At 40.4% G+C, this 72,089-nt stretch overlaps 1 protein-coding gene across 1 annotated transcript; it reads right to left on the reverse strand.

The window, feature by feature from the left end:
- Positions 1-29,524: 29,524 nt before the first annotated feature.
- Positions 29,525-30,607, reverse strand: LOC110893547 (trithorax group protein osa-like). Its single transcript, XM_022140652.1, has one exon. It carries the CDS (start codon positions 30,605-30,607, stop codon positions 29,525-29,527), a length of 1,083 nt encoding a protein of 360 aa, XP_021996344.1.
- Between the last annotated feature and the right edge of the window lie 41,482 nt (positions 30,608-72,089).

A 72,089-nucleotide genomic window follows, 5' to 3' on the forward strand; every position in this document is an offset into this window, starting at 1 on the left:
ACCGGTGAGTTTACTAATATTTCTGACGCAGCGCTCTCGATTGCATGAAGCAATATTTTGTAGTATACAACGTGCATGAATTCACTTGCTTAGCATCTAATTAGTCAATTTTGACATTTAAGCACATAATTGCAGTCATTAAATAATAATTAAAGTGTACGGAAGTTACCGGTTTTGTGCCAGTTGTCACACCCAAGACTATGGGAATAAGATCAATGGAGAAAGCTTGACCGGCTAAGACAATATTACAACCCCTGACTACATGCGTGGCTTCTAGACTCTTACCATTAGCTAATTCTACTACATGTTTGGTGGTTAAGAGTGTTGGTGCACGTTTTAACAATTTACTGACTTTTAGCGATATGTAGCTTGTATCCGCACCCGAATCAAACAAAACAGTAACATAAATATCGTCGAGAAGAAACTTACCCATAACCACATGGGATCGTTCATTGCGTCTCCGCGTCCCAGCACGAATGCACGTCCCCTTGCTTCGTTGCCATTGTTGTTGTTTCCCCCATTGTTGTTGTTCCCATTGCCCTGGTGATTGTTGTTGTTGTGATTCTGGTTCTGGTTCAATTGAGGGCAATCGCGTTTGTAATGGCCTTCAGCCCCACACTGGAAACATCCCCGGTTTCCACGCTGTGGCTGCTGCTGCTGGTTCCGTGGAGCTGGCGGTGGGACTTGCTGGTTCTGATTTGCTGGCCGTGAGCTTCTACAATGCTTAGCCTCATGACCCATCTTGAGGCATCTTTGACAACGTTCCCTGCGACATCTTCCACTGTGGTGTTTGTTGCACCTACTACACCATGGGTGAATTCCCTAATATCCACCCTGCCCCTGACTGCCTGATGATTGCTGATTCGGACTCTGATAGTCATTTGTCTTGCGCTGCTGTGCTTGAGACTGAACAGAAACTGATCCCTTGCTGGAATCCCCCTCCCATTTTCTCTTGTTGTCACTGGGAGTAGCAGAAATAGTGACAGCAGTAGTGGTAGCACTGATGCGTTTTGGCAGCTTGTTCTATTCCACTGCCTTATCGGTGAGTCGATGAGCAAGACGCTGAATGTCTTGGATGTTGTTGAGGTTAGCCGATGTCACGTGGCTCTGAATCTCTAGCGCAAGCCCCTTGAGATACAACTCAATGCGCTTAACTGGAGGGTCCAACATCGTTGGACACAAGATGGCCAGTTCGTTTGACCGTTTCGTATAAGCTTCGATTTCTGACCCCGTCATTTTCAGATGATACAGCTCCACCTCCAACTTGTGGATGTCATCTCGCGTGCAGTATTCTCGTTTGATCAGTTCTTTGAAATCTTCCCAAGGTGTGGCGTTAGCAGCTGCCAACCCTAAGATCTGAACTTGGGCGTTCCACCAAGTTAGCGCAATCCCTTCCAACGTGCTAGTGGCGTACTTGACCCTGCGAGCCTCAGGGCATTCACACATCTCAAATACCGACTCGAGCTTCTCAAACCAATGGAGGAGTCCCACTGCCCCCTCGGTGCCACTGAAAGTGCTTGGACGACAGTCCATGAAGTTCTTGAATGTGCAGACAGGTTGTGGAGCGTTTTGACCTGCTGGTGCAGCTGCAAGTGCCGCAGCTACTCGTTCATTGATAAGTGCCGTCAACTGGGCTTGAGTCATGTTCACACGTCCAGACATGATCTTCATAGTAAAAGTAGTGTAAGTGAGAAAGGTTCGCGAGTAGTGCGATGACAGAAGAGTGTAAGCACATAGGTGTTCTCATGTAGTGACGTATAGTAGGCAATGTAATCTAAGCATACTACGAGCAAAGTTGTATATAGTTCTAGCAAGCACGTAATAAACATAAACCTTATTACCTAGGATGCTGAGTCTTGCACGTGGAGCGAAGCGTCATTGTGGATCGTTGAGAGCACTGTTCTGGTCAAAGTCTGGTTTTAATAAAAACGTTTTTTCCCATATTAAAACCAAGTTCTCTATAACCAATGGCTCTGATACCAATCTGTCACACCCCCAAAATCCACATGCGTCGCACACCTGCCTGGGAGGCCTCGATACAAATAAACCTAGTCTAGAATACTTGGGAAGAACATCCCCTAATCTTCGCATACCTGCCTGGGAGGCCGCGATGGAAACTAATACGATACAAGACATAACGAACGAACATACTACTACTCACACTATACTATTACTGAACTATTAACTGTGAACTCGCTCAACTAGTTGTTGACTCTCTGCTGCATGCCTTGCAGGACCTTAGGTACTTATGGAGCTTGCACAAGGAGGAGCAGGTCGTTGTGGGATCCGGATCGTAGACATTATGATAAACAATTGAACTTATAACTTTATTTTGGGTTTTCATATTATTCTTCCGCTACTTAAACAAAGTTTGGTTTGAACATCAATTGTATTGAATTGGGTTTTGCGAACTACTTAAATTATTATTCACTATGTTCAATATGATTGATGGCTTGATCCTGGTCATGTCACGCCTCCAAGCGGTGGTACTCCGCGTGTGGATCTTGGGGGTGTGACAGTAACACACTCTGTTATCATACCATGTACGACTTTCACCCCAAATGCTCAGATCATAGCATTGTCTGGCTTTGTGGTAGTCATCACTCTTCCGAAAAGCTGGATTTGGCTTTGAAGTACTGTGGTCAAACCTACACCACTTATTACCAATATTTTGTAAGTTTTCATTTTTAAATTTTTGTGATTTTTTAAAATGATTGAATGACTTATCTGATGAGCTTTTATTTTCTTTGTTAGGATTTTTCAAATTTTTATCTTTTTGTTTCTGTTCCACACTCTTCTTTACAGGTTTTTGCATTGAGCATTCACCTTTCTCAGTAGAATGTAAAACAGTATTTTTAAATTTTTCTTGTAAATCTAAAAATATTTTTCTTTTCTTTTCTTTTTCTTTTTCATCATCAGATATTTCATCACAATCTTCAATTTTGACCTTGTCAAAATTTGTGACCTTGTCACTTATTGGAACAGAGTTGATTGGTTTTGGACAGGGAAAATTCAACCTATCTGATGAAGTCACAAAACCTTTCAACTTCTTTTCAAGTTCATCAATCTTGACTTTTGAATTCTCAGCTTCTTTTTCAAGCTGAGATATTCTTTCAAGATAGAACTTGATTGATTTTTCATTTTCCAAACCATTTAACTGTTCTTGAAATCTTGTTTCATTTTCTTTCAGATTTTTATTTTCCAATTTTATCCAGAAATCTTCATTTTCTGAAGATTTTCTTTTGCTTTCAAAATCTTTTTCAAACTCAGCAATTTTCTTTTGAGCATCTTCAGCTTCATGCTCAAGTCGAATAATTTTAGCAAGATGAGAATTTATTTCGCTTTGTTTTTCCAAATTATTCTTGCCAAAAATATCTCTCTCATCTTGTAAAATCTTTATTTGACTTTTGAAATCATTTTCCAATTTTTTAAAATTGTTGTTTTCTAATGACAAACTCTCAACAATCTTTAAAAGTTTGTCATTATCAGATATCAATTTTTCACAGTTTAAACGTAAACCCAGAATCTGTTCTTCATCAGCTTTCTTCTCGATCTTCAAATTTTTGTTTTCCAATGTCAAACTCTCTACATCCTTCAGAAGTTTGACATTGTTTGTTTCTGATTTTTCGCATTTCAAGCAATCTCCATTCATCTTTTCATATGTACCTGCACAAAAAAAGTTTAACAAAATCAAGAGGATTCGAATTTTTATCAATATAACAACCCCTCTTAATATCATATCTCATATTCTTTTTTGCTGCAAGACACACATCAATTCTTTTTCTTATTTCAATGATTACATTCAAATCAATATTTTTTGATTCTTCTTTTATTTCATCCAATAATTCCCTTTTTCTTCGATAATCAAAACCACTCTGATTTGTAACTGTGTTGAACAGACTTATTAAATCAGTACGTGATAACCAAGAATCCCGTTTCAGTTCATTATTCACAAATTTATTCCATTCTAAAGGTAACGCATCAACAAATTTTAGCTTTCTTTCATCATTTGAGTACCAAACCTTATGTTTTTCTAATTTGAGGATTAATTCCCAAAATCTTTTTTTCAACATCTCCATCGATTCATCCTTCATACAAAAGAAATTTTCGTATCTTTTTATATAAACCTCTTTATCATATCTCGTCTCATTCCAAACTTCCTTTTTCCAGTTATTCAGATTTTCAAGATTCTTTTTTCTTGTTCATCAAACATTTTCACCAAATTTTGTACAATCAAACAAGATTTTTCAAAAGAAACTATCAGTGTCCGAATAAGCTAAGTCCAAATAAGCGAAAGTCCAACTAAATGAACTACTCGAGCAGACCAGATTGAAGTCATTCGAGCGGACCAGTTATTGTCGTTCGAGCGGACCAGATGGTGTCGTATAAGCGGACCAGTTATTTGTTCCTTCGAGCGGACCAGATGGTGTCTTACGAGCGGACCAGAAGGTGTCTTACGAACGGACCAGAAAAATGTATGCTCGAGCGGACCAGGCTTGTACGTAAAAGCGGACCAGAACTTGTCCGTAAAAGCGGATCTTCGATTAACCGTAAAAGTGAACCTCAGTTTTTAACCATTTTTAGTTTGAGTTTTAGCATGAAACTTTCTAGGGTTTGTTATTAGTATCTTTTACACGTTATACTCAAATTTCAGACAATTTCAGCCGTAGGAACCACTTCAAATCGAAAAAGTATGCAAGAAAGAGAGTAGAAATCAGAAATTTTGTAGATCTAAGCTGTAGTAGTATGAACTCCTCGTCCTGAGCTCTGATACCACTTGTTGGACCGTTGTATTGACCCGAAAAGTCAGTCAAGGTAGCTCATCATCACATATAAAGGCGGAATCAGTACATATGACGTTACAACAGCTTGTCCTTTCAAATTTCTTCTCTTTTATTGCTTTCTGATTACAATTTGACAGAGTTCCGTTCCACAAGCAATCATTCAGGTCCGCTCTAATGAACAACATCATCAGGTATATATAGTGCTAGAGGTTCGCTTATAAGGACTGACATAAAAGCGAACCTACCAGGTTGACATAAAAGCGGACCTACCCGATGACTTAAAAGCGGACCTACTATAAACATGTACATAAAAGCGAACCTATCAACATAAAATATGATTTCGACATTCTAAACCCTATGTTGACCCATATTGACCTAAGACTTGATGTAGACAAAGTCAACAGACATTCTGTGCACTAACACGATGTTCATGAGTTTGGGAGGATTTTGCATTGTTCCCGTTTCGTTTTCTAACATTGTGTTCTATGCAAGAGTGATCGGGGTAACTGGAGTAGCGAACGCATTATAAAATTCTTCGTCCATGATTTGAATTTCAACAAATTCTCAAAAACTGACTTTTAAGCGAGATCTTGTTTTGAAGCGGAATAAAGATTTAATTTTCAAGCGGAATCAAAGTTTCTAGCGGAATCAGCAACTGAACTTTCAAGCGAGATCACCAAAAACTTTGGAGCGGAATCACCTAGCACTTTGGAGCGGAATCAACCCTATACATTCAGGCGGAATCCCAATTTCGAGCACAATCACAACACAATCCAAGCGGAATCAAAGTGACGTCATCGTTCGTTCAAGCGGAATTACCAAAACCGTAACTTTTGAGTCGACTTCAACCGTGAAAAGATGATCAATTTGAAAAAGAAAGTGTAGAAATCAGAAATCGCAGCTGAATTGGTATGAACTCTTCCTCCTGAGCTCTGATACCACTTGTAGGATCGTTTTCAGACCCGAATGAGTCGATCAGAAGAGTTAAACTCAGTTTGAGCGGCGGAAACAAACAAACTAAGCTCAATTCAGCTAGTATATCACTTTAAACTGTCGTTGTATTGATAAGAAATGATTTTTACAGCGTAACGACACTTCGGCAGCACTTCGTTGCAAACCGGAATGATTCGATACTGATTTCGCTCCAAAGACTCCTATATATAGTGGTTGTGATTTCGCTTGAACATGTTTCAAGCGAAATAAACATCCAACAATACAAGCAGAATCAACAACTAGGACTCAAACGAAATCAGACCTAAGATATTTCGCTTGAAACTGACTTGAGTCATTTCAAGCGGAATCTCTTCTAAACCACTTTTCTCGTTTTTCGTGCCCTGAACTAATTACATTTATACAAGACTCGATACAAGACGAAGACGACAGACGGATGCACCAACATCGTTCCTAAACCAATTGGGAAGAACAAAACAGGCGAAGATGTATACTCTGATGGAATCGGGGTGGGGTATCATCAGGTTCCACCACCAGTTGTCACACCCCAATAATTCCACGTATTACCGGTGGGCCCGGTGGGGAGTATCGTGACGTAGTTGATATCATCATTGTCAACATACACAAATATATAGCACAGCGGAAGGCTGGGTAAATAAACTATTACAAACCATACTGTCTGTCGATGTCCGAGTACAAGAATAATACAGACTGGAATGTAATAAGATCCACAGGCGGATCATAAAGTACAAAGAAACAAAAACTGCAGACTCCGGGTATCTATGGGATTTGCAAGATCCTCTACAACACCCTATAGCTCCAGCCTATTTCGTTAAGTACCTGTCAATTCAATCTTTAGGAAAATACGTCAGTATACACTGGTAAATACAATTTAACTGACTCATTTTGAAAGTATTTAAGAAAATTGGTTTAGATGCACAAGGCACAAATCCTTTATAACTTGGGACAATCTTATTAAAATCTTGTATACAGTTTTACATGCTTGTCATACATGTGGGGCCGGTTTATAAGCCGGACATGATTAACTGACTCACCACTTATAGAACCCATAGAGGAGTTATCCCCAACTTGTGGGTAAATTAATATTTAGCATTTGCATCTGTCAGGTGCATGCCTGCACCCCGTGCATAGGTCGTGGCCATTAATAACTTAAATGAGCCAAGGATATCCAGGACACGGTCGTTAACCCCCAAATGTTTATGTTATCAAACAATACAGATTAAAACGGGTTATGCGGATTTATTAAATCACAATCCGACATAATAATCCCATACCCGACCAAGCGGTATTAATATACCGTATCCCAAGCCCGTATAGGGAAAATAAGTTAAAAGTATTTACCTGATGTAGCAGTAAATTCCTAAAGTTCTTGAAAGATACTTTTTACCGGAAGCTATAAATCTGTATAGAAGGTTTAATTATCTATTAGGATGCTAACGGGTCTTTACTTAAGTCAAAGACTTAGACCGACTAGCTAGAAAGAAACCTTACGGACCTAACCGGTAGATTAAACGGAAACCGGGATAGAATGTGATTTAGACCCGACAAGCTTGAATACTTGTATAATATGGGTAAACTAAACACATTCTGGAAAATGAGGTTTTAATGACAAGGTTAAGCCCGTTTCGGCTATTTTACGTAAACTAGTCACGTGAACCGATCCGAACGCGTAAATGCGTAACGGGTAACTGGACAAGCTATAAACAGGTCTTAATCATTATTATTATGCTCAAAATATGTTAATATAACAGTAGTATATCAACATTTATGCCCAAAAGCAAATTAGACCAAAATAAGTCCCATAAGGGCATTTTGGTAATTTTACATAGACTTTTAATAGCTAAAAATTAGGTTCCTGAGTTTAAAACTTTAACTTACAGTAATATTATGTAAATTAACTTAAAACTTCAGTAAGTTATGGGTTTTAAATGATAAATATAGTTTTGACCCATACTAGGTGCTAAAAACGCTAAATATGTGATTTAAAGGGCTATTATGGTAAAAATAAGAAATCTAATATTTTGGTTAGTTTATAAGGTTCAAAATAATACATTTATCATTTAGGATCAGTGGCAAAAAGTTTGGCTTCAAAATATTATGTAAAACTCAATTTATGCATGAAAAGGGCAAAATCGGTAATTACCGGAATTAGGCTATAATCTTATGTTAAATTCAGTTTAAAAATAAATAAAAATCTTCAAAAATCCCAAAATAATATTTAACATCAGTAGGTAAAAAGATTGGTGTCAAAAATTGGGTCTAGATGGACCTAATGCTAAATACGCTTTTTAATTACTAAGTAGTTCTTTAATTACGATATTTAGCATAACTCTCACTCTAGACCTCAAACTGATGTCAAACTTTCGGGGCATGTCTAAATATCAGTAGCAAAGGTTTTAGTTCATTCATATTGCTAAAAATCTCGGTTTTATGCAAAAAGGGTGTTTTAGGCATTAATGAGCATAATTACGATCAAGAGCATAAACTACAAACGATTAGGCACCATGCAATATAACTTCAGAGAGTTATACTACAATGTATTATGGTCCTAATGGAAGCTTAAAACATGGAGGAAATAAGCTTGAATGGGTCAGAATTTAAAGTCATAGCAAAAGTCAAGCTTTTGCGACTTTCGGTTATAATCTGCCCTTAGACGATTAATTGTCGGATTAGGACTGATAAAACATGTTTATATAGTCATTACCGAGTTATTAGAATGTTATAATATAATTTAGAACCTCAGGTTTATTAATTTGAATCATTTTTGTCAATTCTGTCCAGTTTGACTTTTTGTCAAACTACTTTGACCCGACAATTAATCAGTCAAACGAGATAATTAGGAGACACCCTTTCAGGGGTTAATCACCTATACTAATGTGGTTTCATAACCACTTTCAATTTGATCAGTGGTTAAGCCACATGTAATTAAAATGAAAGTCAAACTGAAACTACTAAAAGTTTGACTTTAAGGCAATTAATCTAAATTAAACAACTAAATAAGTTATTAGAAGCTTACTTAAGGTCCTTGCAATCTTTTCTACCCTTGAAAGTCTTCTCCAAGTCTTTGTGAGCTCCAGAGATCAGCTATTTTTGATTGTTGCAAATGTGAGTTTTTGAAACTCAACTTCAAGGCCTATTTATACTAGATCATGAACTCTTGGATCATGCCCAGCTGTTATGGAAGGCCCTAGGATCACCCCAGGTGTCCTGGTGGTTTATTTTTACCGTTCAACAATCCATGGTTTCGAAACAAGTCATTTGGAGTCGGTTAATCAGCTTAACATACATCTGTCCAAAATTTCTGCCCAGCGACGATCTTACGGACCGTAAGCTGAAAGGCTTGCGGTCCGTATCCAGCTCTTACGGACCGTAAGTCAAAACGTATGCGGTCCGTAACCGAACATAATTTACAACGCCCAGTTACCACCTTACGGACCGTAAGCCTAGGGCCATACGGTCCGTAACCGTTGACCAGAGGACAAAAATTTTATAACTTTTATACACTTCACCATGCATTTCTATTGTCCGAATCTTGACCCATAATTCAGTACAATGGTCCATATAACCAGTTCTGAATGCCGAATAATAATGCCATGCAATTGTGTTTCCTTGTACTTAAAGAAGTTGTCCTAACATGAAGGTTTGTCGGCTTTTCGTATGAACTTCAAATTCTTGAATTGAATTATGAACTATTATTAGTAGCCAAGGTTTAACCTCCCTAATAGCCATTTATCAACGTGTCAATATAATTTATAAAGCTTTCGGGAATTATTCATAAAGGTCATTCAGAGGTAAACTTAACATGTTGACATGTTTAATTCCCGTAGCCTTATTTTTCATATGTATACACGAAATGGCTTCTTGTATTCAATTAACCTTTCGATTAAGAACAAATCTCCCACGAAGTGTCAATCGGAGGCTCAAGTTTGGGCATGTTGACCTTTTAAGTCCTTCACGAGAATACACTCGTTTAAAGTTCGGGACACGTGTCTATATATAACTGGACACGTTTTTACGTGGTATTACATCCTCACCCCCTTAAAAGAAATCTCGACCCCGTGATTTACTGGAATAAGTGAGGGTACTTCTGTTTCATAGTGGACTCCACTTCCCATGTATACTCGGGACCTCTACGAGCGTCCCACTTAACCTTTACTATAGGTACATACTTTCTTCGGAGCTTTTTGACCTGTCGATCCTCGATCGATATAGGTTTCTCAATGAACCTTAAGCTTTTATCAACTTGCACATCCTTATGAGACATTGCTAAGGATTCATCAGCTAAACACTTCTTGAGGTTACAAACGTGGAATACATCATGAATTCCACTCAGCTCCTCTGGCAATCTTAGCCTATATGCTACACTGCCGACACATTCGAGGATCTCGAATGGTCCGATGTATCTAGGGCTCAACTTGCCCTTTTTACCAAAATGCATCACACCTTTCCAGGGTGACACTTTTAATAACACTTTGTCGCCTACTTCAAATTTTAGAGGCTTTCGCCTCATATCAGCATAGCTTTTCTGCCTATCCTTGGCAGCTTTTAGGCGATCTCGAATTTGGACAATCTTGTCCATAGTCTCAAGGACTATATCAGGTCCAGATATTTGAGCTTCTCCCACTTCTGCCCAACAGACAGGCGTTCTGCATTTCCGACTATATAGTGCCTCAAAAGGCGCAGCCTGAATGCTGGTATGATAACTATTGTTATAGGAGAACTCAATCAATGGCAGGTGGTCATCCCAGCTACCACCTAAATCAATAACACATGCACGAAACATGTCTTCCAGAGTTTGAATAGTACGCTCACTCTGACCATCAGTCTGAGGATGGTAAGCAGTACTAAAATTCAAACGGGTGCCCAAAGATTGTTGGAAACTTTTCCAAAAGTGAGAGGTGTATCTAGTATCTCTATCCGAGATAATAGCCACCGGTACTCCATGAAGAGCTACAATCTTATCGACATATAACTGGGCTAACTTATCAGAGCTATGAGTCTCCTTGATGGGTAAGAAATGAGCTGACTTCGTCAGTCTATTAACTATAACCCATATAGTGTCATTTCCGTGCCTTGTTTTTGGTAACTTGGTTATAAAATCCATGGTTACCATTTCCCATTTCCAGGTGGGAAGTTCCGGCTGTTGTAGAAGACCTGATGGCTTTTGATGTTCAGCTTTAATCTGAGCACATGTCAGGCACTTAGCTACATGGGTGGCAATAGATTTCTTCAAACCTATCCACCAATAATTGGCCTTTAAGTCTTGATACATCTTGTCACCTCCCGGGTGAACCGAATACTTAGAATTGTGGGCTTCCTGAAGGATCACATCCCGAAGTCCTCCTTGAATGGGAACCCAAATTCTGCCGTTCATTCTAAGTATTCCATCTCTTCCAGGTGTTAACTGTTCCGCAGTTACACCTAACTTTTCATTTGGAAGATTATCTTCTAATACAACGTCTTTTTGTGCCGCCAACAGCCTTTCATTCAAATTATTCTTTAACTCAATACTCTTTGCATTGATTCTAATCGGCTTAACTCTTTCTTTTCGGCTTAGAGCATCTGCGACCACATTCGCCTTACCGGGATGGTAGCGAATCTCGCAATCATAATCATTTAATGTTTCCATCCAACGACGTTGTCTCATATTGAGCTCTTTTTGATTGAACAAATGTTGGAGACTTTTGTGATCTGAATAGATCACACATTTAGTTCCATACAAATAGTGTCTCCACAGTTTTAGTGCGAATACCACAGCACCCAATTCCAAATCGTGAGTGGTGTAGTTCTTTTCATGCACCTTTAGCTGTCGCGATGCATAGGCAATTACATTGCCCCTCTGCATAAGTACACACCCCATGCCAGTGTGTGAAGCATCGCAATAAACAACAAAGTCTTCAACTCCTTCTGGTAGTGACAGAACCGGAGCGTTGCTCAATCTTTGCTTTAAAGTCTCGAAGGATTCCTGCTGCTTGGGACCCCAGATAAATTTCACATTCTTACGGGTCAAGGAAGTCAATGGTGCAGTCATTCTTGAGAAGTTCTCAATGAATCTCCTATAATATCCTTCTAAACCCAGAAAGCTGCGAATTTCTGTAGGTGTCTTAGGCGCTTCCCAATTCGTTACAGCCTCTACTTTGGCAGGATCTACTTGAATACCGTGTTCACTAACCACATGTCCAAGGAACTGAACTTTGCGAAGCCAAAACTCACACTTAGAGAATTTGGCATACAACTTCTCCTGTCGAAGCAGTTCTAAAATACATCGAAGGTGCTTTTCATGCACCACTTGGCTACGCGAGTAGATAAGTATGTCATCTATAAAAACAATGACAAACTTATCTAAATATGGTTTGCAGACTCTATTCATGAGGTCCATGAATGCTGCAGGCGCGTTAGTGAGCCCAAAAGGCATCACTAAGAACTCGAAGTGTCCATATCTTGTTCTGAATGCCGTCTTCGGATCGTCTTCGGTTCGAACCTTAAGTTGATGATACCCATATCTCAAATCTATCTTTGAGAAGTAACTCGCTCCTTGGAGTTGATCGAACAAGTCATCGATCCTGGGTAAAGGATAACGATTCTTGATCGTTACCTTATTCAGTTCACGGTAATCAATGCATAAGCGCATTGATCCATCCTTCTTTTTCACACACAGAATTGGAGCTCCCCAATGCGAAGAGCTGGGTTGAATGAAACCTTTTTCCAATAACGCATCCAATTGAGTTCTGAGCTCTTTCATTTCGGTAGGCGCTAGGCGATACGGAGCTCGTGCGATAGGCGCAGATCCAGGGAGAATGTCGATCCTGAATTCTACCTGCCTCTCAGGAAGTAATCCAGGTAATTCGTCAGGAAAGACATCAGGATACTCTGAAATAATTGGGATGTCCTCAATCTTCGGTTTTGGATTATTCACCGACACTTGTGCCATGTAAATGACACGTCCACCCTTCAAACACTGTGATACTTAAAGAATAGACACATTGCTTGGCAACCCGTATTGTGTGTCTCCTTGGATAGTGACGGACTCACCGGAAGGGGTTTTGATAATGATAAGCTTTTTATCACAGACAATTTGGGCTTGGTTATGCGACAACCAATCCATGCCTAAAACTATATCAAAACCAGCCAATTTCATTGGCAGGAGAGACAGCGAGATAGAATGATTCTTGATGGATATTGAACATCCATCAAGAAGAGTTGAGGCGGATTCTAAGGTACCATCAGCGATGTCACACCCCAAAATCCACCTGCGGAGTACTACCGCTTGGAGGAGTGACTGACCAGGATCCAGCCACCAATCATATTGAACAGGCATATAAGTAGTTATAAAATCCAACCAATACAATTGGTGTTCAAACAAAACATAATTTAAGTTGCAAGCGGAAGCATAAGTCTTAAAATTTAAAACATAAGTTCAATTGTTTTCAAGTTTAACATGGCACGCAGCTATCCGTGTCCCACAACGACTCTCCTCCGTGCATGCTCCAGCTATGTACCTATGGTCCTGCAAAGCATGTAGTAACGGGTCAACAACTAGTTGAGTGAGTTCACAGTTGGGTGTTCGTTTTAATTTGTTTCGAAAACAGTTTCCTTTATCTGGCATCCTGCCGTGGGGGTTACCCCATAGTTGAAAAACGTGACTTGTTTATTTCCGGTTACTCTGGCATTCCAGCCGTGGGGGCTACCCCGTGTTAGTTATCTGGCATTTCGGCCGTGGCGGCTACCCCATGTATACATTAGACTCGTTACCATATCGACTGCTGACCGTAGTCATGTTTATGTGCCCTGAAACTGTCAATGTCTATCATCATTGACGTGCCCCAGATCCATTAGTTCACGCCCGTCCTCTGCGGCACGGTGTGAGGTTTATCAGACCTAAATAGCGTTATCTAACTAATGACCCGCTCGCCATTGGCCCGGCGATTAAGTCGATATAAAAGGAGGGACTTCGTGATAGAGTTTTGGTCTAGTACGAGTTATATGTCCGTGAGGACGAGGAATTACATTCCTGAACCATTGCTGTCCTACCCAAGGAGGACGAGGAAATCTACGTTCCTTAACCCCATCCCCAACCCAGGGAATCCCATGCTTTGTAGAGGATGTGAACTCACCTTGGTTTGCTCGGCAAATACACAGAAAAGTCAATCAAGTTGTAAGTGGCCAACTACGTCCTAACATAGATACCATTCAAGTCTGGTTTGTATCCAAGTGGTGCACGTATGTTCTACACGTATTGTACACAAGTAACAATCATGGCATACATATCTAGTATGGCAGTTCAACAACAGTTTGCAACAAGTTCCACAGTAACATTCATGTAATAACCAAAGTCTAAGTGTGACCCAAACAGTTGGTCTCGTAATAGCACGCAAGCCCAAAACACGCATTCAACAGTAACACAAGAAGCCCATAAGTCCGGCCCAATTACCCAAGCCCGTAGCAGTGTGGAAGTCCAAATAGTGTGTACATGCATATGGTCTCGAGTCGAGACTGTGCGGTCTCTAGTCGAGACTGTGCGGTCTCGAGTGTAGCTTACAAGATCCCGAGTCGTAACCGAGGTGGTTTCGGGTCATGCATGTATTGGTCTCGAGTCGCAACCGGACTCGCAAGCGTGGTCTCGGGTCATGATGTTTGTGTGATGATCATGTGTAGTCTCGAGTCGAGACTAGGGGTTCTCGACTCGCAACCTGTGTCGCGAACTGCGGTCTCGAGTCGTCATGTTCATGGTCTCGAGTCGAAATCAGGTGTCTCAACTCCCAGCACCTGCTGATTCTGCACAGTGTACTATCCAATAGAGTTTTGATTTCATGCAGCAATTATGTACTATCCACTAAACATGTTTTCTTGTCTAATTAGTAACCAAAATGGATCAAACAATCAGATATCAAATATTCATAACACATTCATATCATACTCAACAAGTTCTTCATATATTCAAGTCATGTTCATGTTGATCATCAAACTTGTTCATCATGTCTTAGGGTCTTTAGCATTAACCATGGTCATAACATGAATAATCATCAAAACACTTGAACATACTCATCTAAAGGTTTCAAATCATCACATAACACCTCAACTCGACTCTACACTAATCCGATTAACAGGATACTATCTAATACACATATGCAAGCCGGTTTCACGAACACCCACATTTAATGGTTTGAATCACATTTAGACACAAGATATCATTAGCTCATTATGTAATATATCCGAGATCAAAACATGTTAGCCGAATAACATCATCAGACACATCCGATTCACAAGAACATCAACATACTTACAACTATACTTAGTTAAATCATGTCATTCATACTATCATCTAACAATAAACATCATAAAACACTAACCGGTTGATGAGGCGTGTGTGTGAAGGAGAGTTGGTTTGTTATCCGAAAGTTTCCGAGTGAAGAACACAAGCGAATCCGAGAGCTTGGCTTGATCCTTGATCCGGCACAAGAGAAGAGGGTGGTGTTGCTAGGGTTTTAGTGAGAGAGGGTGAGAGTGTGTGTGAAGGAGAGTGTGTATGGTTTGCCCAAGATGATAAGTGTGGCTAATCACAAAGGATATATATACTAGTGGGCTAAAGAGGTGCATGGCCCAATCCGGCCCAACTGTTACTGTTCACTCGAGACCGCATGGTCTCGAGTCGTGTCCTTATGTCTCGGTTCACATAATCACACTCATACATACAAGCATAACACATAATCACATAATTTCACTTAGGTCATTCATTGAATCAACAAGTTAACTAATCACATAATGTTTTAAGCAAGTTACATCAAGGTACAACGAAAGATTCTAAGTTTCGAGTTGTCACATCATCCCCAAGTTGAAAGAAATTTCGTCCCGAAATTTGGTAAGCACTCACTGAGGAAGCTAGTTAAGTTGTATGGTTTTCCCGGTTTTCCTGGGGTGTCACATCCTCCCCCCGTTGATCTGGAATTTCGTCCCGAAATTCCATAGCTTCAGCCTCAGTAGTGGTCATACTGTTTGCGAATAATTGGGGATACTTTTGTTTCATCTGGTCTTCGCGCTCCCAGGTGAACTCTGGGCCGCAACGTGAGTTCCAACGAACTCGAACGAGAGGTATTCTAGTGCTCTTGAGGACCTTAACATCCTGGTCCGTGATTTCAACTGGTTCTTCGACGAATCGTAACTGCTCGTCGATAGTGAGTTCCTTCAAAGGAACTATGTGGGTCTTATCTGACAGACACTTCTTCAGATTTGACACGTGAAAAACGTTGTGAACTGCACCGAGTTCTGCTGGTAAGTTTAGTCTGTAGGCCACCCTGCCTATCTTCTCGATGATTTCGAAAGGTCCAACGTATCGTGGGTTAAGTTTGCCTCGTTTACCAAAACGAACCACACCCTTCCAGAGTGAAATTTTGAGTAGTACCCGCTCCCTAACCTGGAGCTCAAGTGGTTTCCTGCCCTTATCGGTGTAGGCTTTCTGACGGTCACGAGCGGCCGCCATGCGTTGTCGTATTTGAGCAATTCGTTCAGTAGTGTCCACCACATGTTCCGGACCAGTGATTTGACTATCCCCCACCTCTGCCCAACAAAGAGGTGACCGGCATTTACGCCCGTACAATGCCTCAAACGGAGCAGCTTTAATGCTGGTGTGGTAGCTGTTATTGTACGAAGCATGTCTTCTAGGGTTTGAATAGTACGCTCGGACTGCCCGTCCGTCTGAGGGTGATACGCTGTGCTCATATCTAAACGTGGGCCAAAGGACTTGTGCATTTCTTGCCACAGCTCTGAAGTAAAACGTGCATCTCGATCGAAGATAATAGAGGTGGGCACTCCGTGCCTCGAAACAACTTCCTTGAGGTATATTTCCGCTAGAGTAGAGAATTTATCCATTTCCTTAATCGCCAAGAAGTGTGCGGATTTTGTGAGTCGATCCACGATCACCCAAATAGTATCATTTCCGCGCTGAGATCTAGGTAGGCCAGTAACGAAATCCATGGAAATTTGCTCCCATTTCCATTGTGGTATCTCTGGTTGCTGGAGTAGGCCTGAGGGTTTCTGATATTCTGTCTTGACTCGCGCACAAGTCAAACACTTGCTGACGTAAGTTGCTATGTGGGCCTTCATGCTAGGCCACCAATACGTAGTTTTAATATCGTGGTACATCTTATCCGAACCAGGGTGTACCGAGTAGCGGGACTTATGTGCCTCATCCATCACAAGCTCTCGTAGGTTGCCATAGAGTGGAACCCAAATGCGTCCTGTTACGTAGTAAGCACCGTCTTCCTTCTGTTCTAAGCGTTATCTTGACCCGCGTAGGGCTTCAGCCCTGACGTTTTCTGGTTTCAGTGCTTCTATATGAGCAGCTCGTATTTGGGAAGGAAGACTAGAATGGATCGTGAGTTGTAAGGCTCTCACGCGCTTAGGCGTAGTGTCCTTTCGATTGAGGGCGTCAGCCACAACATTGGCCTTGCCCGGGTGATACATGATGGAGCACTCGTAGTCATTCAGTAGCTCGACCCATCGTCGTTGTCGCATATTCAGTTCTTTCTGTTTGAATATGTGCTCTAGGCTCCTGTGGTCGGTGTTGATGGCGCACTTGGTACCGTACAGGTAATGTCGCCATAACTTAAGTGCGAAAACAACAGCTCCCAACTCTAAATCGTGTGTAGTGTAGTTCTTCTCGTGAACTTTGAGTTGGCGCGAGGCGTAGGCTATAACCTTATCTCGTTGCATCAATACACAACCAAGGCCTTGAATTGATGCGTCGCAGTAAACCATAAAATCGTCTGTGCCCTCTGGCAGTGAAAGAATAGGTGCACTACAAAGTCTATCCTTTAGATGCTGAAAGGCTAACTCCTGTGCATTTCCCCAGCGATAAACAACGCCTTTCTGCGTTAGCGAGGTGAGAGGCTGTGCGATCTTAGAAAAATCCTTAATGAACCTCCTGTAGTAACCTGCCAATCCCAAGAATTGGCGAATTTCCTTTGGTGTGCGAGGTGCAGGCCAGTTCTTAATAGAGTCTACCTTGGATGGATCAACGTGAATCCCATCCTTGTTTACCACGTGGCCTAGGAAATGGACCCCACGAAGCCAGAAGTCGCATTTCGAGAACTTTGCGTAAAGCTGTTCGGTTCGAAGGAGTTCCAGAATAAGTCGTAGATGCTGCTCGTGTTCCTCTTGACTCTTAGAATAGATCAGGATGTCGTCGATGAAGACTATAACGAATTTGTCCAGGTATGGCTTGCACACTCGGTTCATCAAGTCCATGAAAGCCGCGGGTACGTTTGTCAGCCCAAACGGCATGACCAAAAACTCATAGTGCCCATAACGAGTTCTAAAGGCTGTCTTAGAGACATCCTCTTCTCGAACTCTCAGCTGGTGATATCCCGATCTCAAATCGATCTTTGAATAGTAGCTCGACCCCTGCAACTGGTCGAACAAGTCGTCAATACGTGGTAGAGGATAACGGTTCTTCACAGTCACCTTGTTGAGTTCACGATAGTCGATACACATTCTGAAGGTACCGTCCTTCTTCTTCACAAATAGTACTGGAGCTCCCCAGGGCGATGAGCTTGGATGAATAAAACCCCTATCCAAGAGTTCTTGTAGTTGCGTAGAGAGTTCTTCCAACTCTGATGGAGCTCAACGATAAGGTGCACGAGCTATAGGCGTAGCTCCAGGAGCTAGTTCAATCTGAAACTCGACTTGGCGATGGGGTGGAAGACCAGGTAATTCCTCAGAGAATACCTCAGGATAGTCACGTACAACTGGAAAATCTTCTAGCTTCTTCTCTTTTTTCGAGGTGTCCGTAACGAGAGCCAAAACGGCAGTGTGGCCCTTTCGTAAGCACTTCTGGGCCTTAAGGAGAGAGATGATGTTCTCAACAGCGCTCCTCTTGTCGCCACGAATTAGGAGGGGTTCATTGCCTGAACCAGGAATACGGACAATCTTCTCGTTGCAAAGGATCTCTGCTCGGTGTTGGGATAACCAATCCATCCCAATGACAATGTCGAAACTACCCAAGGCGATAGGAATAAGGTCAATAGAGAAGGTCTGGTTAGCGAGAATAAGTTTGCAACCCTTAACTACGTCTGAGGCCTCCAAACTCTTACCATTAGCTAGCTCTACAGTGTGCTTGTTGCTCAAGGGTGTTGGAATACGCTTAAGCATTTGACTAACTTCTAGTGACACATAGCTAGTATCGGTGTAATGCCCATAAATTTAAAATCACTATTCTAGAAATAAAAAAGAACAATAGTAATTATAAACCACTAGAAAACCCTAATTAAGACACCCAAGCATGTCAATCAAGCAAGTAGGTAGGCATGTCAAGCAGGTAGGGAGGCATGTCAATCAAGCAGGTAGGTAGGCATGTCAAGCAGGTAGGTAGGCATGTCAATCAAGCAGGTAGGTAGGCATGTCAATCAAGCAGGTAGGTAGGCATGTCAAGCAGGTAGGTAGGCATGTCAAGCAGGTAGGTAGGCATGTCAATCAAGCAGGTAGGTAGGCATGTCAAGCAGGTAGGTAGGCATGTCAAGCAGGTAGGTAGGCATGTCCCAAAAATTAGTATAAATAGAGGACATTGGGACTTGATCTGGGAAGTTGAAATGACGCTCATAAGTTCTGTGTACGTCGAGTTATAGTTAAATCAGTCCACAACACACACTAATTCACGAAGTGCTGCCACAATCAGGGTAATAACTCGATTGCTATTACGATTCATTTTCCGACTGATCAATATATCCAATGGATGTTTAAGTGCCACCCACATTAGGGTTATACTTTGTCGTTCATCGTTAATTCGATGAATGAGTTTAAGTATCGTACTTTGTCATTCATCGTTAATTCGATGGATGTTTAAGTATCGCACTTTGTCGTTCGTTGTGAGAATTTGATCTCGTGAGTTATCGTAAATGTTGTATTAAGTTACTAACCTAGTTTGTGTTCATGTTATTTAAATTAGGTTAAAAGATTAATCAGTAGTCTAAACTCTGCCCATATAAATCTAAAATATTAGCACAAGGTAGCTTCACTTTGGAGTTATTAAGGTACGGATCCTTACCCCACTCTTTATTGCTTCATATTCAAATTGTTATAAACCACTAAGTTACTATATCTTTTAAAAAACTCCTCACGTCTTTGATTATCGATTCATTTGACAGTCTGTTCGATTCCTATCCTAAACATTTGATTTAACTTTCATGTCATGCGATAGTATTATGTTGTTATACTCATTATCGCATGTTCCAATATATGTTCCGTTTTGTTATGAAAATAAGTTTTATAAGTTATGTGAATAAGACCATTTGTACTCTGATACCCTGAGTATCGCTTCTCGTGGAGTGTCCCACGAGCATGTTGTTGTGGCATCAACATCATGTTCTCCATCCGTGACGGGGAGATCAGTTCACGGCGTCTCTTAAGTACAAGTGTGGTACATAAGGCTATTAGGAGGCGTATGGATCGATCCTAGGATTTAAGTATAAGGAGGTGGATAACGGGTATGCCAATTCGCCATCTCATGTGATAATTATGCAGGAGTAGCTACCTGTGTATTGTCACGTTTTAAGTTTGCTCATGGGTACATCCGTAAGATATAATTATGAAATTATGTTCTTGCATCGTATGATTTTCGCATAAAGTTCCATCCGGATAAGATTTCATATAAAGCGTTATTTGTTATTTGAGCCTAAAATTCCGTACTGAGCATTCGGCTCATTCCGTAAAATTTTTTTATATACAGGTCCACAGATTATTTTGGGAGGGGAAAAGAGAGAAGAATAAAGCCTAGGAATAAATCTGAAGATGTTAGTTAATTAAGATGAATGTCTCCGCTTGTATATTAATCTTAATTTTAATGGTCGTGTGGTTGTATCCTTATCAAATAAATAAATGGAATTATGACTTTTGGTTATGTTACCGTTATTGTGACACGTCAGCCCTTCCGGGTTGGGGTGTTACAGCTATGGTATCAGAGCAAAGGCTCTTTCCTGTAGAAAACTTGAAGATAGTAATTAAGACCTGTGAGGAATGGGTAGATATCTATGATAGGATTCAACTTGATCTCTTATTTGGTTTAACTCCTATGTCTATTCTTATAGATGCCTCCTCATCGTCCGCCACGTAGGAAATATCAGTACTAATAGTCACTCTAAGTATCCGTAAGTCTCTATTGACTTTTCGTACGGTAAGATATTTTATTAAGATACGTTATAAAAGGACCATTAGGGCACATATATAAGGTAATTGACAAGTATAGTCATGACCTTAGTTATGAATTTTAGATACACATGTGTGGTTAGGAGATTCTAGTAATAAAAGTTAGTAACTCTGCTATAAAAGTTTCGTTTCTGTTACTTATGCAATAGGTTATATTCTTATTTGAAAAATTTCGAGGACGAAATTTCTTTTAAGGGGGTAATAGTTGTAATGCCCATAAATTTAAAATCATTATTCTAGAAATAAAAAAGAATAATAGTAATTATAAACCACTAGAAAACCCTAATTAAGACACCCAAACATGTCAATCAAGCAAGTAGGTAGGCATGTCAAGCAGGTAGGTAGGCATGTCAATCAAGCAGGTAGGTAGGCATGTCAAGCAGGTAGGTAGGCATGTCAATCAAGCAGGTAGGTAGGCATGTCAATCAAGCAGGTAGGTAGGCATGTCAAGCAGGTAGGTAGGCATGTCAAGCAGGTAGGTAGGCATGTCAATCAAGCAGGTAGGTAGGCATGTCAAGCAGGTAGGTAGGCATGTCAAGCAGGTAGGTAGGCATGTCCCAAAAATTAGTAAAAATAGAGGACATTGGGACTTGATCTGGGAAGTTGAAACGACGCTCATAAGTTCTGTGTACGTCGAGTTATAGTTAAATCAGTCCACAACACACACTAACTCACGAAGTGCTGCCACAATCAGGGTAATAACTCGATCGCTATTACGATTCATTTTCCGACTGATCAATATATCCGATGGATGTTTAAGTGCCGCCCACATTAGGGTTATACTTTGTCGTTCATCGTTAATTCGATGAATGAGTTGAAGTATCGTACTTTGTCATTCATCGTTAATTCGATGGATGTTTAAGTATCGCACTTTGTCGTTCGTTGTGAGAATTTGATCTCGTGAGTTATCGTAAATGCTGTATTAAGTTACTAACCTAGTTTGTGTGCATGTTATTTAAATTAGGTTAAAAGATTAATCAGTAGTCTAAACTCTGCCCATATAAATCTAAAATATTAGCACAAGGTAGCTTCACTTTGGAGTTATTAAGGTACGGATCCTTACCCCACTCTTTATTGCTTCATATTCAAATTGTTATAAACCACTAAGTTACTATATCTTTTAAAAAACTCCTCACGTCTTTGATTATCGATTCATTTGACAGTCTGTTCGATTCCTATCCTAAACATTTGATTTAACTTTCATGTCATGCGATAGTATTATGTTGTTATACTCATTATCGCATGTTCCAATATATGTTCCGTTTTGTTATGAAAATAAGTTTTATAAGTTATGTGAATAAGACCATTTGTACTCTGATACCCTGAGTATCGCTTCTCGTGGAGTGTCCCACGAGCATGTTGTTGTGGCATCAACATCATGTGCTCCATCCGTGACGAAGAGATCAGTTCACGGCGTCTCTTAAGTACAAGTGTGGTACATAAGGCTATTAGGAGGCGTATGGATCGATCCTAGGATTTAAGTATAAGGAGGTGGATAACGGGTATGCCAATTCGCCATCTCATGTGATAATTATGCAGGAGTAGCTACCTGTGTATTGTCACGTTTTAAGTTTGCTCATGGGTACATCCGTAAGATATAATTATGAAATTATGTTCTTGCATCGTATCATTTTCGCATAAAGTTCCATCCGGATAAGTTTTCATATAAAGCGTTATTTGTTATTTGAGCCTAAAATTCCGTACTGAGCATTCGGCTCATTCCGTAAAAAATTTTTATATACAGGTCCACAAATTATTTTGGTAGGGGAAAAGAGAGAAGAATAAAGCCTAGGAATAAATCTGAAGATGTTAGTTAATTAAGATGAATGTCTCCGCTTGTATATTAATCTTAATTTTAATGGTCGTGTGGTTGTATCCTTATCAAATAAATAAATGGAATTATGACTTTTGGTTGTGTTACCGTTATTGTGACACGTCAGCCCTGCCGGGTTGGGGTGTTACAATCGGCACCCGAATCAAATAAAACCGTAACATAAAAGTCGTCGAGGAGGAACTTACCCGTCACCACGTTGGGGTCATTCCTTGCTTCACCTTGGCCAATCACGAACACCCGCCCCCTGGCACCATTGTTGTTGTTGTGGTTCCCATTGTTACCATTCCCCTGATTGTTGTTATTGTTGTTGTTGTTGTGGTTCTGGTTCAGTTGGGGAAAATCTTTCTTGAAGTGGCCTTCAGCTCCACACTAAAAGCACCCTTTGTTGTTACCCTGTTGCTGCCGCTGATTCTGTTGGGCTTGCTGACGATTCTGATTGGCGGGGTATAAGCTTCTGCAATCCTTTGCAGAGTGACCAGGCTTGTTGCACCGATGACAGTTGCCCCTGGTGCATGGCCCACTGTGGTGTAGGTTACAGCGATTGCATTTGGGGTGATTCCCCTTGTACCCACCATGACTTTGACCACCAGACGATTGCTGACTGAGGCTCTTGTAGTCATCAGTCTTTCTCTGCTGAGACTGAGATTGCACAGAAGTTGAACCCTTGCTTGAAGCTCCATCTCATTTCCTCTTGCTGTCACTAGGAGCACTCGAAGTAGCTGTAGCGCTTATACGCTTTGGTAACTTGTTCTGCTCCACCGCTTGATCAGTAAGTTGGTGAGCCAACTGAACAACCTGCTGGATAGTGGCCAGGTTTGCTGAAGTCACATGACTTTGGATTTCTGGCACCAAGCCCTTGAGATAGAGTTCAATTCGCTTAAATGGAGGGTCCACCATAGTAGGACACAATAGGGCAAGCTCATGCGATCTCTTAGTATACGCCTCAATTTCTGACCCCGTCATCTTGAGGTTGTAGAACTCGTCTTCCAGTTTATGAATGTCATCACGACTGCAGTATTCCTCCCTGATCATTTCCTTGAAGGTTTCCCATGGGGTGGCGTTGGCTGCAACCAACCCTAGCATTTGAACTTGAGAGTTCCACCATGTGAGGGCTAAACCCTCGAGAGTACCGGTAGCATACTTCACCCTGCGCGCTTCAGGGCATTCACACATTTCGAACACAGATTCTAGTTTCTCAAACCAGTGGAGGAGACCTACTGCTCCTTCAGTTCCGCTAAAAGTAGTGGGTCGGCAGTCCATATAGGTCTTAAAGGTGCACACCGGTGGCTGAGCATGTTGACCTAAGGTAGGTGAAAGAAAGACAGAGTTTAACACAAAGGTTGGTTCACGAGAGTAGGATTCTAAAGATCCTAGGATGAGTTCGGACTGCAGGATATACCTCCTGCGTATGCAGCTGCAAGTTCCGTGGCAACTCGTTTGTTGATCAGAGCCGTCAACTGGGCTTGATTCATGTTAACGCGTCCACTCATGATCTTCATACAAGAGGGAAACATGAGTGAGAGGGGTTCGCGAAAGTGCGATGGCAGAAGGGAGTAAGCACACATGTGTTCAAGCAATAGTAGCTATACTAATCAAGCATACCAGGGGCAATGTACTATGTAACTAACAAGCAGGCAATATACACAGATCATATCACCTAGAACGTCGAGCCTTGCATGTGGAGTGAAACGTCGTTGTGGACCGTTGAGCACTGCACAGGTTATAGTCTGGTTTTAACAAAACGTTTCTCCTTTATTAAAACCAAGTTCACTATAACCAATGACTCTGATACCAATCTGTCACACCCCCAAAATCCACCTGCGGAGTACTACCGCTTGGAGGAGTGACTGACCAGGATCCAGCCACCAATCATATTGAACAGGCATATAAGTAGTTATAAAATCCAACCAATACAATTGGTGTTCAAATAAAACATAATTTAAGTTGCAAGTGGAAGCATAAGTCTTAAAATTTAAAACATAAGTTCAATTGTTTTCAAGTTTAACATGGCACGCAGCTATCCGTGTCCCACAACGACTCTCCTCCGTGCATGCTCCAGCTAAGTACCTATGGTCCTGCAAAGCATGTAGTAACGGGTCAACAACTAGTTGAGTGAGTTCACAGTTGGGTGTTCGTTTTAATTTGTTTCGAAAACAGTTTCCTTTATCTGGCATCCTACCGTGGGGGTTACCCCATAGTTGAAAAACGTGACTTGTTTATTTCCGGTTACTCTGGCATTCCAACCGTGGGGGCTACCCCATGTTAGTTATCTGGCATTTCGGCCGTGGGGGCTACCCCATGTATACACTAGACTCGTTACCATATCGACTGCTGACTGTAGTCATGTTTATGTGCCCTGAAACTATCAATGTCTATCATCATTGACGTGCCCCAGATCCATTAGTTCACGCCCGTCCTCTGCGGCACGGTGTGAGGTTTGTCAGACCTAAATAGCGCTATCTAACTAATGACCCGCTCGCCATTGGCCCGGCGATTAAGTCGATATAAAAGGAGGGACTTCGTGATAGAGTTTTGGTCTAGTACGAGTTATCTGTCCGTGAGGACGAGGAATTACATTCCTGAACCATTGCTGTCCTACACAAGGAGGACGAGGAAATCTACGTTCCTTAACCCCATCCCCAACCCAGGGAATCCCGTGCTTTGTAGAGGGTGTGAACTCACCTTGGTTTGCTCGGCAGATACACAGAAAAGTCAATCAAGTTGTAAGTGGCCAACTACGTCCTAACATAGATACCATTCAAGTCAGGTTTGTATCCAAGTGGTGCACATATGTTCTACACGTATTGTACACAAGTAACAATCATGGCATACATATCTAGTATGGCAGTTCAACAACAGTTCGCAACAAGTTCCACAGTAACATTCATGTAATAACCAAAGTCTAAGTGTGACCCAAACAGTTGGTCTCGTAATAGCATGCAAGCCCAAAACACGCATTCAACAGTAACACAAGAAGCCCATAAGTCCGACCCAATTACCCAAGCCCGTAGCAGTGTGGAAGTCCAAATAGTGTGTACATGCATATGGTCTCGAGTCGAGACTGTGCGGTCTCTAGTCGAGACTGTGCGGTCTCGAGTGTAGCTTACAAGATCTCGAGTCGCAACCGAGGTGGTTTCGGGTCATGCATGTATTGGTCTCGAGTCGCAACCGGACTCGCAAGCATGGTCTCGGGTCATGATGTTTGTGTGATGATCATGTGTGGTCTCGAGTCGAGACTAGGGGTTCTCGACTCGCAACCTGTGTCGCGAACTGCGGTCTCGAGTTGTCATGTTCATGGTCTCGAGTCAAAATCAGGTGTCTCGACTCCCAGCACCTGCTGATTCTGCACAGTGTACTATCCAAGAGAGTTTTGATTTCATGCAGCAATTGTGTACTATCCACTAAACATGTTTTCTTGTCTAATTAGCAACCAAAATGGATCAAACAATCAGATTTCAAATATTCATAACACATTCATATCATACTCAACAAGTTCTTCATATATTCAAGTCATGTTCATGTTGATCATCAAACTTGTTCATCATGTCTTAGGGTCTTTAGCATTAACCATGGTCATAACATGAATAATCATCAAAACACTTGAACATACTCATCTAATGGTTTCAAATCATCACATAACACCTCAACTCGACTCTACACTAATCCGATTAACAGGATACTATCTAATACACATATGCAAGCCGGTTTCACGAACACCCACATTTAATGGTTTGAATCACATTTAGACACAAGATATCATTAGCTCATTATGTAATATATCCGAGATCAAAACATGTTAGCCGAATAACATCGTCATACACATCCGATTCACAAGAACATCAACATACTTACAACTATACTTAGTTAAATCATGTCATTCATACTATCATCTAACAACAAACATCATAAAACACTAACCGGTTGATGAGGCGTGTGTGTGAAGGAGAGTTGGTTTGTTGTCCAAAAGTTTCCGAGTGAAGAACACAAGCGAATCCGAGAGCTTGGCTTGAACCTTGATCCGGCACAAGAGAAGAGGGTGGTGTTGCTAGGGTTTTAGTGAGAGAGGGTGAGAGTGTGTGTGAAGGAGAGTGTGTATGGTTTGCCCAAGATGATAAGTGTGGCTAATCACAAAGGATATATAAACTAGTGGGCTAAAGAGGTGCATGGCCCAATCCGGCCCAACTGTTACTGTTCACTCGAGACCGCATGGTCTCGAGTCGTGTCCTTATGTCTCGGTTCACATAATCACACTCATACATACAAGCATAACACCTAATCACATAATTTCACTTAGGTCATTCATTGAATCAACAAGTTAACTAATCACATAACGTTTTAAGCAAGTTACATCAAGGTACAACGAAAGATTCTAAGTTTCGAGTTGTCACAAGCGAGTTCTACCTCATATTTTATGTCTAGAGTCTTAATAGGCAAATTCAATAACTTACAGAACTTATGATCTACAAAGGACTTATCAGCACCGGAATCAAATAAGACTCTAGCATAAATATTGGTGATGAGGAAGGTACCTATTATGACGTTATCATCAGTCACCGCTTCCCTTGCCTGCATTTGGAACACTCGGGCATTGTTCTTCTTAGCCTCTTCAGGCTTCTTCGCATTCTTGGGGCAATTGGTCTTAATATGCCCCTTTTCATTGCAACCATAACAGGTTGCATCCTTGATGTTTCGGCACTCAACAGACTTGTGCCCTTTCTTCTTGCAAATCCCACATGGCTTAGCCTGTGGGTCCCGATTGCACTTGCCAAAGTGTCTCTTATGGCAAGTCTTGCATCTGCGCTTGTCATCAGCTTGCCCCTTCTTGGAACCAGAGTTCCCCTTTCCTTTCTTATTCGATTGAGAGGACTGATCATCCTCTCTCTTCCTCTTTCCCTCTTCAGAATTTTTCTTCGCCCTGCTCCTCACTACATCCAATGTGAGGGATAGTGATAGATCCACAACAGATCTATAGGTGGTTGGCTTAGAAGCCTTCACATTTCCCTTAAACTCAGGGGCCAAACCACCAATAAAACGCGCGATGCGCTTCGGCTCAGGGGTGACTAAATATGGTACCAACCTGGACATGGAATTGAAACTTGTCACATAGGATCTACAATCTAGATCCTTCATTACGAGAGTGAGAAAATCAGTCTCCACACGCTCTACTTCGTGTTGAGGACAATAAGTGTCCTTAACCAAATCGACAAACTTCTCCCAGGAAAGATTATACAAATGGACTTTCCCGGTGGACTGTACAAGTGCTTTCCACCACGTAAGGGCATCGCCCTTAAAAGATTGGGAGACGAACATAACTACATCTTCCTTAGCACAGCCACTAATGTCTATCACCGTCTCCATCTCATCTAACCACTTCATACAATCTATCGCCCCTTTTTCTCCGGTAAAATCCCTCGGCTTACAGGAAACAAAATACTTGTAGGTACAACCCTTGGTGTACCTAGGGGTTGGCTCAAGATCTATCTGTCTTTTGGGTATACTACCCTGGTTAGACGAATGCACTGACTCACTCTTCTTATAAGTGTGAGATTTAGAATGAGTTTTAGAGTGAGTTTGTGACCGAACGATACTTGGCTCCTTAAACTTAGCATCAACCGCTTGAGAGACTGCAGCGGTGATCATAGCTTGTAATTCTGCACCAGTAATGTTAATTCTGGTATTGCCCTGTGCTGGATGACTGTTTACTTCGTCGGAGCCAGCCATTTCTGAATGCTATAATATAGACAATAATAGTAATTGAAATTACATATAAGTTCATCGCATTGATGATTCATTGGTCATGGTATTATTAAACCATTTAGACCATTTCAAAACATAACTAAATGTTTACATAATGCGTTATTCTACACATTACTAGACAGGAGAAAGATAGAAATCTCACAACTGTCAATGTCATAGAAGACATTTTATCTATCATTAAACTCGTTTCAAAGGACATTAAAATAGCTTAAAATCTTGTCACAAGAACGAGTTGAGATTCTAATTAATGATCTCAAAAATCAGTGATCTTTTAAGGTCTGAACCAAGTTCATTGCTTTTTTTTTGACATGAAGTTTATGAATCGTACTTTCATTGTCATTTTACACCTTTGCTTAAAGCATGCATCTCAAATGGATGTCTTGGTGTATTCATCACACTGATATTTTCTAGCCAGGATTCGTATTGATCATTTTGGCTTTATGTGACTTGGAAGGGTCCAAGTACCTTTTGGAAGCTTGTGTGGTTCCTCGCACCGCACAGCTAGGAATGTTAACATATTTTTCAGATGTTAACTGAGATTTGCTATCTTAAAAAGGTTGTACCATCATAGCCAATTAATACTTTGGCTAGGTTATACCTCTAAGAGTTTCTTTGGCAGATCAATTATAAATTGAAAGGAAATAACATGGTATAATAAAATACACAATTAAAACCAAAGTTAAAACTTCATTACGAAGAAAACGAATACAACCGCCCTAAACGGGACTTAAGAAAAGACAAACTACCCGCGCAGGGGTATACAGGAATGAAAATAAGTCCACGCAGGGACTTGATACAGAAATTAAACAAATGTCCACGCAGGGACATTATTACAATAAACAAGAAACAAAACAACCCTCTATTTCTTCTTCCCCTTGATAAGGTTGGCGAGGCCTTTCATGAAGCTAATATGCCTCTCCTTATTCTTCTTGGCCTTCTGCTCAACCTTATCCAACCTCTCCAAGATTTCCTGATTTTGTTGCTATAGTTGCTGGGAAGGATGTGGCTGATACGGAGGATACTGATAACCCTGAATTGGGTAGTCAGTTGGAGGCATATGAGGGTAAGTAGAAGGATAAAGGTGGTGATACTGCGCAGCCGTAAGATATGGGTCATGAGTTCCATAGCCCAATGGATATCCCGACGGGTCTCCATAAGGATTGTACCCGGAAGAACCTGGGTACGTCGGAATTGGGTTATCAAATCCCACAGGCGGCATAGGTGGTGCATAAGAAGCTTGCGGAGGATCAGCCTCCGGTGCCGCATTTGAGGGCCCACCCATCTGAGGGTCCTCTGGAATAGGGGGATAGGAACTCGACCCTCGAGGAGAACTAAAACGGGGTCCTCCTCTAACGGACATGCGAGCGTTCCTCCTTCGCCTCGGAGGCTCGGGAGGTGGTTGTGGTGGCTGCTGCGGTGGCTCCTCTACCGGGAGTGGTGGTGGTGAGACAACTTGAAGTTGAGGATCATCTAAAGGTGGTTGAGCCGGAGAGCTATGATAAGATGCAGTAAACAACCAGTCATAGGTAGCCATCCTCTCTTGGAAGGAGTCGGGTCCACGATAAGGAGATCCCTGGAACGGAGACCCACTAGATATGCTGATAGGGTGGCCCGGGGTTCCTGTTTGCATCTCCGGGTCGGGGTCATCATCCATCTCCATTTCCTGAGAGAAATGGTCCTCAGGGCCCAATGGGTTATAGCCAAGGAAGTCGTTCACATAGTCGGCTGGGTTGAATTGTCTTGGAGAGTAGGGGGATTCAGAATGATGAAATGAATGAGATTGCAAAGAGTTATGCGGTGGGTATGATTCATGCGAATGGTGAGATTGGTCCGAATGGTGAGAGCGTTCGGGCTCATTTGGAGCAAATGGTCCGAAAGACGGATGAAAAGATGGCGAAGAGCTGAGCGAGACTGAGTGTCTTGCCGGCTCGAAGGGTTGACCCCACATATCGCGGGAGTCGGAGGTGGAAAAAGACGCCGATGGAGTGCGTCTGTGAGATGGTCCCGAAGATGACGGTCCTCCACGAATGGGACCCTTGCCACGTCCTCTTAGTCTTGGAGGCATGAAGGTAAGCTTCCTTGTGACAACTCGAGTTTTTGACTTTCACTTTCGCATTGAATGCATGATTGACTTTGACTGATTAGTTGTTTGACTTATTGAGTTGCAATGTACACATTGTGATATGGTGAAACTATTGTGTTGCATGATTATGTGTTGGTTGTATAACATGAAACTTGTTGAAAAACTTAAACTGTTAAAGCCCATTATCAACTCGACGAATCAGAAGATTGATCCGTCAACTCAATCTCGACGAAACAGGAAATCTGTTTCGTCAACATCATCTCGACGAAACAAGTGTTTCGCCGAGCCCAGATTCGCCGAAGCCCATTACGGGCCCAAAACGTGAAATTGTGTATATAATCGTGTAACGACCCCTGTTTCACACTCTTGGCAAAACCGAAACCCTAGAGCTCTCTCTTCTGTGTGACGGCAACCTTGTGTTCTCCCAAGCTCACTCTAGCGATCTAAACCATCCTCTTCGATATCTCGGTTAGTGTGTGTTTGTTCAATCGGCTTCTTGATTCGTTGATTTCTTTATACATATTATGCATACTTGATTCCTGATCGGATGTGAATTCATATGTAGGGCAATGTTGATTTGTTATGCATGATTAATCGATTACGTAACGTCGTGCGAATTATGATGTTAATTTAGAATACTACAAAACGAGTTGGATTGAAATGAATATGTTTTGATGGAACTGGATTTAGGAATGTGCATATCAAGTTGATGTTTGTTAATCTCGTTGGTTGAATATTGATCGGATACGTGTTACTATCATGAACCTATCTACGTTTAGATAGCTAGCGAATCATGTGTTGGTTAGATGATGATTGAACGTTTCTGTTTGATGATGATATGTAACGGCTGTAGTTGTATGATTAGGGTTTCTGTAAAACGCAACTGATAATTGACGTAAATGATAATCGACGTAACTGATGTTTGACGAACGTGACTGGTTTGACGAAACAGAACTCTCGGCGAAACATAATGTGTTTCGCCAAGGGTGTTCGACGAAACAGAACTCTGTTTCGCCAAAGGCAGGATTGACGAAACAGGTTGTGTTTCGCCAAAGATGTGAGTCGCCAAAGTGTGTTTCGCCAATTCGAATACTTGCACAGTAACCTGATTTGACACTGTTAGAAGTTAACTGGGATAATTAACTGTCATTAAGTGTAAATCACTACTTGTATGATCGTGAATACGTGCAATGTGATACTCGGTGCTTATTGATGCGAGCTCACTATGATTATACCTACGTGCCAACTTCGTGACTATAAACTGATTATGTATACGTGCCTACTTTAGGACTTGACTGATTAAGTGTGAGCGAGTAGTTAATCTTACCGAGCAAACCAAGGTGAGTTCACTGCATTTCTCAAGCATGCGTCCCGGCGGTTTGGGACAACTAGTAAACGTTTGGAAAGGGAATCTTGGGTAAACAATGAAATTGGGTCTTGGTTATTGTACATGGAATCGATCATTACCAATGCTTGGTTAGGGGCATTGGGGGCTGGACACACTCCAGGTTATTGAGGGACACACTTCCCGGATACATATGGGCACACTCCCTAGGGTATCTCAACAAGTTATAAACAGCTTCAAATCTCAACGTTGAATTGATCTAACGTATATCTGGTAACAAAATATGATAACTAAACTTTGAACTCACCAGCGTCGTCTGACACACACTTGTCTGCATACTTGCAGGTCGTTAGAATACGAGACATGGACATGCTATCTGGGAGTGCTGGAGTGGTCATGGATCGAGGCTCTTAGATTAACTTATATTTGATACGTTGGTTTTGAGTATTATTAAGAAACGATTGTTAAACGATTTATTGCATGCTTCCGCTATACAACTCTTTGGGAATTAATATTATGTTGACATTTCCTATTGGTAATTAATGACATGTCTATTTAAATATTTACCATTGGTTCAATGTGATTGGTGGCTCAGACTCTGATGTGTAACACGCCTCGCGGAGTTCCCGCAGGTGGTAATTTGGGGGTGTTACAGTTTGGTATCAGAGCCACTGGTTATAGTGAACTAGGTTTTAAAACGTTTTACAAAACCAGACTATAACCAAATACCTTCGAAGAATCGATCATGACACTCAGCTCCAGATCGCAAGGTTCGTCTTCTGTTTAGTTTATGCATTACATCCTTAGTAGTCACACACTCATAGCTTGTATGACACGATATACTTGATACTAGGGTGACTTGATAGTGTGACACTACTCTTCGACTTATGTGAATAGTAAACCTATGACACCTTTCGTTGTGTAATGTGAACGGGGGAAACATCGAGCGTAAGCTAAGAGGCACTGAGATAAGCATGCAAATTGCCTTATCATTATGGGTGCACACTTAATAATAACGTGGGGTGCATGCAAGTCCCAATGAGGCTTATCGAGCGTGAAAAGGGTTCTGCCTTATTATGTGTGAACTTGGTAGTACGTAGATATAAACATGATATTTGACTTCCATCCCATTTCGATTTCTGAATCGGTTCATCTACATATATATATAGAATCATGAGTGGACGGGGACACGGACGTGGCAACATCAACATGACTCAGGCTGAGTTGACAGACTTAATCAACACCCGTGTGGCTGAGGCTTTAGCAACCTATCAAGCTGGTACGGAATGTACCAAGTGCTTTTCCTCTTATATCGCGTACACGTCTTTTCACTCCTATAATGTGTTTCCTTTCGTCATTTAGGTCAGCAAGCGCAACCTCAACCCAACCAGCCTGCGTGTACGTTCAAAATGTTTATGGACTGTAAGCCACAGACCTTCACCGGGACTGAAGGGGCTGTGGGACTTCTGAGATGGTTCGAGAAAGCAGAGTCCGTGTTTGCTATCTGTAACTGTCCCGCTGGGGACAGGGTGAAATATGCTGCGGGTACCTTGGCGGATGGTGCCCTAACGTGGTGGAATGCCCAAGTGCAGTTGTTGGGCATCGAGGCAGCGAATGCCACAACTTGGGATGACTTTAAAGAACTGATCAAAGAGGAGTATTGTCCTCGGGATGAGGTCCAGAAGCTGGAAAACGAGTACTATGACTTGAAGATGGTTGGATCTGAAGTCGAAGCGTATGTGAAGCGATCGTATGAATTGGCAGACATGTGCCCGAACTTGTCCCGGCCTATGTCTCGGAGGATTGAGTTATTCATCAAGGGGTTGCCCCCGCGTGTGAAGAGTTTGGTTACTGCAGCCCATCTCAATGATTTGACACAGATTGTTCGATTGACCCACAAGATTGTGGATCAAGAGGTAGAGAGTAACTCGTTACCGCCGCGTGTTTCAACCACTACTGCTGCTGCACCCACTGCCACTGCGTCCGCTAACGATAACAAAAGGAAGTGGAGTGACTATGATAAAGCATCTAGTGCGGGCCAGACTCAGAAAAGGCCAGACAACAATAACAATCGCAGCATCAGCCAGTCGTCTTCTGTCAATCAAGGCCAGGGAAGTGGCCAAAGTCAGGGTTCGTATGCAGGGAGGAAGCCACGATGTAACAAATGTGGCTATCATCATTTCGGGCAATGTGGACGGACATGTAACAGGTGTGGTAAGGCGGGCCACGAGGCCAAAGATTGTAGGGCCCCACAGCCCAAACATCAGCAGCAACAGAACCAACAGAACCAGAGACAGCAGGGACAACCACCCCAGCAGAATCAGGGCTTCAGAAAGGGGTGCTATCAGTGTGGGGATGAGGGCCACTTTAAGCGGGATTGCCCTCAACTAAACCAGAACGCTAACGACAACAACCGCCCGAATAACAACAATGCTGGGAACAACAACAACAATGGCAACAATGGGGGTAATGGTGCTCGGGGCAGGGTGTTTCAGCTTGGGGCAGGGGATGCTAGGAATGACGACAATGTTGTCACCGGTACGTTTCCTGTAAACAATCATATTGCTTCTGTGTTATTTGATTCTGGTGCCAATTGGAGTTACGTGTCCCTAGAGTTTAGTCAACGATTGGGGATAACCCCAACGCCTTTAGAAATTAAACAAGTAGTAGAACTAGCAGACGGTAAAACGATAGAAGCCTTGAATGTCCTTTTTGGATGCAAACTAGATCTCGTGGGTCAAGTGTTTGATATTGATCTACTTCCCGTTACGCTCGGTAGTTTCGACATAGTAGTAGGCATGGATTGGTTGTCTAAGCACCAAGCAGAGATTTTGTGTAAGGAGAAGGTTGTGCGTATCCCTCTCCCTGATGGGGAGTCATTATTAGTTCAAGGGCACCGTAGTGGGACGATGGTTGGTATCATCTCGGCTATGCATGCGCAGAGGTATCTACAAAAGGGGTATCCTGCAATGTTAGCTTTAGTTACAAACGCTCAGTCTGAGGAAAGAAGGATCGAGGATCTGCCAGTGGTGCGGGATTTCGCTGATGTGTTCCCAGAGGAGTTACCAGGGTTACCTCCTCACCGTCAAGTAGAATTTCAGGTTGATCTGGCGCCAGGAGCGGCCCCAATTGCTCGAGCTCCATACCGGTTGGCTCCTGGGGAGCTACAGGAATTGTCTAATCAGTTACAGGAATTGTTGGATAGGGGTTTCATTCGACCCAGTTCTTCGCCTTGGGGAGCCCCAGTTCTGTTTGTAAAGAAGAAAGACGGGTCATTCCGTATGTGTAACGATTATCGGGAACTCAACAAGGTAACCATCAAGAACCGATATCCGTTACCACGCATCGATGACTTGTTTGACCAGCTGCAAGGGTCAAGTTTTTATTCAAAGATCGACTTAAGGTCGGGTTACCACCAGGTAAGGGTTAGAGAAGAGGATGTTCCCAAGACTGCTTTTCGAACGCGCTATGGACACTACGAGTTTTTGGTTATGCCGTTTGGATTGACAAATGCGCCAGCGGTCTTCATGGATCTCATGAACCGCGTATGTAAGCCATATCTCGACGAGTTTGTTATAGTGTTTATCGACGACATCTTGGTTTATTCAAAGAACAAGGAGGATCACGAGCGTCAACTACGTCTCTTCTTGGAACTTTTGAGAAGGGAACAGTTGTATGCGAAGTTTTCCAAGTGCGATTTCTGGATTCGGGAAGTGCATTTCCTTGGCCACGTCGTTAACGAAAAAGGGATACATGTAGATCCTGCAAAAGTGGACGCAGTTAAGAATTGGGCGGCACCAAAGACTCCTTCTGAGGTGCGCCAATTTCTTGGTCTCGCTGGATACTATCGAAGGTTTATTAGAGACTTCTCGAAAATCGCGCAACCTCTCACATCACTGACACAGAAGAACACAGTATACTCTTGGGGAACGAAGCAGGAAGAGGCCTTCCAGTTGTTAAAGCAGAAACTTTGCAGTGCACCGATCTTGTCCTTGCCAGAGGGTACCGAAGATTTTGTGGTCTACTGTGATGCGTCGATTCAAGGTCTCGGCTGTGTATTAATGCAACGCGAGAAAATGATAGCCTATGCCTCGCGGCAGTTGAAGATTCACGAGAAAAATTACACGACACACGACTTGGAGTTAGGAGCGGTGGTATTTGCGTTGAAGATCTGGAGGAACTATCTGTACGGTACCAAATGCACCATCTACACCGACCATAGGAGTCTTCAGCATATCTTCGACCAGAGAGAATTAAATATGCGGCAACGACGGTGGGTTGAACTGTTGAATGATTATGAATGTGCCATCAAGTATCATCCGGGCAAGGCGAACGTCGTGGCTGACACCCTCAGCAGAAAGAATAATGCACCTAGGCGTGTACGAGCATTGCAACTCACGATCCAATCCAATCTTCCTTCCCAGATACGAAACGCTCAGTTAGAAGCGTTGAAACCAGAAAACGTTCAAGCTGAAACTTTACGCGGCTCAAGGCGACGACTAGAACAAAAGGGAGACGGTGCTTACTACGTAACCGGACGCATCTGGGTTCCACTCTATGGTGACTTACGAGAACTTGTAATGGATGAGGCACATAAGTCACGTTACTCCGTACATCCTGGATCAGATAAGATGTACCACGACTTGAAAACTACATACTGGTGGCCTGGCATGAAAGCTCATATAGCAACTTACGTCAGTAAATGTTTGACTTGTGCTAAAGTCAAGGCGGAACATCAAAAGCCCTCAGGTCTACTGCAGCAACCAGAGATACCCACATGGAAGTGGGAACAGATCGCCATGGATTTCGTGACAGGACTACCAAGAACTCAGGCCGGAAACGATACCATTTGGGTGATTGTTGATCGTCTCACGAAGTCAGCACATTTCTTAGCAATCAAGGAGACAGACAAGTTCTCGCATCTAGCAGTGGTTTATCTTAAAGAGGTCGTCTCTAGGCATGGGGTACCAACTTCTATCATCTCAGATCGAGATCCACATTTCACTTCTGAACTTTGGCAAGCAATGCATAAGTCGTTCGGTTCGCGGCTCGACATGAGTACCGCTTATCACCCGCAGACGGATGGTCAAAGCGAGCGCACCATCCAAACGCTTGAAGACATGCTGCGGGCATGTGTAATCGACTTCGGGAAAGGATGGGAAAAGCACTTACCGTTGATAGAATTCTCCTACAACAACAGCTACCATACAAGTATTAAGGCAGCTCCGTTCGAAGCACTATACGGACGAAAATGCCGCTCACCTCTCTGTTGGCTTGAGGTGGGTGACAGTCAGATCACAGGCCCGGAGCTTGTGCTTGAAACATCGGAAAATATTGTCCGGATACGGGACCGTATGGCTGCAGCTCACGACCGTCAGAAAAGCTACGCTGACAAGCGTAGTAAACCTCTTGAATTTGAAGTTAATGATCGCGTTATGTTAAAAGTCTCACCCTGGAAGGGTGTGGTGCGTTTTGGGAAACGCGGCAAACTAAACCCTCGTTACGTAGGACCCTTCAAAATCCTGGAACGAATTGGAAAGGTAGCTTACAGGTTGGAATTACCTGCTGAGTTGGGTAATGTTCACGATGTATTTCACGTGTCGCAGTTAAAGAAGTGTTTGGTTGACGAAACACTAGTTGTACCATTTCAAGAGCTGAAAATAGATGACAAGTTACAGTTTGTCGAAGAACCAATTGAGATTATGGATCGGGAAGTTAAAGTGCGTAAGCATAGCCGTATACCGATTGTGAGAGTTCGTTGGAACTCAAGACGTGGTCCGGAGTTCACGTGGGAACGCGAGGACCAGATGGAACGTAAGTATCCACATTTGTTCCCCAAGGACAAGACCAAGCCTGGCAGTTCTAGATCTCATGTAACTAGTGAATTTCGGGACGAAATTCCCATTCAAGTTGGGGATGATGTGACACCCGCGGAAAATGCACCGTCGTCCTGATTAACATCGCATCGTGTTGCGGATGGCCTATCAAATTTCGGGACGAAATTTCTTTCAAGTTGGGGATGATGTGACAACTCGAGTTTTTGACTTTCACTTTCGCATTGAATGCACGATTGACTTTGACTGATTAGTTGTTTGACTTATTGACTTGCAATGTACACATTGTGATATGGTGAAACTATTGTGTTGCATGATTATGTGTTGGTTGTATAACATGAAACTTGTTGAAAAACTTAAACTGTTAAAGCCCATTATCAACTCGACGAATCAGAAGATTGATCCGTCAACTCAATCTCGACGAAACAGGAAATCTGTTTCGTCAACATCATCTCGACGAAACAAGTGTTTCGCCGAGCCCAGATTCGCCGAAGCCCATTACGGGCCCAAAACGTGAAATTGTGTATATAATCGTGTAACGACCCCTGTTTCACACTCTTGGCAAAACCGAAACCCTAGAGCTCTCTCTTCTGTGTGACGGCAACCTTGTGTTCTCCCAAGCTCACTCTAGTAATCTAAACCATCCTCTTCGATATCTCGGTTAGTGTGTGTTTGTTCAATCGGCTTCTTGATTCGTTGATTTCTTTATACATATTATGCATACTTGATTCCTGATCGGATGTGAATTCATATGTAGGGCAATGTTGATTTGTTATGCATGATTAATCGATTACGTAACGTCGTGCGAATTATGATGTTAATTTAGAATACTACAAAACGACTTTGGATTGATATGAATATGTTTTGATGGAACTGGATTTAGGAATGTGCATATCAAGTTGATGTTTGTTAATCTCGTTGGTTGAATATTGATCGGATACGTGTTACTATCATGAACCTATCTAAGTTTAGATAGCTAGCGAATCATGTGTTGGTTAGATGATGATTGAACGTTTCTGTTTGATGATGATATGTAACGGCTGTAGTTGTATGATTAGGGTTTCTGTAAAACGTAACTGATAATTGACGTAAATGATAATCGACGTAACTGATGTTTGACGAACGTGACTGGTTTGACGAAACAGAACTCTCGGCGAAACATAATGTGTTTCGCCAAGGGTGTTCGACGAAACAGAACTCTGTTTCGCCAAAGGCATGATTGACGAAACAGGTTGTGTTTCGCCAAAGATGTGAGTCGCCAAAGTGTGTTTCGCCAATTCGAATACTTGCACAGTAACCTGATTTGACACTGTTAGAAGTTAACTGGGATAATTAACTGTCATTAAGTGTAAATCACTACTTATATGATCGTGAATACATGCAATGTGATACTCGGTGCTTATTGATGCGAGCTCACTATGATTATACCTACGTGCCAACTTCGTGACTATAAACTGATTATGTATACGTGCCTACTTTAGGACGTGACTGATTAAGTGTGAGCGAGTAGTTAATCTTACCGAGCAAACCAAGGTGAGTTCACTGCATTTCTCAAGCATGCGTCCCGGCGGTTTGGGACAACTAGTAAACGTTTGGAAAGGGAATCTTGGGTAAACAATGAAATTGGGTCTTGGTTATTGTACATGGAATCGATCATTACCAATGCTTGGTTAGGGGCATTGGGGGCTGGACACACTCCAGGTTATTGAGGGACACACTTCCCGGATACATATGGGCACACTCCCTAGGGTATCTCAACAAGTTATAAACAACTTCAAATCTCAACGTTGAATTGATCTAACGTATATCTGGTAACAAAATATGATAACTAAACTTTGAACTCACCAGCGTCGTCTGACACACACTTGTCTGCATACTTGCAGGTCGTTAGAATACGAGACATGGACTTGCTATCTGGGAGTGCTGGAGTGGTCATGGATCGAGGCTCTTGGATTAACTTATATTTGATACGTTGGTTTTGAGTATTATTAAGAAACGATTGTTAAACGATTTATTGCATGCTTCCGCTATACAACTCTTTGGGAATTAATATTATGTTGACATTTCCTATTGGTAATTAATGACATGTCTATTTAAATATTTACCATTGGTTCAATGTGATTGGTGGCTCAGACTCTGATGTGTAACACGCCTCGCGGAGTTCCCGCAGGTGGTAATTTGGGGGTGTTACATTCCTGTTGAAACAAGAACACAAAATAAAACAAAACAGAATAATAGCAAAGGAAACCCTAGGTCTTTTGCCTAGACTCGAGAGTCTAAGGAATGTGCTTATTGTGTCATTGAGATTAAACACAAAAGGTTAGTGTTTAATTCGCTCAATGTTGGCTCTGATACCAACCTGTCACACCCCAATAATTCCACGTATTACCGGTGGGCCCGGTGGGGAGTATCGTGACGTAGTTGATATCATCATTGTCAATATACACAAATATATAGCACAACGGAAGGCTGGGTAAATAAACTATTACAAACCATACTGTCTGTCGATGTTCGAGTACAAGAATAATACAGACTGGAATGTAATAAGATCCACAGGCGGATCATAAAGTACAAAGAAACAAAAACTACAGACTCCGGGTATCTATGGGATTTGCAAGATCCTCTACAACACCCTATAGCTCCAGCCTATTTCGTTAAGTACCTGTCAATTCAATCTTTAGGAAAATACGTCAGTATACACTGGTAAATACAATTTAACTGACTCGTTTTGAAAGCATTTAAGAAAATTGGTTTAGATGCACAAGGCACAAATCCTTTATAACTTGGGACAATCTTATTAAAATCTTGTATACAGTTTTACATGCTTGTCATACATGTGGGGCCGATTTATAAGCCGGACATGATTAACTGACTCACCACTTATAGAACCCACAGAGGAGTTATCCCCAACTTGTGGGTAAATTAATATTTAGCATTTGCATCTGTCAGGTGCATGTCTGCACCCCGTGCATAGGTCGTGGCCATTAATAACTTAAATGAGCCAAGGATATCCAGGACACGATGGAACGTAAGTATCCACATTTGTTCCCCAAGGACAAGACCAAGCCTGGCAGTTCTAGATCTCATGTAACTAGTGAATTTCGGGACGAAATTCCCATTCAAGTTGGGGATGATGTGACACCCGCGGAAAATGCACAGTCGTCCTGATTAACATCGCATCGTGTTGCGGATGGCCTATCAAATTTCGGGACGAAATTTCTTTCAAGTTGGGGATGATGTGACAACTCGAGTTTTTGACTTTCACTTTCGCATTGAATGCACGATTGACTTTGACTGATTAGTTGTTTGACTTATTGACTTGCAATGTACACATTGTGATATGGTGAAACTATTGTGTTGCATGATTATGTGTTGGTTGTATAACATGAAACTTGTTGAAAAACTTAAACTGTTAAAGCCCATTATCAACTCGACGAATCAGAAGATTGATCCGTCAACTCAATCTCGACGAAACAGGAAATCTGTTTCGTCAACATCATCTCGACGAAACAAGTGTTTCGCCGAGCCCAGATTCGCCGAAGCCCATTACGGGCCCAAAACGTGAAATTGTGTATATAATCGTGTAACGACCCCTGTTTCACACTCTTGGCAAAACCGAACCCCTAGAGCTCTCTCTTCTGTGTGACGGCAACCTTGTGTTCTCCCAAGCTCACTCTAGTAATCTAAACCATCCTCTTCGATATCTCGGTTAGTGTGTGTTTGTTCAATCGGCTTCTTGATTCGTTGATTTCTTTATACATATTATGCATACTTGATTCCTGATCGGATGTGAATTCATATGTAGGGCAATGTTGATTTGTTATGCATGATTAATCGATTACGTAACGTCGTGCGAATTATGATGTTAATTTAGAATACTACAAAACGACTTTGGATTGATATGAATATGTTTTGATGGAACTGGATTTAGGAATGTGCATATCAAGTTGATGTTTGTTAATCTCGTTGGTTGAATATTGATCGGATACGTGTTACTATCATGAACCTATCTAAGTTTAGATAGCTAGCGAATCATGTGTTGGTTAGATGATGATTGAACGTTTCTGTTTGATGATGATATGTAACGGCTGTAGTTGTATGATTAGGGTTTCTGTAAAAGGTAACTGATAATTGACGTAAATGATAATCGACGTAACTGATGTTTGACGAACGTGACTGGTTTGACGAAACAGAACTCTCGGCGAAACATAATGTGTTTCGCCAAGGGTGTTCGACGAAACAGAACTCTGTTTCGCCAAAGGCAGGATTGACGAAACAGGTTGTGTTTCGCCAAAGATGTGAGTCGCCAAAGTGTGTTTCGCCAATTCGAATACTTGCACAGTAACCTGATTTGACACTGTTAGAAGTTAACTGGGATAATTAACTGTCATTAAGTGTAAATCACTACTTATATGATCGTGAATACATGCAATGTGATACTCGGTGCTTATTGATGCGAGCTCACTATGATTATACCTACGTGCCAACTTCGTGACTATAAACTGATTATGTATACGTGCCTACTTTAGGACGTGACTGATTAAGTGTGAGCGAGTAGTTAATCTTACCGAGCAAACCAAGGTGAGTTCACTGCATTTCTCAAGCATGCGTCCCGGCGGTTTGGGACAACTAGTAAACGTTTGGAAAGGGAATCTTGGGTAAACAATGAAATTGGGTCTTGGTTATTGTACATGGAATCGATCATTACCAATGCTTGGTTAGGGGCATTGGGTGCTGGACACACTCCAGGTTATTGAGGGACACACTTCCCGGATACATATGGGCACACTCCCTAGGGTATCTCAACAAGTTATAAACAACTTCAAATCTCAACGTTGAATTGATCTAACGTATATCTGGTAACAAAATATGATAACTAAACTTTGAACTCACCAGCGTCGTCTGACACACACTTGTCTGCATACTTGCAGGTCGTTAGAATACGAGACATGGACTTGCTATCTGGGAGTGCTGGAGTGGTCATGGATCGAGGCTCTTGGATTAACTTATATTTGATACGTTGGTTTTGAGTATTATTAAGAAACGATTGTTAAACGATTTATTGCATGCTTCCGCTATACAACTCTTTGGGAATTAATATTATGTTGACATTTCCTATTGGTAATTAATGACATGTCTATTTAAATATTTACCATTGGTTCAATGTGATTGGTGGCTCAGACTCTGATGTGTAACACGCCTCGCGGAGTTCCCGCGGGTGGTAATTTGGGGGTGTTACATTCCTGTTGAAACAAGAACACAAAATAAAACAAAACAGAATATTAGCAAAGGAAAGATAAGGATGCACCCTAGGTCTTTTGCCTAGACTCGAGAGTCTAAGGAATGTGCTTATTGTGTCATTGAGATTAAACACAAAAGGTTAGTGTTTAATTCGCTCAATGTTGGCTCTGATACCAACCTGTCACACCCCAATAATTCCACGTATTACCGGTGGGCCCGGTGGGGAGTATCGTGACGTAGTTGATATCATCATTGTCAACATACACAAATATATAGCACAGCGGAAGGCTGGGTAAATAAACTATTACAAACCATACTGTCTGTCGATGTTCGAGTACAAGAATAATACAGACTGGAATGTAATAAGATCCACAGGCGGATCATAAAGTACAAAGAAACAAAAACTACAGACTCCGGGTATCTATGGGATTTGCAAGATCCTCTACAACACCCTATAGCTCCAGCCTATTTCGTTAAGTACCTGTCAATTCAATCTTTAGGAAAATACGTCAGTATACACTGGTAAATACAATTTAACTGACTCGTTTTGAAAGCATTTAAGAAAATTGGTTTAGATGCACAAGGCACAAATCCTTTATAACTTGGGACAATCTTATTAAAATCTTGTATACAGTTTTACATGCTTGTCATACATGTGGGGCCGATTTATAAGCCAGACATGATTAACTGACTCACCACTTATAGAACCCACAGAGGAGTTATCCCCAACTTGTGGGTAAATTAATATTTAGCATTTGCATCTGTCAGGTGCATGTCTGCACCCCGTGCATAGGTCATGGCCATTAATAACTTAAATGAGCCAAGGATATCCAGGACACGATCGTTAACCCCCAAATGTTTATGTTATCAAACAATACAGATTAAAACGGGTTATGCGGATTTATTAAATCACAATCCGACATAATAATCCCATACCCGACCAAGCGGTATTAATATACCGTATCCGAAGCCCGTATAGGGAAAATAAGTTAAAAGTATTTACCTGATGTAGCAGTAAATTCCTAAAGTTCTTGAAAGATACTTTTTACTGGAAGCTATAAATCTGTATAGAAGGTTTAATTATCTATTAGGATGCTAACGGGTCTTTACTTTAGTCAAAGACTTAGACCGACTAGCTAGAAAGAAACCTTACGGACCTAACCGGTAGATTAAACGGAAACCAGGATAGAATGTGATTTAGACCCGACAAGCTTGAATACTTGTATAATATAGGTAAACTAAACACATTCTGGAAAATGAGGTTTTAATGACAAGGTTAAGCCCGTTTCGGCTATTTTACGTAAACTAGTCACGTAAACCGATCCGAACACGTAAATGCGTAACGGGTAACCGGACAAGCTATAAACAGGTCTTAATCATTATTATTATGCTCAAAATATGTTAATATAACAGTAGTATATCAACATTTATGCCCAAAAGCAAATTAGACCAAAATAAGTCCCATAAGGGCATTTTGGTAATTTTACATAGACTTTTAAAAGCTAAAAATTAGGTTCCTGAGTTTAAAACTTTAACTTACTGTAATATTATGTAAATTAACTTAAAACATCAGTAAGTTATGGGTTTTAAATGATAAATATAGTTTTGACCCATACTAGGTGCTAAAAACGCTAAATATGTGATTTAAAGGGCTATTATGGTAAAAATAAGAAATCTGATATTTTGGTTAGTTTATAAGGTTCAAAATAATACATTTATCATTTAGGATCAGTGGCAAAAAGTTTGGCTTCAAAAAATTATGTAAAACTCAATTTATGCATGAAAAGGGCAAAATCGGTAATTACCGGAATTAGGCTATAATCTTATGTTAAGTTCAGTTTAAAAATAAATAAAAATCTTCAAAAATCCCAAAATAATATTTAACATCAGTAGGTAAAAAGATTGGTGTCAAAAATTGGGTCTAGATGGACCTAATGCTAAATACGCTTTTTAATTACTAAGTAGTTCTTTAATTACGATATTTAGCATAACTCTCACTCTAGACCTCAAACTGATGTCAAACTTTCGGGGCATGTCTAAATATCAGTAGCAAAGGTTTTAGTTCATTCATATTGCTAAAGATCTCGGTTTTATGCAAAAAGGGCGTTTTAGGCATTAATGAGCATAATTACGATCAAGAGCATAAACTAGAAACGATTAGGCACCATGCAATATAACTTCAGAGAGTTATACTACAATGTATTATGGTCCTAATGGAAGCTTAAAACATGGAAGAAATAAGCTTGAATGGGTCAGAATTGAAAGTCATAGCAAAAGTCAAGCTTTTGCGACTTTCGGTTATAATCTGCCCTTAGACGATTAATTGTGGGATTAGGACTGATAAAACATGTTTATATAGTCATTACCGAGTTATTAGAATGTTATAACATAATTTAGAACCTCAGGTTTATTAATTTGAATCATTTTTGTCAATTCTGTCCAGTTTGACTTTTTGTCAAACTACTTTGACCCGACAATTAATCAGTCAAACGAGATAATTAGGAGACACCCTTTCAGGGGTTAATCACCTATACTAATGTGGTTTCATAACCACTTTCAATTTGATCAGTGGTAAAGCCACATGTAATTAAAATGAAAGTCAAACTGAAACTACTAAAAGTTTGACTTTAAGGCAATTAATCTAAATTAAACAACTAAATAAGTAATTAGAAGCTTACTTAAGGTCCTAGCAATCTTTTCTACCCTTGAAAGTCTTCTCCAAGTCCTTGTGAGCTCCAGAGATCAGTTATTTTTTATTGTTGCAAATGTGAGTTTTTGAAACTCAACTTCAAGGCCTATTTATACTAGATCATGAACTCTTGGATCATGCCCAGCTGTTATGGAAGGCCCTAGGATCACCCCAGGTGTCCTAGTGGTTTATTTTTACCGTTCAACAATCCATGGTTTCGAAACAAGTCATTTGGAGTCGGTTAATCAGCTTAACATACATCTGTCCAAAATTTCTGCCCAGCGACGATCTTACGGACCGTAAGCTGAAAGTCTTGTGGTCCGTATCCAGCTCTTACGGACCGTAAGTCAAAACGTATGCGGTCCGTAACCGAACTTAATTTACAACGCCCAGTTACCACCTTACGGACCGTAAGCCTAGGGCCATACGGTCCGTAACCGTTGACCAGAGGACAAAAATTTTTTAACTTTTATACACTTCACCATGCATTTCTATTGTCCGAATCTTGACCCATAATTCAGTACAATGGTCCATATAACCAGTTCTGAATGCCCAATAATAATGCCATGCAATTGTGTTTCCTTGTACTTAAAGAAGTTGTCCAAACATGAAGGTTTGTCGGCTTTTCGTATGAACTTCAAATACTTGAATTAAATTATGAACTATTATTAGTAGCCGAGGTTTAACCTCCCTAATAGCCATTTATCAACGTGTCAATATAATTTATAAAGCTTTCGGGAATTATTCATAAAGGTCATTCAGAGGTAAACTTAACATGTTGACATGTTTAATTCCCGTAGCCTTATTTTTCATATGTATACACGAAATGGCTTATTGTATTCAATTAACCTTTCGATTAAGAACAAATCTCCCACGAAGTGTCAATCAGAGGCTCAAGTTTGGGCATGTTGACCTTTTAAGTCCTTCACGAGAATACACTCGTTTAAAGTTCGGGACACGTGTCTATATATAACTGGACACGTTTTTACGTGGTGTTACACCAGTTCTAAACAATTTTTCAAAGAAAAAGTCAGGGTTGGTTAATGATGAAGATGAAACAAATGAAGTAAAACTTCCTAAATCAATTGATGTCACATTCAATTCGTCATCTGATGAAGATAGTGTCCAATCTGAACTGGTTAAAAGTGTGGTTGAAAAAGTCTTAAAATCTGAAGGTGACACTACTGAGGATGATGAATGTTTTCTTGATAAATATATTCCAAAGTCTAAATCCAAAAACAACTTAAATGACGAACCTAATCTTGTGATGTACAAGATGGTGGGATCTGATAAGTTGTATTCGGATTATGATTTTCCAATTGAGAATGTGAATGTTGGCAAGCTGAGGAAAGGTTTCAAGTTGATTGAAATTGACGTGTCAGAACATGAAGGGTTGAAACAAGCCAAAAGAGAATTAAACTTTCAAAGAGATAAATCTTACTATAAGAAACCTGTTGTTCCACCACTTTTTTATAACAACAATCAAAACAGATGGTTGGGTGGTTATCAGGGTGGTAAGAATTATCAAAAAAAGAATTTTCAAAACAAAAGGTTTGTTGAGAAGAAAGTGTTTGTGAAATGTTCTAGTTCTCATTCCGAGCAAGAATCGGAAATCTTTTCAAAGACAAATCAAGAATTTTTTGAGAAAAAGGCCTCAAAGCCTCAGACTGAAGGTACAAGTCGAGTAGTTGATACTCGAACATGCTTCAAATGTAATCAAGTTGGACATATTGCACGAAAGTGTACCAACTTGAAGCCAAAGTCTGAAACTGGTGAGATTCAGAAGAAGAAAGTTGTTGAGAAGAGCAAGGTTCCATTGGTTGTTGAGAAAAAGGTTTTGAAAAATGATAACACAAAAATCAAAACTGAACCCGTAAAGAATGTGGTAACTAAAAATAACAAGTTTTATGCACGGGTTGCATCATCTCAACAAAAATGGAAGCCTAAAGTGGTTGAAAAGAAAACAAGTGCTCCAAAACCAAAGGTTTCAGAGTCGGAAAAACAATCGTCTTCTACAACACCGGTAAAGATGAATATTCCTTTGGATTATTATGTGAAACTTGAAAAACAAGAGTCTAAGGTTTCTGAAAAGAAGATTGTTCCAAAGACAGACCAACCATCTGGCCAACTTCAAAAAGACAAATTTTTCTTATACAAAGAAGTTGAGGTTGGGTCTGAGGAAAGTTTGAAAGTGAATGATAAAAATTTTCCAAAATTGTACACCAAAACCACAGTTGTAAACATTCAGCTACTTGAGTCGAAGGAGGCTTGGGTGGCATCTAAATCTAACTAAGTGTTTGTGATTTGTGCAGGAGCTTCCAAGATCCGTTTCACGATGGATTATGGATAGTGGAGCTTCTCGGCACATGACAGGGAAGACGACCCTGCTGTATGATGTTAGAAGTTTTAATGGAGGTTATGTGGGTTTCGCAGGCAATCATGGTGGTAGAATTATCGGTGAAGGAACTTTATCGAATGGGATTGTCACGTTTGAAAGAGTTAACTACATCGCTAAGCTGGAGAATAATCTTCTGAGCATATCTCAAATCTGTGATAGAATGTATACAACACACTTCACAGACAAAGAATGTTTGATTTTGAAACCAGGATTTGTTGTCCCCGAAGAATGGATTATCATGAGAGCACCAAGAGTCAATGATCTGTACGTGTTGGACATGAGTGTAGCTACTATAACCATGGGTCATGCTCAATGTTTTATGTCAAGAGCAACAGAAAAAGAATCACAGTTGTGGCATCGAAAGATGGGCCATATTCACCTACGAAAAATGAATCACCTGGTGCACAATGATTTAGTTACTGGTGTTCATGTAAAAGGTTTTCATCTTGAGGGGGAGTGCATTAGCTGCATCAAAGGCAAGCAAAAGAAAAAGTCACACCCTAAAAAGAAAGTCAATTCAGCCTCAAGACCTCTAGAGAGACTTCATATGGATCTTTCTGGTCCAGTGAATGTCAAAAGTATTATAGGAGATCTATATTGTCTTGTGGTTACTGATGACTACTCAAGATTTTCATGGGTATCATTCTTGAAGTCAAAAGATGAGACGTTTGATAGTTTGATGGCGTTGTTCAGAAAAAATGAAAATCTATACCAGTCACGTATAAGAAGAATCAGGAGTGATAATGGTACTGAGTTCAAGAACAACAAGATGGAAGAATTTTGTGAAGAAAGAGGTATATTGCAAGAGTTTAGTGCTCCGTAGACTCACAACAGAATGGAGTAGCAGAACGCAAAAACAGGACACTAATCAAAACGGCCAGATCAGTGCTTGCTGATTCAAAGCTACCGATAAATTTTTGGGCAGAAGCTTGCTATACGCTCAACAGAGTTCTCACTGTCAAGAAATTCAACAAAACGTGCTTTGAGTTGATCAATAACCGCAAACCAAATTTGAAATATCTTGAACCGTTTGGGTCACCCTGTACTGTTCTAGAGCATTTTGGAAAGTTTGGTGTCACACCCCGACCGCGTGTAACATGCAACCGCGGCGGAAAACGTCGGGGAGTGTTGTGAACAGAATTAATTGTTATACAACCATGGAAATTAAAGTTACATTTCATTTATCAAACACGGGTGTTACATTGTCTTAAAAGGAAGTACAGAATTCAAAACACAGTTATTCTAGTTCTATCTTCAGTTTTTAGTCTCTAAGGCACAGGTTCGCCCTAGTGTCGTGTTCATCGTCCTATGGAACAGCTCCTGAAAACACATGTGAAAGTCGGTACGTCAGCATAAAAATGCCTGTGAGATACATAGTTTTTGTGAAAATGGGATTCATGACTTATGTTTGAGAAAATGTTAGTCATGAACCTCGTATTTTGCTTTGTCTTGTGAATTATTTGAAAACGATAATATCAGATGATATGTATGGAAAAGTGCAAGGTTAAACGAGTAACCAAGTAAAATGAGTTGAATAAGATAAGTTGTCTGCAAATCAATGTCTTATGAGAAGCGTGTTATTTGTATAAAATGTTCTATGTCTCAAAATGAAATGATTCAAATAACGCTACGATGTGTAATACCATACAAACACTTATATATAGGAAGTACCAGCGGCGTATCCACCATGCTTGTATCATATTATACACGCTTCGTTACTTAATCACTTACTCAAACCAAACCATCAATGTAAACATGTTAATGTATAAACCAAATGTCAAGTGTTATTATGTAAACCATGTCTAATGTTTATGTTCAATGTAAACCACCAAATGTGTATGTCAATGTCAACGAGTTTATGTTCAATGTAAATCATGTAATGTGTATCCCAAAATGTATCATGTATGGTAAGCGAAATGTATCAACTTAAACCGTATGTAAAATGCACAAAACAAGTCGTTGAAGTAAAACGTGGTTTAAATCAACGTTATGTTCTGTGGAAAAATGCATGCTCTATTGATATTAACATTTATGCGGTATTGTAAACTATGCATACATCCAAGCCTTGAGACTGCGGCGATAAACCCTTAAACAAATTAAAGGTTTATCTAAGTTATGTATATCGAATTCGGTCACTCCTTCCAGTCCTATCAAACCCAGGACTTCAGGAATGGGAGTTGTCAATTCCTATGGTACCACTACCTATTAACGAACGGCGTAGCTAATGTTAATGAATGTATTGTCCCATGTTAAACAAACCAAATGTCATAACAAAATGAAGGCATGTGATGTAAACAATTGTACTAAGTATGCTAAGTAAACATACGAAGCAGAAATGTTCATGTAAATCAATGTGCCCATATGCTGAGTAAACATATGCAGCAGAAATGTTCATGTAAATCAATGTGTCCATATGCTGAGTAAACATATGCAACAGAAATGTTCATGTAAATCAATGTGTCCATATGCTGAGTAAACATATGCAACAGAAATGTTCATGTAAATCAATGTGTCCATATGCTGAGTAAACATATGCAACAGAAATGTTCATGTAAATCAATGTGTCCATATGCTGAGTAAACATATGCAACAGAAATGTAATGTAAATCAATGTACTAAGTACGCACACAATGGGCATACATAGCATAAAATGTGATGAAATCATGTACTATAATGTACTAATGAGCATAGCAGATATACGATGTGAAAACATGGAAAGCATGAAAGTAACAGATAGGCACATGTGTTTCACCCCAAAACAGTTTGGAAAACAGTAAAAGAGGGGTTCAATGTACTCACCTGAGATTGCCTTGAGTTCTTGTATAATAATCAAACAATGCTAGATCACGGAATATCAAACGGCACCTAATAGGTAGCTATGTTAATATACCGGACCTAAATCGGAAGGATCGAATAGTATGCGGGTTCGTAAACCAAACGAGTATGGAGACTCGTGTAATATGGTTTAACAAAGCCTACATACTAAAATGAAACCTAACCTAAGTGCTTGCGACCCATTACGACCCGTTTAGGTAGCTTATGCTACCTTACACGTCGTTCGCGTAGAACGCGTCTGGAACGCCTAACATCGTGACCAAAAGGCATAACCTCGGAAGGTTATAGCTATGGTCACCTAATGTGTTTGGTCGGATCCTAATGATCGACCAAATGGGTCGGGTTCGAAAGTATAAGCGATTGTTTAGATCGCTTAACTTACGACCCTGTATAAGCACTAAACTAAAAGTGACGAGCTAAGCATGTTAGAACATGCTTAACTAAGTTTAGAAAACAGGTTTGGCATCAAAACAAACAGCTTTGATGCTCACGAGTAGTTTGGTTACAAAACACGCAAGAATGCGCATTTTGGCCGAAACTACGACTCGTCACTGAGCCTAGATAACGGGGTAATCAGTAGGTATGGTCACTATGGACCATAACCATCGTGATCATGCTCACGTTATGAAGTTCCAACGAACTTCGCATCGACCATAAGCTGGTCAACACAGAAAGTCAACAAAACGTCGACTTTCGGACTCGAAAAGAGATAAAACAATGAAAGAATACTTACGGAGGGTCCCCGAATGCTAATCGAGATCAGAGAAACTCAGGTATGAAGCAATACTTCAACTTAGAGCTTTTTAGATCTGATTCTTGTGATTTTTACACAAAAGGGGGGGTATTTATAGGAAATGTGGAACCGTTAGGATCGTTTTATCGAATATCGTGCCATGATCTTGTGCGTACATGTGTTACAATGCTAGATTCACTGAATATGGCCCTTGGCCTTTCATTGGGTGAAAAGGCAATCGGACCTTTCGCGATCTGAAGAGCCAATCAGCATTAAATGTGGGTTCTGCTGTACTGGGGACCCCTTACGGACCGTATGGGCTTTGGCTTACGGTCCGTAAGCCCCTAGTTTGGCAGATTTACCATTTTAGTCCCTGCAGCACCAAAACTTGGTATTTGATGCGTTTTTGGCACGTTTAAGCCCCGTTAACCTCATTTCAAAGCTCTAAAATGATGTTAAAGTATAGGGAAGTGAAAATGTGCTCAAAAATATGTCGGATGTCGGTTCGTTTGGCCGTACGGTCGCGATGTTCGGTTAATTACGACGGAATGCGCATAAGCGCGAAAGACGATCCAAATTGCGCGACGAACGGATTTTTCTCATGCCATACACTAAGGCATAATATAAGGATGCTTACATAAATTTTTGGATGTCCGGATGTCCTCCGAACGTAAGTTATGCGCAAAAGTGCAAACTTGTGCACTTTTTGACACTTTTAGCCCCTGAATGATCCAAAAGTTTGTTTTAGCATACCAAACCCCTCAAAGCCTATTTCTAAGCTATGTAAAGGATATTTATGGTATGTTTAACTTATGGACATGTTCTGGAATGTTCGTTACAGTTCAAATTGGCATACTTTCACAGTTTGTCAAGTTTAGTCCCTGTAAGCGAATTAACTTGTTTTTGCCATACCAAAGCCTTCAAAACTTATTTCTAAGTTATGTAAAGGTTATTTAAGGTATGTTGAGTATATGTTGATGTTCTAGAGTATTTGTCGCATTAAACTGAGTACGTTTACGTACTAGTTTGCGTATAATTCTCCAGAAAGCGATGTAGAGTTTGAAATTGAACAAAAGTTAAAATATGAAAAATGTAAAACACAATCAAACAATCATTGGGATAAAATAACATTGTTTTATTGATAATTGAACTGTTCATAATGATTACAAGCACAAATGTTACAGTCTCCCCTACTTGTTGAAATTTCGTCCCGAAATTTATTTAGAGGAAACTCGTGGAAAAAAATGCGGATATTTTGCCTTCATTTGATCTTCACGTTCCCAAGTAAACTCGGGTCCATGCTTAGATTCCCAATGAACCTTGACCAAAGGAATGCGCTTGCATTTAAGCCACTTGACTTCACGTTCCATGATTTCTACCGGTTTCTCAACAAATTTCAGTGTTTTATCAACACGAATCTCGTCAAGCGGTATGTGGAGGTTCTCATCAGCTAAACACCTCTTGAGATTGGACACGTGAAAAGTTGGATGAACATTTCCAAGTTCAGGAGGTAACTCAAGTCTGTAGGCTACCTTACCGATTCTTTCGACAATCTTGAATGGTCCAACGTATCTAGGTGCAAGTTTTCCTTTCTTTCCAAATCTGATCACACCTTTCCAAGGTGAGACCTTAAGTAATACATGATCACCGACTTGAAAATCCAAGGGCTTGCGTTTTAGGTCCGCGCAACTCTTTTGACGGCTTCTAGCTATCTGAAGGTTATCACGAACTTTCTTAACCTTATCTGTTGTCTCTAAAATGAGGGCAGGTCCAGTAAGTTGAGCCTCGCCAATCTCATTCCAGCAGACTGGTGAACGACATTTTCGACCATAGAGAGCCTCGAAAGGAGCCATGTTGATGCTTGAGTGATAACTGTTGTTGTAGGAGAATTCAATCAACGGAAGATGTGAATCCCAACTACCACCAAAATCGATCACACAAGCTCTAAGCATATCCTCCAGTGTCTGGATTGTTCTTTCAGATTGACCATCCGTTTGCGGATGATAGGCTGTGCTCAGATTAAGTTGAGATCCCATAGCAGATTGCATGGTTCTCCAAAAATGAGAAGTGAAACGAGCATCTCTGTCAGAAATGATGTTCAAAGGAACACCATGTCGTGTTACAATTTCATCCACGTAGATTTGATCAAGTTTGTCAGCCGAAAAATCCTCACGGATTGGCAAGAAATGCGATGACTTGGTAAGACGATCAACGACTACCCAGATGGCATCATGACCTTTCTTTGTGCGCGGGAGTTTAGTAATGAGATCCATAGTAATGTTTTCCCATTTCCAAACTGGGATCTCTGGTTGCTCCAATAAACCAGAAGGACGCTGATGCTCAGCCTTAACCTTAAGACAAGTAAGGCATTTGGATACGTATAAGGCAATGTCTTTCTTCATACCAGGCCACCAATACTGTATATGAAGATCCTTATACATCTTATCTGAGCCAGGATGAATGGAATAACGAGACTTATGGGCTTCATCCATAAGCAAGGTACGAAGATTATCTTGGCTCGGGACCCACAAACGGTCCGTGAAGTAATACGATCCATTGTCCTTCAGCTCTAGAGCAGGAGTTATGTGATAAGGAAATTCCTTATCCATTAAACCTTGTGAAACACAAGCTTGTTGAGCCTGAGAAATACGGGCTTGGATATCAGTTTGAATAACAGATTGGACACGTACACAATGAAGCTTAGTACGTTCCTTGCGACTCAATGCATGGGCTACGACATTCGCCTTACCAGGATGGTAGCGAATCTCGCAGTCGTAGTCGTTTAGAAGTTCAACCCAACGTCTTTGCCTCATGTTGAGTTCCTTTTGATTGAAGATATGTTGAAGACTTTTGTGGTCAGTGAAAACCACACATTTTGTACCGTACAAATAGTGTCTCCAGATCTTTAGAGCGAAGACAACTGCACCCAACTCAAGATCATGAGTGGTGTAGTTTTTCTCATGTATCTTCAACTGTCTCGATGCGTATGCTATGACTTTGTTTCTTTGCATCAGGACGCAGCCAAGACCTAATTTAGATGCGTCGCAATAAACGACGAAATCATCATTGCCCTCAGGCAATGTTAGGACAGGCGCGTCGCAAAGCTTTTGTTTCAAAGTCAGAAACGCTTCCTCTTGTTTGACTCCCCAATCCAAGGGCTGGTTCATCTGAGTTAGAGCAGTTAGAGGAACTGCAATCTTTGAGAAATTCTCAATGAAGCGGCGGTAATAACCCGCTAGACCAAGAAAAGAACGAACTTCATTAGGAGTAGTAGGTGTATCCCAATCCTTGATCGCACTGATCTTGGAGGGATCCACATGAAAACCTTGTTCGTTTACAATATGTCCTAAGAATTGAACTTCTTTAAGCCAAAATTCACACTTGGAGAATTTGGCGAAAAGCTGTTCTTTCTTTAGGAGTTCCAATGTAAGACGTAGATGTTGCTCATGTTCAGCTTGCGTCTTAGAATAAATCAAGATGTCATCAATGAAAACGATGATGAACTTATCCAAATAAGGCTTGCAGACCCTATTCATCAAGTCCATGAAAACAGCAGGAGCATTAGTCAAACCGAATGGCATGACTGTGAACTCATAATGTCCATAACGAGTACGGAACGCTGTCTTGGGAATGTCTTCTTCATGCACACGAAGCTGATGATATCCAGATCGTAGATCAATCTTTGAAAAATAAGAAGCGCCTTGCAATTGATCAAAGAGATCATCAATGCGAGGTAGGGGATATCGATTCTTGATGGTGAGTTTGTTAAGCTCACGATAATCGATACACATCCTGAAAGATCCATCCTTCTTCTTTACAAAAAGAACGGGAGCACCCCAAGGTGAAAAGCTAGGACGGATAAAACCTTTGTCAGAGAGCTCCTGAAGCTGCTTAGATAATTCTTGCATCTCTGATGGTGCAAGACGGTATGGAGCTCTGGCAATGGGATTTGCACCAGGTACGAGATCAATACGGAACTCGACTTGGCGTGCTGGAGGTAGACCGGGTAACTCTTCAGGGAAAACTTCAGAATAATCCCGAACGACAAGAATATCTGAAATAGTCTTATCCTTGCCTTTATCTGCTGCAACATGTGCTAAGAAAGCCACATAGTGCTTTCGCAGATATTTCCGAGCTTTAAAACAAGACATGAGTTTGAGACCACCGGCAGGCTTCTCACCACGAACCTGTAGGATCTCGCCTGTCGACAGCGGCACACGAACAATCTTCTCAGAACAAACTATCTCTGCGCGATGCTTAGATAACCAATCCATGCCCACTATAACGTCGAAGCTTCCAAGTTGCATTGGCGTGAGGTCAATAGGAAAAATATGGTCATTAAGGTTTAACTGGCAGTTGCGTAGAACAGAATTTAGAACAATGGGTTCACCACTGGCAACCTCTACTGTCAAAGGTTTACCTAGTTTCGTTCTAGACACGTGAAGTATTGTCTCAAAAGACAATGACACAAAGCTCTTGTCGGCACCCGAATCAAAAAGAACAGATGCTGGCTGATTATTAATAAAGTACATACCGTTCACCACTTCGTTGTCTGCTTGTGCCTCTTATGCATTCATGTTGAAGACTCGACCTCGAGCCTGTGCCTGATTCTGGTTTGCATTCTGGTTCTGGTTGGCAAGTCTTGGACACCGATTTCTGTAGTGGGTCAGATCTCCACAGTTATAACAAGCACCTGGTGGGTAGTTTGGTCGTGCAGCCTGACCCTGTTGCTGAGCAACTTGTTGAGCAGGGTTCTGAACTGCGCGGTTCTGAGCAAACCGACAAACATCAGCAAGATGACCCGACTTCCCACAGTTAGTACAGAAACGGCACTGATATTGCGCCTGATGGTGACTGTTGCATTGATTGCACAAAGGTGCACTTCCTGAATAGGGCTTCTTTGCTGGAGGCTGGTTGGGAGCTGCCTGGTTAGCTTGGGCAGTGACAGCATAGTTTTGGGAAGCCTTACGCTTCCTTGACCCCCTTGAGGAACCAGAATCCTTTCCCTTCTTGTTTTGACCTTTCTAGCTATCTTCTTTGTCAGCCGACTGCTTCTTGTCCTTGTCACCCTTCCTATGTAATTTATTCTTTCGAATCTGCAACTCAGTCAGTGTCGCTGATAACTCGATTGCCTGACGAAGTGTGGTAGGGTTGCTACCAGTAAGGATGTCTTGTACTGAGTCAGGTAGGCCGTCGATGTACCTTTCGATGGCCTTATCGAGTGGGGTAACCATAGTCGGGCAAAGAAGACTCAACTCCTCAAACCTATCCGTATAAGCCCTGTGCTCACCACTATCTTGCTTCAAAACATCAAATTCTTTCTCCAACGCTCGTTGCTCATGACGAGGACAAAATTCCCTCATCATAAGAGCTCTCAGTTTAGCCCATGTTTGAGCTAGAGCAACTTTTGCACCTTGATCTCTCATAACCCCATTCCACCATGTAAGAGCCCTCTTCTGAAACACGCTTGAAGAAAACTCGACCTTGCGATTGTCAGGACACTGCACATGACGGAAAGTGTTCTCGATGCTTTCGAACCACTGAAGAAGCCCAGTTGCTCCCTCAGAACCACTAAACTTGAGTGGCTTAGCCGAGTTAAAATCCTTGTATTTGCATGTACCATTGTTGTTGTTATTGGCCTGGTTCCATTGAGCAAAGAGATTTGGGAATTGAGCAGCCATCTGCTGCGCAATAATCTCCGCCAGCTCGGCAGTAGCTATCTGGTTGTCGCGTCGAGGAGGCATTCTAGAAGAGAAAAACATGAAATGAAACGAGTGAGATGATTGGATGAAGAGAATGAGATGAAGCAATATTATCAAAAGCAAAGATGGCGGTTATGCATCGCAAAGCAAACAAGCAACATGATATGTCTAGTCAAAGTAAATGGGTCAGAATTAGTGTATCGCGAAGACATGCTCGCCTATAAGTGAACACTCACCCCAAGAGTTCCCAGGTAAGAGTGACTGGTCCGATTATGTGGATTTGTACGAACACTCTAGCCTTAGACAGAAAACCCAGGGTACAGGCATTCACTCTTCCAGTTCGCACGTGTTCACACTATTAACCCAAAACTTTGACGGGATTTTTGAAATCCAAAGAGGTTCAAAACCATATAACAGAGGGTTCAAAACCTTATAACACAGGGTTCAAAACCTAGTAATCAATCATCCTAGAACAGATGATTAATTTTCAAAGCGGATTCGGAACCGAAGTTCTCGTTGTGGTTATCACCTAAGGATAGGTGATGTGCATGTTTTAAACTCTAAACACAAGATAACTTGTGTTAGGGTCCTAGAAAGTTATAGTCTAGGTCAAAGCATTACTAATAACCTAATTCCCTATAACCATTGGCTCTGATACCAACTCTTCTGTCACACCCCGACCGTGTGTAACATGCAACCGCGGCGGAAAACGTCGAGGAGTGTTGTGAACAGAATTAATTGTTATACAACCATGGAAATTAAAGTTACATTTCATTTATCAAACACGGGTGTTACATTGTCTTAAAAGGAAGTACAGAATTCAAAACACAGTTATTCTAGTTCTATCTTCAGTTTTTAGTCTCTAAGGCACAGGTCCGCCCTAGTGTCGTGTTCATCGTCCTATGGAACAGCTCCTGAAAACACATGTGAAAGTAGGTACGTCAGCATAAAAATGCCTGTGAGATACATAGTTTTTGTGAAAATGGGATTCATGACTTATGTTTGAGAAAATGTTAGTCATGAACCTCGTATTTTGCTTTATCTTGTGAATTATTTGAAAACGATAATATCAGATGATATGTATGGATAAGTGCAAGGTTAAACGAGTAACCAAGTAAAATGAGTTGAATAAGATAAGTTGTCTGTAAATCAATGTCTTGTGAGAAGCGTGTTATTTGTATAAAATGTTCTATGTCTCAAAATGAAATGATTCAAATAACGCTACGATGTGTAATACCATACAAACACTTATATATAGGAAGTACCAGCGGCGTATCCACCATGCTTGTATCATATTATACATGCTTCGTTACTTAATCACTTACTCAAACCAAACCATCAATGTAAACATGTTAATGTATAAACCAAGTGTCAAGTGTTATTATGTAAACCATGTCAAATGTTTATGTTCAATGTAAACCACCAAATGTGTATGTCAATGTCAACGAGTTTATGTTCAATGTAAATCATGTAATGTGTATCCCAAAATGTATCATGTATGGTAAGCGAAATGTATCAACTTAAACCATATGTAAAATGCACAAAACAAGTCGTTGAAGTAAAACGTGGTTTAAATCAACGTTATGTTCTGTGGAAAAATGCATGCTCTATTGATATTAACATTTATGCGGTATTGTAAACTATGCATACATCCAAGACTTGAGACTGCGGCGATAAACCCTTAAACAAATTAAAGGTTTATCTAAGTTATGTATATCGAATTCGGTCACTCCTTCCAGTCCTATCAAACCCAGGACTTCAGGAATGGGAGTTGTCAATTCCTATGGTACCACTACCTACTAACGAACGGCGTAGCTAATGTTAATGAATGTATTGTCCCATGTTAAACAAACCAAATGTCATAACAAAATGAAGGCATGTGATGTAAACAATTGTACTAAGTATGCTAAGTAAACATACGAAGCAGAAATGTTCATGTAAATCAATGTGCCCATATGCTGAGTAAACATATGCAGCAGAAATGTTCATGTAAATCAATGTGTCCATATGCTGAGTAAACATATGCAACAGAAATGTTCATGTAAATCAATGTGTCCATATGCTGAGTAAACATATGCAACAGAAATGTTCATGTAAATCAATGTGTCCATATGCTGAGTAAACATATGCAACAGAAATGTAATGTAAATCAATGTACTAAGTACGCACACAATGGGCATACATAGCATAAAATGTGATGAAATCATGTACTATAATGTACTAATGAGCATAGCAGATATACGATGTGAAAACATGGAAAGCATGAAAGTAACAGATAGGCACATGTGTTTCACCCCAAAACAGTTTGGAAAACAGTAAAAGAGGGGTTCAATGTACTCACCTGAGATTGCCTTGAGTTCTTGTATAATAATCAAACAATGCTAGATCACGGAATATCAAACGGCACCTAATAGGTAGCTATGTTAATATACCGGACCTAAATCGGAAGGATCGAATAGTATGCGGGTTCGTAAACCAAACGAGTATGGAGACTCGTGTAATATGGTTTAACAAAGCCTACATACTAAAATGAAACCTAACCTAAGTGCTTGCGACCCATCACGACCCGTTTAGGTAACTTATGCTACCTTACGCGTCGTTCGCGTAGAACGCGTCTGGAACGCCTAACATCGTGACCACAAGGCATAACCTCGGAAGGTTATAGCTATGGTCACCTAATGTGTTTGGTCGGATCCTAATGATCGACCAAATGGGTCGGGTTCGAAAGTATAAGCGATTGTTTAGATCGCTTACCTTACGACCCTATATAAGCACTAAACTAAAAGTGACGAGCTAAGCATGTTAGAACATGCTTACCTAAGGTTAGAAAACAGGTTTGGCATCAAAACAAACGGATTTGATGCTCACGAGTAGGTTGGTTACAAAACACGTAAGAATGCGCATTTTGGCCGAAACTACGACTCGTCACTGAGCCTAGATAACTGGGTAATCAGTAGGGATGGTCACTATGGACCATAACCATCGTGATCACGCTCACGTTATGAAGTTCCAACGAACTTCGCATCGACCATAAGCTGGTCAACGCAGAAAGTCAACAAAACGTCAACTTTCGGACTCGAAAAGCGATAAAACAATGAAAGAATACTTACGGAGGGTCCCCGAATGCTAATCGAGATCAGAGAAACTCAGGTATGAAGCAATACTTCAACTTAGAGCTTTTTAGATCTGATTCTTGTGATTTTTACACAAAAGGGGGGTATTTATAGGAAAAGTGGAACCGTTAGGATCGTTTTATCGAATATCATGCCATGATCTTGTGCGTACATGTGTTACAATGCTAGATTCACTGAATATGGCCCTTGGCCTTTCATTGGGTGAAAAGGCAATCGGACCTTCCGCGATCTGAAGAGCCAATCAGCATTAAATGTGGGTTCTGCTGTACTGGGGACCCCTTACGGACCGTATGGGCTTTGGCTTACGGTCCGTAAGCCCCTAGTTTGGCAGATTTACCATTTTAGTCCCTGCAGCACCAAAACTTGGTATTTGATGCGTTTTTGGCATGTTTAAGCCCCGTTAACCTCATTTCAAAGCTCTAAAATGATGTTAAAGTATAGGGAACTGAAAATGTGCTCAAAAATATGTCAGATGTCGGTTCGTTTGGCCGTACGGTCGCGATGTTCGGTTAATTACGACGGAATGCGCATAAGCGCGAAAGACGATCCAAATTGCGCGACGAACGGATTTTTCTCATGCCATACACTAAGGCATAATATAAGGATGCTTACATAAATTTTTGGATGTCCGGATGTCCTCAGAACGTAAGTTATGCGCAAAAGTGCAAACTTGTGCACTTTTTGACACTTTTAGCCCCTGAATGATCCAAAAGTTTGTTTTAGCATACCAAACCCCTCAAAGCATATTTCTAAGTTATGTAAAGGATATTTATGGTATGTTTAACTTATGGACATGTTCTGGAATGTTCGTTACAGTTCAAATTGGCATACTTTCGCAGTTTGTCAAGTTTAGTCCCTATAAGCGAATTAACTTGTTTTTGCCATACCAAATATTTCTAAGTTATGTAAAGGTTATTTAAGGTATGTTGAGTATATGTTGATGTTCCGGAGTATTTGTCGCATTAAACTGAGTACGTTTACGTACTAGTTTGCGTATAATTCTCCAGAAAGCGATGTAGAGTTTGAAATTGAACAAAAGTTAAAATATGAAAAATGTAAAACACAATCAAACAATCATTGGGATAAAATAACATTGTTTTATTGATAATTGAACTGTTCATAATGATTACAAGCACAAATGTTACATTTGGTCCGAAGAGTATTGAGGGAATATTCATTGGTTATTCAAGTCCATTACGACGAGTCTTCGTTCCAAGTCTGAAGTGGATTATTGAGGCTCACAATGTTGAATGTCAAGGTCATACAATGCCTCCACAGAATCCTGGAGATTCATGGCGTTTTAACTATGACACTTTGTGGGATTCGTTTGACATGATGGAAGAACCAGAAGAAGAAACAGAGTTCTTTAATGAGTTGGATATTCTGAGAGAGTATGAGTCATCACAGGAAAGGTTTCCAGCTGAGTATTCTAGACGACCACAGCAAACTTCAAATGATGATGAAGCCGGACCAAGTAATGCTGGTGAACATGATGATCTTCAACAGTCTTCAGAACAACAAAATGCTCCTGATAATCAAACGGCAGTCAATGAAAATCAAGAATCTGATGACAGACCAGTATTTGATCATGGTGATTTAGATTCTGAGGGGGGGGGCAGATCCAGATTTCAAGTCAAACAGATCCAGTCAGTGAATACGATGCAAATCAAAATGTTAAAAATTTGGAAGGTGAAGTAGATGTTCCAGGCGAAGTGATGCCAAGAACTCTTTCATACCATCCAGAGGAGTTGATCATTGGAGAATTACAATCAGGCGTTCGCACTAGACGTCAAATTGACCAAGGGCTTACTTGTTTTTATTCTACAGTTGCTCCTTTACAAACTGAGTTTTCACTAAGTTGTTTTATTTCGCAGATTGAACCGCGAACTTACAAAGAGGCGCTAATTGAAGATTCTTGGGTCAATGCTATGCAAGAAGAGTTAAGTCAATTTGAGAAGTTGGGAATGTGGAAGTTAGTAGACTTGCCTGATGGTCACAGGAAGATTAACACAAAATGGGCGTTTAAATGCAAGAGAGACGACCGAGGGGTTGTTGTTCGAAACAAAGCTCGACTCGTTGTCCAGGGTTTCAGTTAGCAGGAGGGGATATATTTCACTGAAGTGTATGCTCCTGTTGCTAGACTTGAGGCGATTAGGATCTTCTTAGCATTTGCGTCGTGGAAAGGTTTTAAAGTTTTTCAGTTAGATGTCAAATCGGCTTTTCTTTGTATATATCGGACAGCCACCGGGCTTCACCGACCCAATCCACAAAGACAAGGTTTATTTGCTGGATAAAGCACTGTATGGTTTACACCAGGCCCCGAGAGCTTGGTACGAGACTTTGTCTCAACACCGACTAGCCAACAGCTTCATCCGTGGAAAAGTGGATGCCACTCTCTTCACCAAGTTAGTCGATGGTCATCTTCTGATTATTCAGGTATACGTGGATGACATCATATTTGGGTCAACAAATGAAGATTTGTGCAAAGAATTTGAAAAAGTTATGAAGCAAAAATTTGAAATGTCATCGATGGGTGAGATGAAATTCTTTTTAGGTCTTCAGGTTGAACAGCTTCGCAAAGGAATTTTCATACATCAGATGAAGTATGTTCGTGATATTCTAGAGACTCCACCCCATTAGCAACGAACCATGGGATAAACCCTGATCTCACCGGAGAGAAGGTAGATGAAACAATGTATCGTTCTATGATCGGTTCGCTAATGTATTTGACAGCTTCAAGACCCGATATCATGTATCCTACGTACCTCGCAGCAAGATTTCAATCTAACCCAAGAGCTTCGCATATGGTGATCGTGAAACGGATATTACGCTACCTGAAAGGAACTCCATCACTGGGGTTGTGGTATCCAAAAGATGGCGACTTTACGCTCAAAGGGTATTCTGATTCCGATTTCGGATGCTGCAAAGTTAACGCGAAATCAACAACGTCGGGTTGTCAGTTTTTCGGACCTCGTTTGGTTACCTGGCAATGTAAGAAGCAGACCTCTGTAGCTTTGTCCACATGTGAAGCGGAATATGTATCTGCTAGCAGATGCTGTTCTCAGATCTTGTGGATCCAGCAACAGATGCGCGACTACAGTGTGCAATTTCTTACTACCCCTATCTTTGTTGATAATGAGGCAGCAATAAATATCACGAAAAATCATGTTCATCACGCTAAAACGAAACATATAGAGATTCGTCATCACTTCATTCGAGATTGCTTCAAGAAGAAGTTGATACGAATTGAGAAAATCCACACTGATGAGCAAAAAGCTGATTTACATACCAAAGCTTTTAATAAAACACGTTTTAAATGTCTTTTAAAACTAAATGGTATGAAGCTTTTATCGGTGTCGGAGGAAATTCTTGGCGTTGATGAGGGACATACTGTTGAAGATGCTGAAAAGCAATCTGCAATGGTTTGTCAATTTTTTACTTGTTTTGGTATTTAGGGGGAGTTAGTATATTTTCAGAAAATACAAAAACAGTAAAAAAAAATTCAAAAATACAAAAACATGAGATATTTCAAAATCCAAAAACAATAGAAAACTGAAAAAGAGCTTGTGTAAAAAGGGAAAATGATAGTACATCGGCTAGACAGTTACAGTATGCTAAAGATTTGTAGTGTTTAAAAGTCTTAAACAGTCTCGCTGATGATGTGCCGATAGGTTTTTACCCACTTAGTAGGTTTGTTCAGGATATAAACTTAAATTCATCACTTGCTTATTTCGTGGGGAACATCTCTTGGATATATAGGTAACCCCTGAAATCTTGTTTGAAAGATGCTATTTCTGACATACTAGGTCTTTGTACGTGATGATATCTGGGGTATTATACCAGGACTTCTGATTTTACGGAAGCAATAGCCTAGTCCTCGTATAATGCTTTACACAGCTTTGTACTTAAAAGCTCACCCTCAGCATAAAAAATGATGAAACATTGCAAAATGTGAATCATGTGCTGTTGAAATAAAAGATTCCCAAAGGGAACACACCAAAAGTCAAACCGTCATCTCTCTGCGCGAACGGAAGTTCCGACCTGAGCTCTCATGGTTTCACATTCACCCTATTACAGATATCATTAGTGTGCACTCACCTGTAAGACTGAATATAGTTGTCTGTATAGGGAGTATATTCTGAGATGGTACACACGTATAAGCTAAATCTCTAAAACACTAAATTCGTATCCTGAACAGATTGAAATTTGTGTGAAAATTTAAAGTGGATTAGTATATCGACAATCTAAGTGAATTGTTTAATTCTGAGTATGAAATTAAAGCTTAACGGTACTTGTAGCTTGTCTGATAGCTGATATTGTAGGATCGTTATACGACCTGACGAGTCGATCAGAAGAGTGCTTAGAAAGAATCAGAGGCGGAATTCATTGATTCGGTCTTCGTGTAGCTTGATATCACTATTTAACGTCTTGTTTATTGATTTGCTGACAAATTACAAGATCCGGAGACAAACTGGCAGGGCTTCGCCTTTACATGCACACACTACTTCTGAACCGCTCATATGACACACCTATATATAGGCATATGGGTTCGCTTATATGGACATGTCCATATAAGCGGACCTCTCATCTTGACAGATGAGCGAACCTATATGGTGACAAATAAGCGGACCTCCTGATATGACCTATAAGCGGACCTATCTATTACATGATTACTCAATTTCCATTCACTATACAATCAGCCCTAGCCTAAGACTCGAACTAAGATGTAGTCGACAGACAACTGCACCAACAGACTCCCCCTTGAATGTTGACGGAATCTTCAGTGAGAGTCTTCAAACATTAACAGCTCTTCAATCTTGATCGGTCTTCTTCAGGAACTCTTCCTGGAATAAAGTACCTGGATCTTTCTCTGGCTCTAACTTTCATCAGACTCCCCCTATCATCATGCTGGGATCGCCGTCTGGAAATCGTTATCACCATTGAAATCAACTCCTGGCTTTATCAGTTTAAACTTCTTCTCAGGTTCTGATGTATCTCCTGGCTTTCCCTAGCAACAGGATCAGAAACCTGCACAACTCAAACAATCTATCACAAACAAACACAATTGTGATTCAACTTAATGAATCAACTAATCATTTAAGAATATTCAAGAATTTTTCACATTTAACACTTATCAACTTTGAAACATTCCAAAATCTGATTCAAATTAATGAATCATCTTAAACATTTCAAACCATTTAACCAACCTGTCTGTTCATCATGTTTAGCCTTTGAGATTTTGAATGTCAGCTTTTCAACATCAGTTGTCGAAAATCTTTTTGAATTTTTCAAATATGAAACACAAATGAAAAAATTATGCAGAAATGAAATATAAACAAACATATTTTTGTGAGTTCGCGCAAGAGGATCATATCAGCTGCTGACTTAACACTAGCACCGTTAAGCTGTTATTTCATTTTAAGCTTTTAAACAATTCGCGCAGATTGCCGATATTCTGATCCACTTAAATTCTCACAAAATGTTCAACTCGTTCGGGATACAGATTTAGTGTTTTTAGAACTTGAAAATCTACATGTGTCCCACCTCAGTATATACTCCCGTATCTAGACCCCAGTATTCAGTCTTACAGGTGAGTATACCACAGATGATATCTGTAAAGGGGTAAATTGTGAGGGCCGTGAGAGCTCAGGTCGATACTTCCGTATACGCAGAGAGATGACGGCTTCGACTTTTGGTGGGTCCCCTTTAGAGGATCTTTTATTACAACAGCAAAGATAATCAATTTTATTGTTTAATCAGATTGCTGAGGGCGAGCTTATGTTTCAAAGCTTTTTGCAGAAAGTATTATTTGGGGACTAGGTCAGTATTTCCATACAGCAGAAGTCCCGGAATAATACCCCAGATATCACTGAGTATAAAGACCTAGTATCTCAGAATACAGGACCTTTCAAACAAGATTTCGGGGGTTACCCATATATCCAAGAATAGTTACCCACGAATTAAGCAAGTTCGAATTTAGGTTTATATCTCGTTTCAATTTACTAAATGTGCGAAAACCTACTGACACATCCACAATAAGATTGTTTATCACTTTTAGCTTTACAATTCTTTAGCGTGCTGTGATAGTCCACTGATGTACTATCATTTCCTCTTTTATGCAACAAAAACTCATTTTTCATTTTATCATGTTTTTGGCTTTTTCAAATTTTCTGATGTTTTTGGATTTTTGGATTTTCTAAAATTTCTTATTCCCCCTAAAATTCAAATACATCTAATGAAAATTGAAAACAAACTGTACAGAACATGACAACTGATATCGAATCGCTTCAATTCTCCATCCGTTTGGCTTAAACAATCAGAACTTCCCCTCACAACAAACTATTTTCCCATAATGATTTCAAAACACTTAAGTTTGTTTTAATCAAAATGGTTTTTCCGGAAAATAAGTTTAGTTGTTATTACCACTTGTAAAATTGGGGATCAAGTCATCACACAGTTTGCCAATTTTGTGAATAATAGTTAATTCAAATTCAATTTAATGACCTTGATTAACCACTTGTAAGAACAACTAGTTCACATTCTGAATCACTTGTAACAATCACAAACAAATAACCACTTGAAAGATGAACCTTTAAGCATTTCAAACCTGATTTTCAACCAATTACCATCTGTTGGTTAAATTCCCAAGGTGCCGATTCCTACTCCTCGCTTACAAACCTGGGAGTTCCGGCAAGTCCTGCAAAAACCTCAAACATAGATTTAGAAGGATGCCGATTCATGATCCACGATTACCAACTAGGGATCTCCGGCAAGTCAGGTTTTTCATTTAAACAGATTCACCCAAGCCTGACGGTCCTTGGGTGATTTCGAATTCTTATTCAACAATGGTGGAAAATTTGCATCATCCATTGTTAAATCTGAATTCTCCTTTTTTACCTCAACCAATGGCTCCTCTGGTTTTGACGAACCAAAATCATTGCCCGCAGATGGCTTGTCGGACTTAGATGAACCATATTCATCGCCGACACCTTTCATCTTCTTCTTTTCCTCTTTCGTCCTCAGATTTGTATCTGATGAATTTGCCTGGCTTGACCTGTCATCCGAAGGAGTCGATTCATCAGAACTTTTATTTTTATCAACAGATGAACCCGAGGACAAAATCTTCTCGAGATACTCTCTCGCCTTCTTCCTTTTTTCCTCAGTCTGTCTTTCTGCCCCTGTGAAAGTTTAACTTTCTTTTCTTGACTTGTCTGATCTTGAACTTTAGGTTTTAGAACCTTCTGTTCATGGGGCTTGACTTTGACTGGAATCTTTGCCAATTTCTGAGACTTAGCCCTCAATCTTTCATTCGATCTCCTTGGGCAATCTCTGGCAATGTGACCTTTGATCTGACAATCGTAGCATCTTCTGGTCTCATAACTCCAATTCTAGCAGTTAACAGCAATGTGTCCTTGATAACCGCATCGGTAACACACTCTGTTATCGTACCGTATACCACCTTCACACCAAATGATCAGATCATAGCATTGTCTGGCTTGGTGATATTCCTTCCTCAAGTTTGCTGGATTTGTCTTTTGAGCACTGTGGTCTGACCTGCACCACTTATTACCAACACTTTTTGAGTTTTCATTTTTTACTTTTTGTAATTTTTCATTACGATTGGATGATCGATCTGATGAACTTTTATTATCTTTTTGTTTTTGTTCCACTTTCTTCTTCAAAGGTTTTTGCTTAGAGCATTCTCCCTTTTAAGTTGATTGTAGAACAGTTTTCTGAAATTTTTCTTTTAATTTCAAAAACAATTTTTGTTTTTCTAATTTTTCATTTACATCATCAGATTTCTCATCGCAATCTTCAACTTTGACATTGTCAAAGTTTGTAACATCGTCACTTATTGGAACAGAATTGATCGGTTTTGGACAAGGAAAATTCACACTGTCTGATGCAGTCACAAAACCTATCAATTTCTTCTCAAGTTCATCAATCTTGCTTCTGGAATTCTCAGCTTCTTTTTCAAACTGAGATATTCTTTCAAGATGAGACTTGATTGAATTTTCATTCTCATTTTTCAAATTTTCAAGAACAGATTTTTCATTTTCCAGAACTTTTATCTGTTCTTGAAATTTTGTCTCATTAGCTTTCAGATTTTTGTTCTCCAATTTTATCCAGAAATCTTCATTTTCTGAGGATTTCTTGTTGCTTTCAAACTCTTTTTCTTTTTCTTTCAAAAACTTGTTTTCAGATTTCAAACTGTTCAAACCATCCAACAGTTTATCATTTTCAGCTTTCAGTTTCTCACAATTTTCCTGCAACATAAGAATCTGTTTAATATCAGCTTGCTTCTCGTCTTCCAACTTCTTAACTTTCAATGTCAAACTTTCCGCATCTTTCAAGAGTTTGTCATTCTCAGTGTTGAAGCTGTCACATTTGGAGCATACTGATGCAGAATTTGAAACTTCATTCTTCACAGATTCTTCAGTCATTGACGTTTCATATATTTCTGCCTTGTATGTTCCTGCACAAACAATTTTAACAAAGTCAAGAGGTTTTAAATTTTCATCAATATAACATCCTCTTTTATAATCATACTTCATGTTTTGTTTTGCACCAAAACATATACAAATTCTTTTATTAATCTCAGTAATTACATCCAAATTGATTTTATCCAGATTTCCCAGATTCAGTTTATCTAGATTCTCTTTGATTTTATTCATCAATATTTTCTTCTTTTCAAAATTTTCATAATGACGCTTTTGAAGTTTACTGTTGAAATCAGATGGATGTAATTTCGAGAATTTAGGCTTTTGTTTTAATTTCTTTAGAACATCATCCCATTCGGCAGATAAAGCAGCTTCCAATTTTGATATCTTTTCAGTATCTGTCAAATTTATTCCAAACAATTTTAACTTGTCCATCAAGTAATCAAATCTTTTTTCCATCTCTTTCAAGCTTTCATTCTGTTGACAAGCAAAGTTTTCAAGTAATCCAAATCCTCTTATCATCTTGATCATACAGACTTGTACGATGCCTTCCAAATCTATTTAAACTTTCAACAAACTTATTCTCTTCTTCATCAAACATTTTGTCCATCTGTCAACAAAAATCTCGACACGTCTTTATTGTTCACAGAAGCGAATCTAGTCAAATCAACAAAAGCGGACCAACTTATGTTCAAAAAGCGAAACACAATTAGTCCAATGAGCGGACCAGATCAACAACTATGAGCGAACCAGACCAATGCCCAATAAGCGAACCAGAATTAATCACTTTGAGCGAACCAGAAAACAATCTCAAGAGCGAACCTGATTACAATCCTAAGAGCGAACCAGAAACAGTTCTATGAGCCAATCTGATAACAACCCAATGAGCGAACCTGATAACAATCCTAAGAGCGAACCACTTAAATGAACCCAAAAGCGAACCTGTTTGTTCAAAAAGCGAACCTAAAATGCAGTTTGGAGCGGATCTTTACTGCAATTTGGAGCGAACCTGCTAACAATATGTTCAAAAAGCGAACCTGAATCAGTCCAATAAGCAAATCTATTGACTGTTCGTACAAGCGGATCTCATTTCGAACATGTTTTCACCCATTTTTAGTCCGTATTTCAGTCTGAAAACTTCAGGGGTTTATCAATGTCCAATATCACATAATCTGTGAAATTTTGAGCTAATTTTGTCCGGTAAAACTCCCTGAACTGATAAAAGAAGATGTAGATATCAGAATTTTTGAGTGAAAACGAGCTAAACGGTAAGAACTCTTCCTCCTGAGCTCTGATACCACTTGTAGGATCGTTATACGACCTGACGAGTCGATCAGAAGAGTGCTTAGACAGAATCAGAGGCGGAATTCGTTGATTCGGTCTTCGTGTAGCTTGATATCACTATTTAACGTCTCGTTTATTGATTTGCTAACAAATTACAAGATCCGGAGACAAACTGGCAGGGCTTCGCCTTTACATGCACACACTACTTCTGAACCGCTCATATGACACACCTATATATAGGCATATGGGTTCGCTTATATGGACATGTCCATATAAGCGGACCTCTCATCTTGACAGATGAGCGAACCTATATGGTGACAAATAAGCGGACCTCCTGATATGACCTATAAGCGGACCTATCTATTACATGATTACTCAATTTCCGTTCACTATACAATCAGCCCTAGCCTAAGACTCGAACTAAGATGTAGTCGACAGACAACTGCACCAACAGATATGATTCCCTAACAAGCTCACCAAAAATATGTTTGTAAATAGTTTACTTTTACTGCATTTTATTTCTGTTTCTCAATTCAAAAAGCTCGAAAAGATTTTATTGCTTTCTAGTTTAGAATCTTTATTAAAAATCCAAAAAGATTTTTCGTTTCTGCTTTATTTTCCGATAAACCAAAGTGGAAAGCTGATCTACGGATTCATAGTCTGGAGCAGATGCAGGAAGATTCTAGCTGGATGATGAGTTTGGAGCTTACTATGACTGGGCTAAAAATTAAAGTCAAAGCAAGTTCATTAATTTGAAACTTGTAATTTTCAGAAAATTTTTGAAAATTTTTGAACAAAATCAGTTTTGTTTCTGTCACAGATCATCCAAGGTCATTAAGTTGGACTTGGTAGACTAATTGAGTATTCAGGGTCATTAACTTGGACCTGAAGACTTAAGTGGATTTCTAAAAACTGCTGAACAATGATAGAAGTTAAATTGTGAATAGTTTGTAATGTTATATCGTTGAGAAGCAGGTTACAGTTTGAAAGTGAGATAGCAGTAAAGTGAAATTCCCATGGCATAGAGATTGTCGAAGTTTGAACCAGAAGTCCCAGCTTATCGAGAGGGGGAGTCAAAATTCTGGATCAACATTCAAAGTGGAGTTTAGAGTTTGAAGATTAAAGTTTGAAGATTGAAAGATGCTTTACAATGTCAATACAATTTCGAGCAGAGAATGATGAATCAAGACTAAAGATCTGTTGGTGCATTGATGTCTGTTAACTTCGTCTTTATTGAGTCTTGTATTGTCCTAGATAGATCAGGGCACGAAAAACAAGAAAACAGTGTTTATGGGTAATTCCGCTTGAAATGGGTATATAACATTTCAAACGGAATTAATGTTTCAAACGAGATTAGTAATTCCGCACGGAATTAACTAATTCCGCGTGAACATGTAATTCCGCGTGACTCGGTTTCAAGCGGAATTAATCCCCTATATATACACCTGATCATTCCGTGTCATTTGGAACAGAATTAGAGTGTGTGTTTCAGAGCCGAGGTGCTGCCGGATTGTTATTTGAATTGTAAAAGCTCAGGAAATCAGTAAAAGAAGATAATTAGAAAGTATCAAGCTGTGTTACATCAATTTCATTGATTCCAGCTTTGATTTTGATGATTGAACTCTTCAGATTGACTCGTTAGGGTCACACGACGATCCAACACGGGTAGTGTCCGGTTGTTCGGTTGTATACTGGTTCGTTAAAGTGCTAAACTATACCGTTTAGTGTTCTTTATGTACCCTTTTGTGACATTTTTAATTCCCAACACTTAGGAAAGCATTCAGGACCATTTAGTCATATTTTTGCATGTTACTAGCTTGTTAAAATG

Source organism: Helianthus annuus, chromosome 12 (assembly GCF_002127325.2).
Source record: "Helianthus annuus cultivar XRQ/B chromosome 12, HanXRQr2.0-SUNRISE, whole genome shotgun sequence".
In the NCBI taxonomy this organism is placed as follows: Eukaryota; Viridiplantae; Streptophyta; class Magnoliopsida; order Asterales; family Asteraceae; genus Helianthus; species Helianthus annuus.

Coding starts and splice junctions, on each gene's coding strand:
- LOC110893547 (XM_022140652.1), bottom strand. CDS start 30,607: ATGCCTCCAAGACTAAGAGGACGTGGCAAGGGTCCCATTCGTGGAGGA.